The sequence below is a fragment of the Carassius auratus genome, unplaced genomic scaffold (genome assembly GCF_003368295.1).
Source record: "Carassius auratus strain Wakin unplaced genomic scaffold, ASM336829v1 scaf_tig00008769, whole genome shotgun sequence".
NCBI classification, from domain to species: domain Eukaryota; kingdom Metazoa; phylum Chordata; class Actinopteri; order Cypriniformes; family Cyprinidae; genus Carassius; species Carassius auratus.
The window spans coordinates 60,601-132,689 of NW_020523975.1; the positions used below are offsets into that span (position 1 = coordinate 60,601).

Below are 72,089 nucleotides of genomic sequence, written 5' to 3' on the forward strand. Positions count from 1 at the left end.
CGCAATGCGCTATTAATCTGAAGCAGAAGCAGAATCAGAAATAATAGTTTAATAATCGAAGGAAAACGAAATAATTACTTTCATTACAATTTCAGATAGCCTATACATACATGCAACTTATTTAGATACAACAAATAATATTACAACAAAATATAATATTAATCAAACTTCACAATAACGCTAAAACAATGCAATCGATTTGGTCAGCTGGCTTGAGTCACTGCACGTTTATGTCACACGCAACTCTATTAATTCCAAAATCTTTTTACGCATACCACAAGGAAATAATCTCTGACTATTTAAGCAATTTGTTTATTGAACAGTTCTCCACATCCATTACGCAAAGAACACACGCACAGTGTAAAGCTTTCTGTCTCCATCTCCAACCTTTTTACACAAACCACAAGGAAATAATCTCCGACTATTTAAACGTTATTTAGCAGTTCTCCACAACGATTACGCAAAGAACACACGAACGAAATAATACTCTCCATCTCCATCCCCGCCACCTTACAAAAATACTATAGTGTACTACTTATAATTGCTTGGCTAGTCAAAGCTGATCCCACACTTGTTGCCAAAAAAATAAATGTTACAAGCGCGGCAGCACCATGCTCTTACCTGAGCTACATGCAGGCGGGGTGCCCTGGTTACAGGTGTCCAAATGTCGAGGTGCGCTGTATTATATAAAGATGGATGTATTCTGCATGGAACGAGCGGGAAACCTCGTTACTCGGCGACCAAACCTGCCTGCCTGACGTTGACAACGTAACTTCCGAACCTGTGTTGATTAGGCCTCAAAATATGAAATTAAAACCCAAAATATATGTAATAGCCTACGTGTGTCAAAATCATTTTCTAAAATATTCATAAGGAATTTATAAATTGTGCAAAATATTTTAATAGGCCTACATTTTTTTTATCTCCCTCTCGTCACTAGGGGGTGCTGCAGCACCCCCAGCACCCCCACTTCCCGCGGCCATGGACGTATATTGCATTTGCTCAAAAAATCCTTCTCGGCCTACTTCTATAACGATTTGTGCATTAGTTGATGGAACTGTAATAAAATAATAGCCTAATAATAAGAAAAACTGGTCATGTAAAACTGAATAAGACAAATGAACTATGTAACCATTGAGGTTAAGACGTAGCCCCAATTAGGCCTAGTAATAAAAAGAATAAGAAGAATAAACAGAAGGCATTATTGTTGGTGTACGCTGTTTTACGAAGACGTCAAAACTGGAAGAATTGAATCAATGGAAATCTGTGTGGGAAGGATCGATTGTCATCCTCTTTTGTATGTCGTCTATCCTCGTACTTCTTAGCGAGTAAAAGTAGGCTAATTCACTCATCTCCCTACTACTAGGGCTGTCAATTTTGTGAAAAAATCATTTTCGATTTTTAAGACATAAGTGTTTATTGAATCGATTTTCCGTGTCTAAAAAAAAAGCACGTTTCCTTTTTCAACATCGAATAACGGACGAACGTAAAGAGAGCGCTGGAAACGCACAAGTCAGCAATATTTCTTATTTATTGGCATGAAGTTTCGTGCAGAATAACAGCAACAGTAGTGCAACATTCTCAAAAAAAAAGTATATATATATATATACTACCATAACAAAAGAAAAACATCGCTGCAGGCTTCAACCGGCTGCATTTATGATTTAGGCAATTCAGAAATCTCCAAGATTATTTTAAATAATGATTCAATCCATTTCAAACAAGTTCAAAAATGAAATTTGGACTTGTGAAACAAGCCATGTGTGTTTTTTTTTATTGAACGTAACCGACACTTAGGCTACCCACCCAGCACCAGACGTCATTTGGACGTCGTTTACTGGTCTAAATCAAGTCGGCCCGTCATGGCCATCTTTTAGACCAAAAAGCGACGTTGAAAATTGGTCTTCATTTGGTCCGTCGGATTTGGTCCAAATTAAGCCCAAAAAGCGACGTTAAAAACTGGTCTTCATTTGGTCCGTCGGATTTGGTCCAAATTAAGCCCAAAAAGCGACGTTAAAAACTGGTCTTCGTTTGGTCCGTCGGATTTGGTCCAAATTAAGACCAAAAAGCAACATTTAACGTCTTTTTATTTTATTTTATTTATTTTTATCCAAATTTAGCCCAAAAACAAATGTAGATGGGCTTTAGTCCAAATTTAGAAGAAAAAAAACTTTTATTTCGCACCACAAAGCCATTAACATAAACTAGTGAAGAAATATATTAGACATCATGTCTGAAGCACTGTTAAATATATTGAAATATATTTTGAAAACACTTGATGGTCACGCGCTGAACTGCAGCTGAGGAAGTCACCATGGAAACGGGGCGCAGCTCAACCGTCAAGCAGCTGAACGGATGCTGTCTCTCATGGTTGTTTTCACTAATTTCAGGTAAGTTTAATCCCTAAATTACACAAATATTACATAAAAGTGTCCCTGAAACTTTATTTAATGTAAATGACACGCTTTCGTTGAGAATGTACTTTCAGAGAAATGGTCAGTGTCTTCTGAAAAAGTCCGTTAGCATCTCAACTGTAATGCTAACTACAAGAGGTAACTTTATATGCATTTTTCACAATATATTTCGCCTACATCAGCATGAATCTGTAATTTATTTTATACATGTATGTGTTTATATAATATTTTCATAATATGTTTGTGTGTGTGTGTGTGTTTGTTTGCCTGTTAGTTATTTTGATATCCACACTGTAAGAGTATTACTCGGTTAGTAAACCTAAAACTTTAAATTCTGTTATTATTCTTTTAATTTTTTTGTATAATCTGTAAATTAATTTTCTTTTCTGCATTTCACCTCTGCTATAGTTTATTTATAATTTATATGTTCTAGATTCTTCCATGCTGATGGCCGTGCGTGTATCCAGCTGAAGAACATTTTTAGACATTATGAAACATAACTAGTAAATAAGTTTAAGGGTCAGATTTATCATGTATTTACATTTACATTTATTCATTTAGCAGACGCTTTTATCCAAAGCGACTTACAGATAAAGACAGTGGAAGCAATCAAAAACAACAAAAAGAGCAATGATATATAAGTGCTATAACAAGTCTCAGTTAGGTTAACACAGTACACGTAGCATGGGATTTTAACTAATATAATAAATTTAAAAAAAAACAGGTAGAATAAAAAATAAAAGAATAGAGCAAGCTAGTTAGAGGTCTTTACTAGAGCTGCACGATTAATCGTTAAAAGATCGCGATCTCGATTCAGACACCCTCTCAATCTCATTTCTAAAAGACAACGATTCCCCGAGTCTGTTAAACCTTTGACAAAGTCTTACCGGATCATTCAAATCCGTGCGCGCACTGCCGCTGACACAGAGAGAGCTCTTACCATGTTTGGTTAAGAAACATCTTCACAAACAGTCTTTTCAACTACACAGTATTATATCTGTCTTACAGTCATTTATATTATCACAAAAATACTGGGATAAAGTTTATAGTTTAAATATAAACATTGATGTCTATATGGCAGCGATCAAAATATAACAAATCCCCTTTTGAAAGTACTGCGCTTTAAATAACGTTTGTGTCGATTGCATTGTTTCACCAATAGGTGGCGACAAGTGTCTTAATTTATTTGTCAATGAATAAATTTTTCATTCAAGAGAATCGTTCAAAAACGCTGATTCATCCAGAAATGAAACAAGTGTAGTAGGTTTATGAGTGAGTCGTTGAATCAGTGATCTAAACAACTTTTTCATCATTCTAATATTAAAAAAACTGGGGTTTTAAATATATTATATATACACTACCAGTCAAAAGTTTTTGAACCATAAGATGTGTAATGTTTTTTTAAAGTCTCTTCTGCTCACCAAACTATATTTATCTCATCCAAAGTACAGCAAAAACAGTAAAGTTTTGAAATATTTACCATTTAAAATAACTGCTTTCACTTGAATGTATTTTAAAATGTAATTTATATCTGTGGTGTGCAGCTGTATTTTCAGCATCATTACTCCAGTCTTCAGTGTCACATGATCTTCAGAAATCATTCTAATATGCTGTTTTGCCGTTCAAAAAAAAACATTATTATTATTATTATTATGTTGAAAACAGATGAGTAGATTTTTTTCAGGTTTCTTTGATAGAAAGTTCAGAAGAACAATAATTGTGTGTAATAGAAATATTTTGTTATAAATGTCTTTGTCACACTTGATCAATTTAAAGAATCCTTGCAAAATAAAATAATTAATTTATATACTTGTGATAATGATAATGTTAATAGTAATAATAATAATAAAGAATCGTAGGAGAATCGTGATCTCTATATGAGATCAAAAAATCGTGATTCTCAATTTATCCAGAATCGTGCAGCCCTAGTCTTTACACATACACACACACACACAATTGCATAGTAAATGAAAAGAAAATATAATACAAAAAGATTAGAAAGGTAGTTAGATTTTATTTTATTTTTTTTAAGAATATAATTAGAATAGTGAGTGTTAAAATTAGAGGGTCAAATAAAGATGGAAGAGAAATAGAAAATATTATTTAAAAATGTATTTAAAATAAATATTTTATGCTCACCACTAATGGGGTAAATAATAGTTCATCATTGATAGATCTTTTCTATTTCAGAGACTGAAAATAATTGATAAACCACAAGGTAATTGTAACTTTGAGGAATAATAGGAAAAGAAAATGCATGTGTGACTTAATATTGCTTCTTATTTTTCAGTGTGTTGAAAGTTCTTTCTTGTCATCTTTGTGCATTTTCAGATGTTATGCATATTTATGGATCAAATTATTTAACCTTGTTTAACTTTTTAACATTATAATATTGGTAGTCTTCTCTTTTTTCAGAGTTTAGCTCCGACCCCAGTTAAGCAGACCTGAGCAGCTGATCAAGGATCAGCAGAAACTCTGCAGAACGCTGGTCCTCCAGCCCAGGACTGGACACCAGATGTGTAAGTCATTCTGTCTCTTTATAGTGCATGTTCAGAACATATTGCTGGAGATATCAACATTGTCTCTCAAGGTCCACTTACATGCAGAGTTTTACACCAACCTAGTGCAGCGCACATGAACACATTAATCAAGGTCCTCAGTCTTACTAACTATAAGTCACAAACAGGTGAGTGTGATCAGGTGTGGATGTAAACTCTGGGTGTGAATCACTCAGGTCTGTTGCTCAGTAGTCAGTGGTGAAAGGTTGCCTCAATCACAATTTTCTTTTTACGGTGCACTGGTAATTCACTATAAGATTACATGTAATAGACTTTAAAACACAAACCAATAATATATTTCAGCATAAACATATCACTAGACAGGTAATGTCTAATCTAGTAAACATTTCCAATTAATTTATTAATTAAATCTTGCACATTATCATAATGTGCTGTAAATAGCATTAAAAGAAAGATATCAGTTTTATTGTTGTGCATTAATGTCAGTAGTGATGTTGTACAATGAGGACAGAAATAGCCACCAGTGTATAGTGAGCCACAGTGCTTACCAGTACCTACATTTATGTACACAATATATTCACAACTTGGAAAACTGTGAAGCTGATTGAGACGTAAACTCTGCATGACAGTGGACCTTAAGCCAAGCATAGGTCTCTGCAGGAAAGTAATGGGAGTTACCAGATCAGGGTGTTTTTAGACCATGATAACTGATTGGCTGACGAAGTGACGGTAGGTTTATGGGTGGGGGTTAGGTAAGGGGGATCATTTTGATTGCATGATTTAGAAACACCCAGCAGTTTGAATACACACACTAAGTCATAAACATCCACTTTTACTCTGCAGAAACCCAAGTCTCACCTTAAGGGCCAGAGTTGACAACCCCTGACATACTGATTAGTTAATAATCCTTCATGAAGAACGAGTACACTTTAATTTGTACATTTTGGACAACCATTGTTTTTCTATTATTAATTTACATTTTAGTTACTGTTTTCTTTCTCACTTTAGATGCTGGAGAAAAAATAGTGAGGATAAAGCATTCAAAGTGGAAACATCTGCCGTGGCTCATTAATCCAGAATTGGAATGGAGGAAGGAGCAGAAGAAGAAGCAGCAGATCAGAGATCAGGCAGAGATCTACTGGTGTCCCTGTGGGAACCCCATTTACCTACTGTGTTTTTTAAACCAAAGATTTCCCTCACTTATCTTCATATTGTTCCAAGCCAGACTTTTGGTCAACTTTGAAACATAAATGCAGAACTTTTTAATGAAATCTGAGAATTCTTTTAAATATAAAATAACGCATTCACACATGCACCATGATGCATCAGTGTTGCATTGGCATGAGAGCTGGCGCTTTTGGTGCTTTTGTGAAAATCCATTGGGGATTCATAATTTCTGAATAGATAATTTTTGCTGTTGTTGTTGTTTTGCGTACACAAGGAATCTGTTAAAAACATATCTTAATTTGTGTTCTGCAACATGGTTTGGGGCAACATGAGGGTAAGTAATTAATGACAGAATTTACATTTTGGTTGTTCTAAAGTTATAATTGGTCATAGTTTATTGTCTTGAAAAATTATATTAATACAGAAAGATGGATTAATTTGATAAGTTTATAGTAAAGACTTTTAAATTGATAAAAAAAAAATCTAAATAAATACTACTCTTTTGCAAGGTCTATTAAAAAAATACTGACAAATGTAATGGTTTCCACAAAAACATTGATAATAATCAGAAATGTTTCTTGAGCAGCAAATCAGTATATTATAATGATTTCTGAAGATCATGTAACACTGAAGACTGGAGTAATTGTGTTAAAAATTTCAGTTTACAGGCATAAATTACATTCTACAATGCATCCACATAGAAAACAATTATTTCTGTTATATTTCACAATACTGCTGTTTTTACGGTCTGTTTAATCAAAGGAAGCTTAAGATGTGATCAAAATTTTACATGAAAGATGTAATGTGTCAATAAATGTGTCAATATACTTTGAATTGTCTTATTTTCACTAATTAGGAATATGATAAATAATTCATGGTTGTAATTAGGTCTGGAAAAGACGTCTTTTCACATTTCACTTTTCAACCACATTTAAACGTAATTTGGACGTCTATTTATAGACGTCTTTTTGACTACCTGAAAAAGACGTCGTTTCACCTTTCACTTTTCAACCACATTTAAACGTAATTTGGACGTCTATTTATAGACGTCTTTTTGACGACATGAAAAAGACGTCGTTTCACCTTTCACTTTTCAACTAAATTTTAACGTTGTTTAGACGACTGCCAATGACGTCTTTTCGACGTCTTTTCAACGAGTTTTTGCTGGGTGGGTAGGTGTGCACTATAGCATATTAAAATGCGCAAAAAGTTTTTTACTCGTCTGGACATCGCTAAGACTTCAGCACATTAGCGCAAATATATGCTATGATATTAAAAAGTTGATTCGGTTATCCTATAATTGGTCTATTCTGTGCTACACTATAGCGCTATAGCAGATGCGGCTTTAACATAACACAGACTGGTGCGCAAATAACAGCCTGTAACTGCTATCTACCAAGCAAACAGCATTTCACTTGCACGTTTAAGTAATAGACAGTAAATTAGAATAAACGCATAAAAATAGATGTACATAATAAACACATAGACACATAAAACTTACGTGAGGTAGCTGGTCAGATAAATCTCCGTTGACAGCTTGGTTTGATGATATTTTTTATTATTTTTTGGCGCTTCTGACTGAAGTCCGTAGTACGGATGTGGACCGTATCTGCAAGACGACAGTCAAGCGAGACCCAACGTTCACTTGGCACTTTTGGCGCTGTCGCAAAACAGACCTAAAACGGAGCTCAAACGGACCTGTGCTGTAACGGACCTTATAGCATCACAAAATGTTGCTGTGTAGTTTTTAAACACTGATAATATTGCTCAGCTTAAAGACAATGCATTTATCTCATGCTCTAGATAAAAAAAAAAAAAAATTAAAAAAATAATGCAGACAGCTTGAAAATGTTTATTCCACGGAGTTCTTCACACAGTTTGAGATAAGTATTTCGGATGTGGTCCACATCAGGTAACGTTAGTCTCTGACAGTCTATGGTCAAAACAGTGTTGGCTCAAATCCGTTTTGCAGATATGGGCCAGAGCAGTTTTTAACCCTTTTTTAAATGCATTCGGCTCAGATATGTTTCACAGATTCGGGCCACACCAGTGTAGCCTATGTGAAAACAGTATCGGCTCAGATTCATATTGCAGATCTGGACCAAATCAGTATCAGACACAGCTAATGTCTTTCGGTTACCTATGGGAAAAGTGATCTGGGCCAGATCTGTAAAATGATATAAATACTGAACAGATGACAGTTAGAATGTTTAATCTGAAACCTCTATCTGGCACGGATCTGGTTCACAATCAGAAAACGTCTCTAAGATAGAAACGGAGGCAAGGGGCTTAAAACGGATCCGGGCCAAATGTAATTGCTATCTGGGCGGGGTCTTCGCCCACCGCGCGCACAGCCTGACTCCCCTTTGAGTGACATCCCCAGCAGTGCGTTTTCCTGAGGTAAATTACTTTTTACTTAATCAGTTTGGTTAAATTACTTTTTTTAAATTATGGGCCGACAATAAAAGTAAATGACATTTAAAACTACGAAGAAAGAAAGTAATATTTAATTATAATAAGTAATTATAATAAACAGTTTGAGGGAACAGTTCGTTTTTTTCTGAGGATTATAACTAACGTTACTAAAATAAATAGCAGGCGTTTCACTCATGAAACCCATTAAATTGTAATAAAAATTGGGCTGTCTTTTTCGGTAAATGGATCACATCTGACACGGAGAACGATTTTCCGTCTTTTTATATCTACAGTCCGCTCATCGGAACCGTAAAGACCGTTAAATGCCGTTACATCTGTGTGACGTCATGGCTAATGGAGCCAATCCGCTCCGTTTGATAGACGCTCTTTTGTTTCATAGTTATCTGCAGTGTTTCCGATTCATAACTAGAGTGTGGCGGATCGCCACAGTTCCAAAATAAATGTTAACATTACAAAATGTTTACATTACTTAAAGAGACCAATTATACAATTATTCTTAATACTATTGTTATTACTCATATTTGTATGTTAAGTAAGTTAGTGCATTGTCACAGGTTTGACTGCGAGCGCGTGAGCTCCCGCCCTCTCACACACTGAGCCTGCGCGTGCACCGAGAAACATAAGAGACTCATAAGCCTTTACACCTTTATGAACTCGGGCATCCCTCATTTTGTAACAACAACAATTAAAATGGAACATAATAATCATAATCATAATAATATTATTCTCGAGAATGAAAATGCATTTTACTGTGACTTATTTGTTAGTAGGCTGTAACAAATGTATCTCGAATACATTGCTTTGCATTCATCTCATCTTGTGTTATCAGATGATTATATACACATTCAGAGCCTTTATTAACTTTGAGAATTTATAAAATAATTATTCACTTCTCTCTTTTCCAGTGTCGATTGCCGTCTGATTGTTGTAAGTGAAAATAGCAGTAAACCTGCATCTCTGATTTGACAGTTTCATCATAAAATAGAAATTTACTAATAGTCACTGATGAAACTAAAAACATTTTCATTTGTACAGACACATTTCACTCATATTCATTACTCTTTTTTCTTTTCTCTCCTTTGTTTGTGTCTACAGCAGCTATACACACCCCAAAGGCTCTTTTAAGAGCCACATCACCAAGAGCATCTTTGGCTTTGTAAGGATATACTTTGACTGACTATCAGATCCCAATCAGTATTTGAGTTTAGATCAGTTAAATCAACATCAGGCAGCATGTTAGTAATGTCTTAAAATACATTAAAGGAATAGTTCTTAAAAAAAAAAAAAAAAAAAGATCTTTGATCTGCCAGTTTTCATAGTAATACTCTAAAAAAATATTATTTTACTACTCTGTTCATCAATACAGACCCATAAATAATTCATAAGTATGTTTTCAATATCTCACTCATAATCAGTAAGGTTTCTTACTTTTCTTTCTTCTGCTTGTGTGTTAGTGACACCAACATACAACCCATAGGCTCTTTTCAGAGCCACATCGCCCAGCATCCTTGGCTTTGTAAGTATGTTTCTACTGACTGTCAGACACTTTTAATTATTTGGGTATAGATCAATTAAAGTTATATTGTGCAGCAAACCAGAGCCATCAGTGTCTTTTAATAAACAAATTAAAGAGGTTGTTTTTCTAAAGGACAGTCTAGCACCCTGCATTTATGACTAGTGTTGTCAAAAGTAGTAGTATTTGAAACAATACAATATCATTCTGCATTTCTGATTTAGCATGTTCATAATATACCGTTTAGTCAATAATAATTAATGAAAATAATACATATTCATATGTAGACATTTGCAATATCTCATTCATATTCACTCAGGTTTCCTATTTTTCTTCCTTTGTGTCAACAGCTCCTACATACACCCCAAGGCTCTTTTCAGAGCCACTCGCCCAGCATCATTTAGCATTGTAAGTACGTATTTTAACTGTCAGACAATTTCTAAATATTTTGGTGTATATCAAATTAAAGCTACATTCTGCAGCAAGTCTGAGTCATTGGTGTCTTAAAGACATGAGAAGGGATGTTCTTCTAAAATACAATGTAGTATCCTGCATTTATGATTGGCCGTGCTCATTTTAGTGAACAATGACTACTGTAAATTGCATACATTTTTGATCCATACAGATGTTTACAATCTCACTCATAATCAGTAAGGTTTCCTACTTTTCCTTCTTCTGCTCGTGTCAGCGGCTCCAACATACAACCCAAAGGCTCCTTCCAGAGCCACAGTACAGAGTGTGTCGTTGGTTTTATCTAGTTTTAGATCAATTAAACCTTATTGTGCAGCAAGTCTGAGTCAGTGTCTAAAGACATTAAATTTATGATCCTGTTCTATCAATTTAAATGTAACACGTTCATAATGAGTTGATTTGTAAATATTGTTATGTTTTCTTTAAAGACTATAGTTATTAATCTCTTAAGCTACTTTAAAGACTTAAGTTATTTAGTTAAAAGTTATTTAGCACATCTCTATCAATACAGATTTATGCAATATTGTCTCCCCTTTTGCTTGTCTTTAAACAGACCATTGGCATCCAATGTTCTAAGCTGTTTTTTTAACCATCAGGCACATTCTTAGTGTTTGATTTTGGATTCATCTTTGATACTCATGTTGATTCATAGCGTAATTCAACAAAGCACATCCAGTAATTGTTAATATGCTCTATCCTTGTGTAATGTAATGTCTACCATTGTGAGTAATATATTACTATGCTTTCTTTGATTTATTAGATCTTGTGTCACCCTCCACTGCTGCCTCCACAGAGTACGTCTAATGAGGAGATGACGAGTCGGGATTGCAACTTCATTCTTGTGACACAGATTCAGAAAACACTAGTTTATTAGTAAAGAATTAAAATATCTTCTTCTTAAGCCTATTATTTGAATGCAGAACTGTTCAGCAGTGCTGCTGCAGGACACCAAACACGTCGAGCCACTCTTTACAGTCGTGGCATCACGGTCTCGCGTTGTTGTCTAAAATATAAAAGTAAGAAGAAGTCTAAACAGACTGGAGGCTCGGCCCACATCTGAACAATCGAAGCCCGGCTCGAGGGGGTAAAAAAGCCAAAAATCTATGGTAGCTGTCATGTAGGCTTTCCACTCATAACTTCATGAAAAAAGCATAGGCTATATCATAAAAAAGACACGTCACTATTTGCAGATTAAAAAGTCGAAACTCACCATAAAACATCATTTAGATCTTAATATATATTTCATAAAGCTATAGCACATAGACAAAAATTAGGTAATGTATCTTAGTATAAAAAAAAAAAACGCTTTACCTCTTAACTTCACCAAACATGCATAGATCCTTTGATCAGATCGAAAGATTTCGTTCATAGAGCTGTGACACATGAAAGCAGACTGGCGCACTGAGGCTGCAAAGAAAAACAGCTTGATACTTCACGTTTCGTTTTCATTCATAGCTTCAAGAATCATGCATAGATCATTATTTTCAGAAAATTATCCCAATTAAAATGAGCCCAGATATACTGTAATCCATGGATGAGATCCAAATATATTGCTCACATTGCTATAACATATAAAACCCAACAGGCACAGCACAACAAATAACTTTAGTTTCACTTTGCGCTTTTATTAATAACTTCATGAAACATTCATAGATCTTGCAAAATCATAAGTCATTTTTTTTCTTCAGAAAATTCTCCAGATTAAAAGGAGCTCAAATTCATCGTAATTTATTATCACACACATGAAACCATTCAATTGAGACAAAAACATAGGTTACGTTTCCATTCATAACTTCACGAAACATGCATAGCTCATGGAAAATTTAAAATTCACTTGATTAAAATGAGCCCAATTATACAATAATCTGTCATTTAGATTTGAAGATATTCTTCATCGAATTATTAAAAAAATAAAAAACCTCCAAATGCGCACATGCTGCAATATTCTCATGGTTTTACCTTTATAACTTCATGAAACATGCTCTGATTGTGAAAAATAGCATATCATTTTCAAGATTCAAGATTGAAATGAGTTCAAAATCAAAACAATCCATTACGACCTTTCATATGTAAATAATACCTAGACCCATGAATCAGTTGGAGAGCTCTATTAAACATTTGACAGAACATAGTGTTACAACCCCTTGGATCAAGGAGTAGCAACATGAATGGAGAGTCCATACAACACAATCAAATTTGCACAAATATGTATTTTAATCAGAAAACAAACATAACTACATTTAGGTAAAACAATAAAAATATAAAGATACAAAAACACAACATCAAGCCTTGGAATGGAAAGCGTGAGAAAATCCGCCTGACCACCAAACAGCAAGACCAGCAGAGACCAAGCCCCAATCTCCTTCCCTCCAGAGGGTAAGAAAGCCAGCATCTTATAAGCAGCATGGTTAATCACAATCAATTTTCCACACCTGCATCACAGCACTTAACCTAAAGACACAAAAAGTGTTACCCCATGACACCTGCTGGACAAAATAAAATACTACAGCCCTTTGGATCCTCACAGTAGAATCAGACTGTAACTTTTGACTCTTCTTGCTATAATCGTGGAGTTATGAGTTGGTATTTTTGTGTATGGCACTCAGAAAGCAACAGTATTTAAATAGTATACTTCACCGAGTCAAGAGCTAAACAAAAACTCCTGTTTCATTACAAAATACTGTAACTTTTATAAACTTTATACTATCACCACAACATTTTAATTAATATTTATTAAAAAAAAAAAAAATCATAAAACTGCAATTTGAATATATTTTTCTATAGGCTATACAAAAAAAAAGGACAAAATAATAAGGCTGAATAAGCTGATCTATAGCATGTTAAATGTGGTTGCCTGTCTATGAATGGTAAACCCCTCTAAGCTCACAGAAGTGGTTTGACCCAAGTCCTCAGCAGCCAATGACATTGACCCATTCAAACTGATTTTTAACGCGTACTTCACGTGTATTTAACGTGTATTTAACACGTGAAATACACATTAAATACGTGTTGATTTTTCACGCGTAAACAACAAGTATTTAACGCGTTAAATATGTGTTGTTTACGTGTGAAATACACGTATTTAACGTGTTGTTGACGCGTTAAAATTCACGTGTATTTGACCCTCATGGCCTTCCATATGCACCGCATCAAGTTAAAAACATCTCAAATTTTCAGAGAGCCACAAGCGCACTGCAGGTCATGTGACAAGAACTAACCAATCTGCTCCATCCTTTCCCGTAACAACTAGTGATGGGCATTTCGGCTCTTTTTCGTGAGCCGGCTCGTTTGACTCAGCTCACTGAAAAGAGCCGGCTCTTTTGCCTCACAAACAGCTCTTTAAAAAAAAATAATGTTTTGACTATGATAGGTGCGAAAACAATTCTAATTAAATTAATAAATGAAATCATACTCACAATTTCTCACAATTTATTTAAAAATTCATTGATTTGTTATGAAAAAGGAATACTATTAAACAACTTTTGAATGTATAGAAACAACAACATTACAAAACAAATACAATCTAAATCTGAACAACATAATAGAACCCATATTAAAGAAAAATAAATAACTGAAAGGATTAAAATGGTCCCTCTTTTTTGTTATTTTTACAGCTGTTTTTACAATGTTTACAGCTGTTACTGGGGAAACCCAGGAGGGCAGGGTTTCATATTTTTTTGAAGCACCCCTGGGCGGTGCCATTGGCTAGCGGACCCCCACCTGCTGTCATTATGTCTCATCGGCAGAAACAGCAATCAGTCTGATCAGAACGGGATTGGTTCATACGCTAGCGTGCTCTGACCATCCAGCAGTTTAAGAAGACACAGCACGATGGCACTCCTAACTCTCCGTCCCTAAAATGTCTGAGTACCGCTGTCCTATTTCGGCTTGTATATAGATCAACCGCCAGCCCGCCTTCATTCTCTCCTACCCTCTTTTTAATCCTTCTCACCCCAGTCTCTGGATACACAGATCACACCCTGGTGTTCCTTGTTCCCCAATCAGTCTCATTACGTAATTGTCAGTATGGATTTAAGTCTCATTAATTGGTTGTCAATACGATATTCCAAACACAACATCACACTATAAAAACAGACCTAAGCCATAGCCTTTAAAATGACTTAAAATGCATTATATACAAAAACAATGAGGCAATAATGATTGGTTAATAATAACACTGTTATTATTTATACAACAGTATAAATATAATATAAGCAGTCCAAAACAAGAAACAATACAAAAACCAGGAAACACGAAAATACCGGGTGACATTGACCAAGGACTCCTTACCAAAGACAGAACAAACAGGGTATATATAAACAGGTGCAAACAATGTGAGTGGGAACAGCTATGTGCAATGAACAGTGATGAATCCAGATAAAGGCTTGTGTGAAATGAGTACTGAAGTGGGGTGATGATATGGTGAACTGAGACCCCTAATGGACACCCAGGGATACACAAACCAGACACTGTGACAGTACAGCCCTGAACTCAACACTCCGGGACCTTTTATAGCCCTTGCATGCAATTTACATATGATCCCCCTTGCATTACTCAATATTTGGTAATCACATATATCCCTACACACACACATAGTACATGATCTTTATCACCGTTTAAACAGAGTATCACAAGTTCAAGTTGTAAAAAAAAATAGCAGGGGTTGGTCAACCACACATCAATACAAAATCATTTATAGCTTTTCACAAGCATAGCTATTTGGCCTGACCTGTGTTAACCACGCAGGTCACACCTACATGTTGGTATAGCAAAACAGCATAGCTGGGTAGATGTTCCATTTTGCAACCAAATGCATTACCTTCCTTTTTCCATCTTCTGCACAGCATAGCATATAACATCTTCTTATCACAAAAATATCACATATAGCTAAGGGTTAGGTGTGAGCAAAAACATACATTTAAAACTTTTATCTTCTTTTAGCTGGAGTCATAAGTTGCAATGACTCTAAATCATCTGTTAAAGTTTGCAGCTCAAGACTGATCCTAGTATAGTCAGCCATCTCTTTCATCAACTTCATTATTCTTTTATTCAAAGTTTCCTGTGTCTGCATCAATTTTATCACAGTTCTCAATTTGAAGTCCATATGGTGTTGATGTTCCAGGTTTCTTCTTTGTTCGGCGACACTTCTCCACTTTCACTTGTTTTTTTGGGCTTTTCTGCTTTCTTCCACTTGTAGCCCTTGAATGATGAGATCACCAAAGTCAACATTTATGTTTCCTGCTTCACAATTCTCTATAGAACCCGGCCTCCTTGTCAGGTTCCCTGCATCACTGTAAGCAGTTTACTTAGATCACTCAGAATCTAAAGCTCTTTACACCAAATGCCTTTGCTTTGCATAGAATATTGCTGAGTTCAAAACAGGATATATCACCCTCAGAAGGGTATTCAGAGTGAAAACAATCATGCCTGCCATATTGAAGGGTTGTTACAAATCGAAAGCCTTAAAACTTGCCACTTCAAAGGGCCTTTCGGGATGAAGGATTTTGAAGGGTACAAATGATGGACACTTTGGCCCCCATGATGCTTTGCGCTGATTCTTTCCATGATGACGGTGCCTCCAAATGGGCACAGGATGATGACACAGAAGGGCACTTCAAGAAGCAGTTGTTTGGTGCCCTACAACCTTCAACCCTTAGATGTAAACCCTTTAAAGGGATTAGAACAGAAATGACTGCTGGAACTCTAGTTTATAGTGAATAACTGCTTTTTAGAGATTGTGCGAGAGCTGAAGTGCTTATTTAAGAGTTTGGATCCTCCAAATGGTCACCATGTTCAATCTGCCCCCATAACTTGAGTGAAAAGACCTCTCCTGCCAAGAGCATTGAACCATGCCAGTCAGAGCAGACCCCATGCTGCTGGAGGAGAGGACAGAGTTACTCTCCCAGTTATTTAAGACAGTTTGGGAGGTCTCGCAAGTGGTTAGGAAGGGGCTCATGATGGTGCTGAGGAGACAGAGACGACTTTCAGGAGAGGAAGAGTCTTGAAATACTTGACAATGAACAATAATCAAATTGTTATATTTTTATCAGTTGCAATGAGCAAAGAATATTTAAATTTCAAAAGAACAAAATACATTTCTTCAGTCTAAAATCAACTCTTAAGACTGACACTTAAGATTCAGTCCTATACTTTGCTTAAATAACCAATGAGATGCTCGATAACTCACTTTTAAGGACAGCTTTGAGCCAAGAATTTTTATTTTACACTTCAGTCAAATTTTAGCAGAATTCTTGAGAGTAATTCCCAGAGGCTTGATAAATATGGGCCCTGGTCTCTGAAATGGAAAGTCTGCTTCAGAATTTCATTAAATTGAACACTGTATCACAGCAATTATAACATTTGCAATCTACTTTATAGAAAAGATCATATTTATTCTGCACAAAACCGTGTTTGGGATAAGCTGAAAAAATATTTTGTTAACTTAAAAGTAGGGGTGCTCCGATCACGATCGGCCGATCGTTAATGCGCATCTCGTCAGTAAAGCCGGTTCTCTAATCAGCTGTTAATTCCATCAGGTGCGTGATTTCACATAGAGCCGCTGTTACTACACAGAGCCGTTGTTAATAGAGAAGATGCGCCAAAAAACCCTGAAAATGAAGTGGATTTGCGCATCTTCTCTATTAACAACGGCTCTGTGTAGTAACTATGTGAAATCTAGGGATGTTCCGGTACTAGTCTGGACAAATTCCAAATGGAAGTGATCATCCCTATCCCCTTGAAGTGAGGACTTTGGAGTGAGTGGGGCATGTGCGTGCCATTAAGTAGTCGTTAGGAAAGCACTTTGCTAAAGGAGCGACAAAATGTCCTCATTATCTTCAGCTGGGATGTTCCTGTGACAGCGCAGCATGTGTCCGTCAGCAGATGTCGCTGTTTTACTTTTATAAAGTTGTTTTAGAAACACACGGTTATAACAGCCAGAGAAAAGACAAAGACAGAAATCAAGGGTCAAGAGCTCAACTAAAGCAAACACTGATCTCTAACATGGTTACTTCAAATGAAACAATAAATCAACATCTAAACCTTAGTTAATTCTCAATAAGATCTTCTGTAGACGTCTGACAGAAATAAAGTCAGTCTGGTTATTAATAAGTGGAGCTGCTGATGCTGTTTGTGGGGTTGTTTAATCAGATCTTGAGAGATTTCATGTATTTTATTTCAGTTGATTTCATCTAAGGCTGTGTCTGAAGTCAGTTGTAGTAGTTCTTGTGTTTCTCTTTTCTTCAGTGATTCTGTTTGTTAACAGCAGCTGTTCATCACTAATTCTCAATCAGCACTTAGTTAATCACTTAATTACTTGAATGCAAAGTCTTAAAACTTACATGGTTTAAATCAAGGCAATCTGTTTACTCCAACGGTTTGAGTTAAGTTATATGTCGGGTTTTACAGTGTATATAATATATAAAAACGAATATATTTAAAACTTTTTAAAACATTAAATGTATATTGTTTTTATGTCGATGTCCATCAGTGAATCTGCTGTCACGGGAACATCCCAGCTGAAGATAATGAGGACATTTTGTCGCTCCTTTTGCAAAGTTCATTCCTAACGACTAGTTAATGGCACGCACATGCACTACTCACTCCAAAGTCCCCGCTCCAAGGGGATAAGGATGATCACTTCCAAATTTAATTAGCCCGGGTACCGTTTGGTACCGGTACTAGTACCGGAACATCCCTAGTGAAATCACGCACCTGATGGAATTAACAGCTGATTAGAGAACCGGCTTTACTGACGAGATGCGCATAACGATCGGCCGATCGTGATCGGAGCACCCCTACTTAAAAGGCGTTCACTGTACGGATTATTGCAATATACAAAACACTTTATTCACAAAATGGTATATTCATGCAACAATTAGTGTTATTACATTTATAATTAAGTTAATACAAAAAAAAATTCTGGGCAGCAGTTATTTAGTTTGAGACGGTCAACATTTTTTTAAAGCATGTTGTAGAGGAAAAAGCAGTTATTGTTTAGACAGGACAGACATATGAGAGAAACACGCTGATTGCATTAGCAATGATAACAGGTCCCGGGTGAACATTTTCAGTGAGATAGTGACAGGAAGTCATCTGCCAGATATCGAAGTAGATTACTCCATCAATATCTCTGAACATCTCTTTCATCACTATGTTCTCTTGCAGTGCATACCAGTCACTTTGAAAAATATTCTGTAACAACAAAGATCAGTAACAAAAGATACTGTCAGACATGGAATAAGGTCATTGTCTGTCCTCACAGTTTTAATTATTTATTTATTTTATTCCTCAAATGCAAGTTCATGTCCTAGTCCAAGTTTTTGGTAAAATAAACAGAGAGAGTAAGGGAGAGAGAGAGAGAGAGAGAGAGAGAGAGAGAGAGAGAGAGAGAGAGAGAGATCATATATATATATGTTTATTAACAATGTAATCGCCAGTATCTCATCCAGTAAGTGATTTTACATGTATTCCAAAATAATAACTCAAGGCATTAGCAATATAAAAAATATATTTTATTTGAGAACTCACTCAGATATTCTTTTAAATAGTTAACTTTTAACTATTTTAGAATTTTTTTAATTGAGGTAAATATTGGTGACATAAATGGAGATTTACTTTAAATTTCACAAAGCTGATTGCTTTATAAAAACTCCCAAAGATCATGTTTTCAAGCAATTACAAGTTTTATCAATATAACAAAGTGTGTCAGTTGTTTACTTACTTACTTAACTAGTCTTCCCTTTAACGTCATTATACCATGATTCACGAAAGGGGAACACGCATGTACACAAGACAGGGGATTTATCGAATGAATCAGTCACAGCCAAACATAACTGTATCCATATCGAATCATATCACGATGGAGGCATTGCTTCCTCTCATGTGACTTTCCACATTCATTCCCAGTTACCCCCAACAAAACTCACCACATGCTTCAGGGGGTCTGTTAAAACTCACTGGGCTCAGGGGAGGCATGACAGAAAGCATTTATTTATTTATTGATAAATTAAACTATGGAATTTTATACTAAATCTAAATTATTGTTGTAAATTAGAATAAATTTGTTCCTAACACGCACCTATGAGCCCAGTATTTCTAGACTTTCAAAATGACACCAACAGAACAAATGCATCATATTTTCCAGTTGACTATAAATATTGTCGTTATAAAACAAGATGGAAAAGTATTTAAAGTGACTAAGCGTACCTTAATTCCTGCAGTGTTTCCAGACTTGATGACGATGGTGGTCTGTGGTGCACGACTCAGAAGAGCAACAACAGACTGACGGATTTTGGCCACTTCGTGAACATAAAATGTTATCGGGTGAAACACCAGGTGGGCAAAGAGTGTAAAGACAACGACTACATGAGGACCACCAGCTATATTATCAATATAATTGGAGATATAATGCAGGTTGGTCATAGGCATTACAGTAAATCGCAGAGGAACACCATGAGGCCTCCAGTGAATAATAACATTATTTTTCATCTCCACAGCCATTAGGGGTCCAGCTGCACGAGGAGTGTGGAGGTTCATTCTTTTTAAGCCTAATAAAGAGAAGCGAAAATTGAACAGCTTTACAAAGTTGCCTTTGGATATTATATACAGCAGTCCCAAGAAGTATGGGCACTTAATGGAAATTATCCTGTCACATCACTTACTCAAGCTCACCCAAACACATGTAAAATGTATTATTATGTTATTATAATATTATTAGTGGTGGGCATAGATACATTTTTTTTTATCTAGATTAATCTCACTGTAATCTTGAAATTAATCTAGATTAATCTAGATTAAAATGGCTCATTTGAATTCTGCCGAAGGCATTCAGAACAGTAGCGTAGCCACGGGTGTGCCAGGTTCTAAAAATAGATGCAGAATTATTTTTTATAGTCTTAATAAAAAAATTTTACTAAATGTGGGCTATTTTGGTTTACTTAGAATATATATATTTTTTTTGTTCGCGACTCGGTTGATTCAGATCGGCACTTCGGAGCCTGTTCGCGACTCGGTTGATTCAGATCGGCACTTCGGAGCATGTTCGCGACTCGATTGATTCAGATCGGGACTTCGTAGCATGTTTGAGATTTTTTTAAATTCAGATCTGGACATCGAAGCAGGAAGTGTTTGTCAAACAGTTAATTTGTGATAAATGAATATTTGGACTTGAGGCTTTTTTTTACCTGTCGATTCAGCATGTACATGGACCCACACAAAGGTGGACACACTCTAGACTTAATCATCAGTAGGGCTTTAAACTTTTCATCCATTGTTTAGAATATGTGTGTTTCTCAAGACAGGTGGTGCATTAGACCAGGGGCTCATCTCCTGTTTCCAAAATATGGTGTTATTTTATGGCGTTATTTCCCAGTCAAATGTCGAGAGCACATTATTGTTGCGCGAAAGTACATTAATGTAATGCGCAAATCTCTCTCCTCGAGCGCGGAATATAATGTGCGGAACGCTAATCTCTCTCTCTGAGATTTGCGCTTGTGCATTATATTAACCCTCTCAAGGCAGGCGTTGCAGATTTGCAACAGTAAAGTAACTAAAAACCTTATTACTCCAGATACATATTTTATGTATCTGGAGTACTAAAAACTTTACTTAAGGTTACTAAAGTTACTAAGTTACTAAAACTTAATTTGAGCCTGAAAGGGTTAATGTACTTTCGCGCTACAATAATGCGCTTTCGACATAGATGAAAGTCATCATAGATTGCTTAGTATAGACCCAGCTCCCAACCCAACTTTGAGAATAGATTAACGGCGATATTTTTTTTAGCGCCCGATAAGAGTCTCACGTTAACACAGCGCGTTAACGCCGATAACGGCCCACCACTAAATATTATATTATGTATTGAATTCATAATGTATTTCTTTTCTTGAACTAAAACCAATGTTATACATCCATGCTATCATTTTTTTTTTTTTTAAATTGAGAGACAGAAAAGTCATAACCCCCAAATCAAAGCCATTTATGTCGCTGATCAACTTGCCTGGCACTTTTCTTTCAAAAAACTCAAACCACTGCCTTGTGGTGGAGTCTCCTATCATGTAGACAATCTTATTTTGGAGACATTTCAACATTTGGGCAGAATCGAACTGTTGAGTGTTGCATACGAAAGACTTCCAGACATCTTTCAAATAGAACCCTGCAGGAACTGGTGTCTTCAATCCTGATCTGCATCTCTCTGTTGTGCCTAAAGCAAAGAAACATTCATCTGAAAGGACTCTGCACTAAATATTCTAATTCAGTCAATTCTCCCGTAACTAAATTTGATTTAAGATGATATCTGTTTGTGTGTGTTTTGACCATTTCATGTTTGGAAAAAAAAAATGCTAAGAGAATTTAAGTGAATTAAAGAAATCAAGCCATTCAGTTTACTGAAAGAGGATGAAAAAATCCATTGTTTCCTTTCTACTTCTATTTATTCCTTTCCAAACAGTAAATTAGTCAAAATGTACACAGACCATACAATGAAAAAATGGTGCCGTTAAATAACAGTAATGTACTGGCAGCAGGGGTGCCAGTAAAGTACTGTTAATTTACAGCTTTCAACCATTAATTTACCACTCTTATTTTTTTTACAGTATTTTACTGTATATTCTACCATGGAAATTAGCTCCACTCCCACTGCTTCAAACAGTTCGAGTTTAAAAACTAGCATTCCTACGATGTTAGTACTATGAACTTCTTTCATTTGAGTCCACTGAGAAGGAATATTTCTTAATATAAAAATGTAAACACTTAACGTGTAGTAGTAAAGTAAATAAATGCATGACTTTAACTCAAATGACTGCAGTTCATTGTCAGCTATAGAACAAATGTATGTGCTGAAGTACTCAACACAGAGATCACCACTGTATCAGCAACTCCACATTTACATACCATTGCCTGCAGTGTTGGGAAGGATATTGATGATTTGTGTGTCTCCAGTAATACGAACATTTGTTAAAGTCCTGTGAAGAGAGAGAGAGAGAGAGAGAGAGAGAGATTTTCTACACTTTTTTTGTGTATGGTTATACGATTCTTCTGGAATTAGTTTCGACTCATTTCTTACTTCGCAAAAAACTGCTTCTCAAAGGGATTTAATGGGTTTTCCAAACCTCCTTTTGAGTGATAAACCAGTTTGTCACATGCCAGTTTCTTTGGTCTCTCACACTGCCACACCGTTCCAGTTTTTATATCCTTATACTCGCAGCAGCAGTTGCTTTTACTCCAACTTCCTTCACCCCATTTAATATTGCATTCTACTACTTCACTGATCCTGGCTTTATTGGGTCCTGCTCCTTCAAAGTAGCCTTTATAGTGGCTGCGTGGGAATGAAGACTCCCTGTATTTTTTAAGAATCTGCATAACCTCACTGGAGTGCTCAAGACGTACAAAGACTTGTGCCTGACCTTCCCAGGGAAGGAGAAGAACGACTGAGTAAGTCCCATTACGATGATCCACAACCTCCCCATACACACTCGCCTTCAAGAAGAATGGAAGAGGATAACTTTAATGCCAAAAAACTTTACAATAAACATATTATAAATGACCTAAATGTACTTAAACACACCTTTAGTTGTGAATTGAAAAGCTTTGCTTTGAAAAAGTCTCCTCCATATCTTTTCAGGTTCTTGTTGTGGTCTCTGGCTGTGATGATAACGGAGATGTTATCTCCCACTTTGTAACTCTTTTTCGGTTCCACTATAGAGAATGTTGAGTGGACTGGACTTGTGCTCAGATCCAGTGGAGTGATTTGTTGATCTGGACCAGGCCAGTCGAGAGCCCTCTGTAGACTTTCCCACTCCTCATCACTGATTCCCATCTCAGACGCTGATATTGTTAATGAGATATTTTTGGGTAGAATTTGTTTAGGGGCAGGGAGGTGAAACTTTCTAATTTGGAAACAATTCATTTGCCATAAACTCTGGAAAAGAATCATCGTATAAATCATATTTATATATGAAATGAAAAGAGACTTTAAAATCGTTCCGTACTTCATTACTTTTCTCACGCCAGGAAAAATAGTGTGTATGCATGGTCTAAGGTGCGTTATGTGCATACGAAATTGTGTACACAGTTTCTATGCCTATTTTGTGCATATGCAACGTTTATAAATAAAACCCCGGCAATGAGGTAACAAAGATTTTATTTCCATATGAAGCCAAAATGTTAAATCAAAATGTTAAATCATGTGAAATCCCCAAGATGTTCCCTATCTAAATCAGAAGAACTTTTTCAGAAATTGTAATTAAAGGGTAAATGGCACATATATTAGTGCTGCTTGTGCTAAATCATTTGTGTATAATAATTTAATAATAATTTAATAATTTGTGGATTTTCTAATGTGGGACAGCTCATGCTCAAATCTGGGACACTATGTTTTGGCTAATAAATGGTCATAGATAAGACCCCTGTTCTGTACGTTTTTGACTTTCTTAAATTCAAATTCTACATGTTGTATGAATCAGACTGAGGAACTGAATTTGAATATAAAACATTGCTCAATTCAATTCAAATGTTATACACACCTATCTTGCTGTCAGTGATAAATAAAAGGTATATATATATATATATATATATATATATATATATATATATATATGTGTGTGTGTGTGTGTGTGTGTGTGTGTGTGTGTGTGTGTGTAGTTAGTATTTAAATGTACTTAAATATGAACTTACCAGGCAGAATGTAATCCAAATCGAACATGTAAAAAATACATATTTTCTTAACCCGTAAACTGAAACACAGAAAATATCACTTGCCAAATCTTTTCAAATGTTCAACCATAACATCCCTTTGTAATAATGCCCATGAACTACTGATTACCTTGTGTATTTGAACCCATCGTGGATGGTATGACCACGGCTAAGTCTGTCATCAGTTTGTAAATGATGAATATGCAATGGAATAATTTATAAAGGCTATAAAAACCTGTTAAACTGGTTGTTTTGTCAGTCACATAAAGTATGATCATGCCTGGCTGCTTGATGCTCATTGGTTTAAACCATTCTTATCTTTTGTTTTATGTGACATCCGCTTTGATGTCCTGGTGGCTGATCACCTTTTACCCCTCCCTTGCTTTCAACCGCACTCCTCTGTCTACTTTCCAAGTGAAACATTAAAAAGACAGGAGGAGCAAATGACAGACACGGTGATGTTATGGTACACTGCACTGTTATCACTGTAAAACCCAACAAGTTAACTTAACTCAAATCGTTTGAGTAAACCGATTGCCTTGACTGACACAGCCTCACTCAAACCTGAGAAGTTATGTTAACTCAAACCGTTTGAGGAAACCGATTGCCTTAAACCATTTAAGTTGAAAAAACTAATAGTTATGAGTAGGGGTGGGGAAAAAAATCGATATTGCAATATATTGTTGTGCTCTCTGTCGCAATAAATAATCGATACACTAACGCCCAATATCGATGTTTTATTACAACACAAAATGATTCATTTACCCGTTGTCAGTGTCACTGTCACTACCCAATATCTACCATTCTGTTTGCGGGGGGAGCACTGTTCGAGTAAATAGGGGTAAAGTGGCGCAAACAGCGGCCGGTGAAGAACACAAGTTTACTAACAACAACAGAGAATTGCAGAAAAAAAGAGAAGCGAGAAGAATGGCGGGAAAACAATAAAAAAAACTAATCAAAGTCCCACCCGCTGGTTTCCACTTTAAAGTGTGGAGACACTTCGGGTTTTACGAGACAGTCGACGGAAAGGCAGTGGATAAAGACATATGCATTCTGCAAGAACTGCTTTGCAAAGATAAAATATAACAATCTGCAAATGCACCTCGTTCGCTATCACGGTGAACTACTCTCAGGTGAGAATCTTTTCTACCACCGGTGACATAATCTCTGCTCAGAGGTGTGCTCTTACATCTGAGCATGCTGATCAGTTAGTGTTCCTCAAGAAGAATATGCCTTGATGTGTCCACTGTTTACAGTAACTTACTACTGACGTTTCAGTATTATTGTTTACACATGTTAATGTTCATGTTGTTTTGTAATGTTCATGCACTTTTATCTGTCTAGATGTACAATGTTTACATTTAAGACCAGGAGGCAGTGAGTTATTATGCAAATGCATATTTCTTTGCACGACGTTGGAAATGTTGGCATTAATAAATGCATAAAATTTCCTTATTTCCTTATTCCTTCTTTTTCTTTTCAGTCACATATATCGTGATATATCGTTGATGAAATTTCTTCCAATATATTCAATATCGTAGATATCACGAATCGTGATATTATCATATCATGGACAACATATCGCCACAGAATTGAATCGTGAGGTACCTGTATCGTCCCACCCCTAGTTATGAGTACTGTGAACTTAATTCATTTGAGTTTACTGAAATAAGATATACATTGCAATTAAGTAATTAAGTGATTAACTGAGTGCTGATTGTGAATTAGTGATGAACAGCTGCTGATAACAAACAGAATCACTGAAGAAAAGAGAAACACAAGAACTACTACAACTGACTTCAGACACAGACTTAGATGAAATCAACTGAAATAAAATACATAAAATCTCTCGAGATCTGATTAAACAACCCACAAACAGCATCACCAGCTCCACTTATTAATAACCAGACTGACTTTATTTCTGTCAGACGTCTACAGAAGATCTTATTGAGAATGAACTAAGGTTTAGATGTTGATTTATTGTTTCATTTGAAGTAACCATGTTAGAGATCAGTGTTTGCTTTAGTTGGGCTCTTGACCCTTGATTTCTGTCTTAATCTTTTCTCTGGCTGTTATAACCATGTGTTTCTAAAACACATTTGTTGTAACTCAAAAGCCCAGAAGAAAGGCCATCAGGTGTTAACCTGTACCTAGGTGTAGGTTGTTATACTTTATATCTGTGATGATAATTATTATTATTCACAATTATTGATCCATACGGAATCTAAACTCTGATAATGAAGTAGATGTTGTGTAACTAGTAGAAGTGGACCTAGTAAAAATGATACTAAGAGCCAGTGGTTCTGTGACAATCAGTTAATATAAAAATGACTTTCTAAACAGTTTGTACACATAACTTTTTCTTCTATGCCAGTAATTGGTCAAACACAGACATCAATAATCAGAATATGAACCTCTACAATGGTGATGAAAAAAAACATGCTGCAATGCATGCTGGGTACTATTGTAGTACAAAACTCATCCATGGCTCCCAGCATGCTCTGCAGCTTTTTTTTTTTTTTTTTATGGTCACCATTGTTGAGGTTCATATGCTGATTATTACTATTTGAAGTATCAAAGCCATGGTTTGGATGGTGTCCCCCTGGGTGTTGGTGCCCTACGCAAACTGCGTACACTTCGTACTGAGCCGCGGCACTGTCTGCAAGAGTAAGAAACCCCATTTAAGTTGATGTCAAATACATGAAGTGTCTTTATAATCTACTGGGGTAGGATGTAACACATACTGAGGTTGTCAAAAGAAGAAAAAACAAGCCACACCAGCTAATATGCTACAGATCAGGTTTTCTGAAACAATCCAAAAGAAGAACCTGATACAGTGTCTTTGAGACTGACCGTGACTCAGCTCCACTTTCTGTCTAACTCACAAATGTGAACGTGCGTGTGTAAATTGAACAAACTTGTTTAACGGCGTTCATTTTTAATTAAGACTCAACCCCAGTGAAGGACATGTAAGTGCACGTTTGTGTATCTGTGTCTGAATTCTCAGTCGGAGTCACAGTGGTGAGAGAAATGAATGTTGTTAATCCTGGAGTGCAGGCTTGGTTTGCCCAGAGACTGTGAACTGGATTATGAATTGGACAATGGCTCCATACAGACAACACATATACTTTCCTAATATACTCTTTCTTCAATTTTTGCTTCCTTGTCTCTGTTCTTCTTGCAATCAATACTTGCTACAGTGGTGTGTCAATCCGTGAGTAGCTACTGCCTATTTTCCCTGATTCTTTCAAAACACTCCCATTATAATCGGTAAAGTAACTACACTGAAAAAATATTTTACCCCTTATTTACACGGCACACGTCTGCGGTGCGTCATGGCCCCGACCCGGTTTTATGGTTTAACTGGTTACCGTGTTAACTGATGAGATATTAATAAACTCAGACTTGCTCATTGCATGATTTTTACATTCTTGTAAAGATTACAAGTTATTGGTATGATCACCCATAGCGGCTGAAGTAGGATAAGCAAAAAAATTAAAAATAAAGTAAGTATGTGTTGGTGTGGCTTTCGAACACCAATCTACACTGATTCAGTTCCAGATTTCTGGATTGAAGACAGGACGTTCAACGTCACATCGTGCAGCTGACTGAATCAAGGAAATGTGACTGTGTTAACTTGTGACCTGTGTTGACTTATAAAGAACATTTCATAACGTCTCCGACAAATGTACATTTTTGGTTACCGTGGTTTAACTATAAACGTTATCGTTAACTTATATTTGCCATGGTAAAAACAGGGTACATTTACTTTAGAGACTGCTGACTCTTACCGATAATTGGATATCTGGAGTGTAAATATAAATCAATTATGGATGCTAAAAACACATGACCTATTTATTCAGATAAAATGACAATAATAGTAATTTCGTAGTTCAAATGAAAAGAATCGTGGAGCAATTGGCTGTGCTCAGTCAAAAAGAAAGAGAAAGCTAGAAAAACCCTGCGTGATATGAAAGGCCCAACCAGGGTGGGACCGTCAAACATTTGTATTATTTATTTAATCCATTCATTCATCTTATAATAACTCAACATTAGGGAGTGTCTAAAGGCTCTAGAATGTAACCCAGCAAGTGTCAGAAACTTGACCAATTGAATCAGCCAGTTTAGACAAAGAGAAACCTGCAGTAATTATTCACAGAACGGTCTAGAAACAGTGAGAACTCTGGCTATTGATCTGCTGTTTGTCTCATTTATAAATCAAATTACATCACTGAGAAAATGGATGCTAATTGACTAAAAAAAGCACTACACAAACAGCGCTAAATGTCGCAATAATGGTAATCAGTATTTAATTCACGTATATTTATGTATGGTAGGCTACACCATTTTATGGTTCATAATGATAATAATAATAATAATAATAATTCCTTACATTAATATAGCGCTTTTCTAAGCACTCAAAGCGCTCAAAATCAGTCAACTATCATGAAACTATCATAGTTAATGAAGCCCAAGTGACACCACAGAACGGTTATGTGAAGTGTATGCTGGTGAAATGGTGACGTCAAAGGACTTTATTATATTACCATTTTTTTAAATTATGCAGCATTATGAAAGTGTCTTATGCCTGCATTTATCAAGACTGCATTTATGTGAAAAAGTGTAATATTGTGAAATATTTCTGAAATTAAAATGTAAAATATAAAAAAACGTAAAATAAAGTTTTATTATTATTATTATTATTATTATTTTAATATACTTTTAAATATCATGAATTTCTGTAATGCTAAGCTGAAATTTCAGCATCATTGCTCAAGTCTTAAAGTATTAAAGTGACAGGACTGTAGTGCCGATTGCAAAGCTGGTGCACTATTGCTATAATCAGATGTTTTCTTAACTGCTGCTTTCTCACCATTGTCTTTATAGTATTGACATACTAAACTTAACACCGCTCAAACAACTAAAGTCAACTAACCTGCACTTAGATCAAACAACTATCACTCAGAACAAAAGTCGAAATGTCAAATGTCGACTAATTGTCTAGCCCTAACTCCTCTTCAGGCTTACATTTTTTTTTTTTTTTTGCAATGCTTAGTCATTGCACCAGAAATAGTGATGAATCCATCCCTGATTTTAGGGGAACAACAACAACAACATTTACAGACATTTATTTTAAACCTTAAACACAACACAGTGCAATGTATAATTTAAAATACAAGTAAAACCATTGGAATATATGGGACACTCCTGCACGGTAACAAAGTAGATTGTGCCCCATTTGTGAAGTGAAAGACTAAGATAAAATACTGAAACTTTGTGATCCACCTCATAAATCTGGTAAAGATAACTTTCTGCCAGTAAGAACAGTAAATCTTGTGGCTACTGCCGCATATTTGTGGTCAAAGCTAGTGAGGTTCCAGTGAAAAGTGGTCAGATCCTGTTGGGGAAGGAATTATACACCAGATAGGTGTCTCACTTCTGCTGTGTCAAGCAGTCTGTTTTCAGATGTTATGATCATAGACCTCAACGACAATGGTTCATGTTGTCTTTTTGTTCTGCATTTGTTTGTGCAAACTGGCTGGTAAGTGCTACATGTGTGTTTTATATGTCTAAATGAGAAATATGATGGATTCAATTTTATTTTATTTTACGATTTACTGAAAATGAATAAGTATTTAAAATCTGGTTTGCATTCAGGTCTAGAGCATTTCAGAATAACTTAAGAACAGATTCAGATTCTCTCAAATTTATGTATTTTTCCTTTTTTTTTATTATCTCTTTTATCATTGAGCTTTTTTCCCTGTCTGTGGTGCTGTTTTGTCTTCTTACAGCGTACTGATACTAGTAAAGTAAACCAACATAAAGTCATTAACCCTTAATGTGTGACAAACTCTCTGTTCTTCAGGTGTGTTTGCTGGTTTAGATGCAGTGGAGTCAGTGTCAGTGCTGGAGGGAGATTCAGTCACTCTAGACTCTGGTCTTACTGAAATGATGGATGATGATCTGATTCAGTGGAAGTTTGGATATAACAACACTTTAATAGCTCAAATCGATGTATTGGCTGACAGCATTATTGTATATGATAATGTTCTTGATGAGAGATTCAGAGACAGACTGAAGGTGGATCTTCAAACTGGATCTCTGACCATCATGAACATCACAGAGGAACATGCTGGACTCTACAAACTAAGGAGAAACAGTGTGAGAAAGAGATTCAATCTCACTGTCTACGGTGAGTTAATATATATTTTTTAATTATTGTAGTTAAAGTATATTCTAGTTCATTTTTCTTCTTGAAATTTTTTAAGAGTCACAACTGACATCACAAACTCACACTGAACACATTCAAAAAGGTCAGAAACAGCTACTTATAAATACTAAAATTTGATATAATTTTATTAAGCTATTTCAGCTCGCCTGCCTGTTCCTGTTATCAGCAGAAACTCTCCACAATGCTCTTCATCATCATTATCATCATCATACTGTTCATTGTTGTGTTCAGTGGTGAATGTGGGTCATGTGACTCTCTCCTGGTACAAAGGAAACAGTTTATTGTCCAGCATCAGTGTGTCTGATCTCAGCATCAGTCTCTCTCTACCTCTGGAGGTGGAATATCAGGAGAAAAACAGCTACAGCTGTGTGATCAACAATCCCATCAGAAACCAGACCACACATCTGGACATCAGCAAACTCTGTCACACATGTTCAGGTGAGATAAGCATTTATTTATTTATTTATTCGTAGCGTTGACCAATAGTAGTGCTTCAACACATTCAGCTACACTAAAGAGCACACATTGTGTTTGTATCTATTCAGTCACTTCTTTATACCTGAACTTGTCAATAAAAATGTCTATGTTAAAAAGAGCTGTTTGAAAAGTAGTCAGCTGTGAGACAGAACGAAATGATATTAATCTACAGGCCAAAACAGTTGATTAGCACCAGAGGTGGGAAGTCCAGGTGCCAAAGAGTAAAAGTCCTGCCATATTTTTGTTCCACCCATGAACTCATCAGACGATTTCATCAGAGGAGGAACCAAGTCATTCCTTCCAAGTCACAAACGAGTCAAATCCCAAGTCCTCAAAGAGTTAAAGTTAATGAGATAATTAAGTGACTATTGAATGTGCATTAGTGATGAACACCTGCTGTTATTGAGAATTACAGAGGATCAGATGTGGATGTTTTATTGGTTAAAAAGATGCCACCATCATGGAGATCAGTGTTTGGTGTAATTGTCCTCTTGACCCTTGACTTGTTGTACTAGATCTCTCTCTGTAGCTCTGCATGGGTTGTTGTGGAGAAGACAGAACTGTGACATATGAAAAACATATAGTTGCAATGAGCTGGTTTAACTATATCTCAAATATTTTTGTCTTCTTTCTTATCACATGTCTAGGTTTTGAATAATTCCAGTGAAACTACAGCATGCACTTTGAGGACTTGGGATTTGACTCAAGACTCGTTTGTGACTTGGAAGGAATGACTTGGTTCCTCCTCTGGTGAAATCGTCTGATGAGTTCATGGGTGGAACAAAAATATGGCAGGACTTTTACTCTTTGGCACCTGGACTTCCCACCTCTGCAAACATGGCACTGAAACAGGAAGTGACAAAAAGACCTATAGCAAACATGTCAAATTCACAATCAGAACTTTCATCAGAAGCATAAACTGAGTATATGATGTCAAGAAGTAAAGCAGCAAAGACTAAGTTGGATGTTCACTTACCATTAGATTAAACTCACACTAATGACTGTGACTCTATCATTTCAGGCTCTCGGTCTCTGATAGTGCTGATATTTCTTTCAGCTGTGACTGGATCTCTGTTGATTGTGATTGCATTCGGGATGTTTCTCACTTACAGGAAGTGTAGAAAAACTGATCAAAAAGGCAAGTTGTTTGGCTGTCATCTGTAAAGTGACACTGGGCAATGCTTTTTACCCATCTCGCTCAGAAAAAACTGATTCTGCGTTTCTTAAAATGCATTAAAGCACACAAGAAATACAGAGACACGAATGCATAATTTATGCATTTTATGCCGCATAAATGTTTCACTGGTGGGTGATATTTTAGTTCCGCTTCAATTTATTACACTTCATCATATTAGAATAAAATGCAAATTACATTAGCATTTGTCTTAGTATGGTTAATAAATGATCTGCAAAGAATGGCCTTAAAGTCCATTTTCTGTATGAAAGTTTAACTGAATTTATTTGTTAAAGCCATCAAAACCAATGGAGCATTAAACATGTTCATACCGTACAATTAATGAACCATTAAATGTTTTACTTGAACAGCCCTTTAATAACAGAACATATGTTGTGAAGAATCAGATCTAGCTAAGACTGAGTTGTTGTATTTGTTTAATGCATCCATTTTGTTTTTTCAAACAGTTCAGACTTCTAAAGAGATCATTTACATTGAGCCAACATTCAACAACAGAAAAGTGCATAAAACGGTAAGTTTTTTTTCCCAAAGATAAGCAGTTCATTTATTTATCAACTGAGCAGTCAGTGAAATTGGTGCTTGTACAGTATATGATAGATCGTGATTCAGAGAAAAACTCATAACCCACAATACTCAAGACACTCATTCTACAGTAACAGCAAATGAGCAACCGATCAACAGATCCATTCAGGGAACACAAGTTCATATTTACACAGTGCATTTCCTCGAATCTCTTTGAAGCTCCAAGAGAAAGTTGCACTGGAGAAGATAGCAGAGGTGATAACACTCTTTGAACCAGAGGTGGACGTTAGACATGCATCTGTAATGTAGTTATAACAAGGCAGGAGGGAAAGTTTACGATGCCTAAAACCTAAAGCAAACATCTTGATTGCATTCAAATGCTACATGAGTTTGTATAAGAAAAATATCCATATTTAAATCTTTATAAACCATAATCTGTCGCATGCATGTTCGCGAGAGAGTGGCGTTCCATGCTTCAAAACATACATAACACCAGCATATGCTGGTTTGTAAACAGGGAACTCACATTGAATCTCAAATTTATCAGCAGTAATATTATAATATAATTTTTTTAAAATATATTTAATATTTAATTTTTTTTTTTTTTTTTACAGGATGTTAAAGAGGAAACTCAAGTAGAGTATGCACCAATCACCATGAGATGATTATTATTATAATTATTATTATTATTTTTTTTTTTTTTGAGTACCAGACCCAGACCCTCTTCCGACATCCAATTACAACTCCTGCTGACAACAAGTTCTTTAAAACTTGTAGATGAGTTTTGGGATCGGGAATATGTAGTATCTACATGTAACATGTAAGTCCTGTTCACACCAGCAGTGACACGAAGAGACTGTAAAACTGACAAAATGACAGGCCCGCATGCAGATTTTTGGATCTGTTTTAAACTTTGGGTTAAACTTCAGTAAACAAATACTTACTGAACACTGTGTATACAGAGATGCTTGTATACTGATTAATGCCTACTGTGTAGCGGAGAACTATGCAATTTCATACACAGCCTAATTTTAGTGTAATATTGTGTCATGATTATCAAAATAAAACACATTATAGACACACTTCACTGGTATTTAAATATGATCGACTTATGCTGAACTCTGTTTTTGACCAGCAGTAGGTGTATTGAATGAAAAGTGTTTCTGTTGCTATGCAAAACATCTGTGTATTTGACAAATAGTTACCACAACCCACACTAACACCGCACTGACATCACTAGAAAGTGATGCGTTCGACTTCAACTTTCTGTTTTTAATTCCTCCTCCAGTTGCAATGGCAAATCTCACATTTCAGTTAAATCCAGCTGTTATACCTAGTGTTAATTTGTCAAGAAATAACAAGGAAAAACATGATTTAGTTGCAGTCAGTGATCACTATAGAGAGGTAAGATTGACCCTGGAAGCTCTGGCTCCATTAAAAGTTCAGTTTGTGAGTCAAATTGAAACCTGCTCTAGTTGGATTTATTTAAAGCTGTGCCAAAATTGGGGTATGACCTGTTGGACGTATAAATGAGTTGTTCAAGAGAATGTATTTCTAGATGTTTGTGGTTGATGTCAGTCTATTAGCGGTGTTAGTTGTGTTTGTGTGAATAATGTGTGGGTAAAGACTTTTTCCACTTCTGTACAAATGAAGTGTCATATCTGCCTTCACTAAAAATGCTGAACCCATTTTATTTTGCTTTAATCAGTCTTGGGTGAAACTAATTAAAAGTAGCAAAGTAGCTGCTATTTTGTTCAGAAGCATATCGTGTGATAATGATTCATAAGGCCATCACTCTCGTCTCCACTTATTTTTTGGTGTGTTTTTTCTTTTCTTTACTTTAATATGATAAGAAAGAATAGAGGAAATAGGAAATGAAGTGGGAGAGAGAGTGCAACAGTGTTCTGCCCACAAGGCTATTAGCTCTGACATATTATTGTTGTCTTACCTGGTAAAACACAAGTCTATTTTAACAGCCTCCAATGGAAAGAAAATACTCACGTTAAACTGGAATAGCTGTCAATGTGGAAAGATGATAAAAACTTATATATATATATATATATATATATATATACAAAAATTGTTTTTTAAATTTTATTTATCTATTTATTTATTTAGTAAAATCGATCTAATATTTTTTCAGTAATATATTTTTTTCTTTACTTTTTTTTGCTTTTTTTTTTTTTTTTTTTTTGCATTTTGCATTTTGAGAGAATTTCATGGTACAAATTAATATCTATGTAATAAATATGATAAAAAAAATTCCTTTGAAAATAGTACAGTATATTAATGCAGTATTTCAGATTAAAATAGAGTCTAGGCCTATCCAATTTTTTGAAGGCAGAATAGCACCTCCTGGTAAGAGAGAGAGAAAAAGGACTTGTTTTCTTTGTATAGGACTTGTTATATCATGATCTCTGTCAGATATTATTGTGAGTTTGCCTCTTTGCAATCCCTTCTCCCTTCTTACTCGCTTTCTTCCATAGATGTTTCCTTTTTAGGTTGGGTGTGAGTGTTGTTCTCTTTCTTATTCCTGCCCTCCCTTACTGTCTTATTTGTTTTCTCCCTCCTCCCATCTGTGCTTTCTCTCTCTATTCTCTAGTCTAATGTCTCTTTACCTCATTGTATACGCACATGCGCAGATGATACATAGAGGTGAATCAGTGAAGAGTGGTGGAGGATCCTTTCGGGCCCAGGTTGTTGAGTTCAGTATCTCCTTTACTGAAAGTTGGAATGTTCTATGTCCATACTATTTCTTATATGTCCAGCATTTGCTGAAGGTATGCTTACCTCAGACATAACATTGTTTTGGCTCATACTCAACACATAATCTATATCCTATTGTTTGAAAATATTGCACCACCCTTATTTTGTCTTATATAAAGTCAGTGTAAAACTATAAAAGATTTGAAGTGTAGGTATATCCAGATTTTGTGTCTGCTTTGCCTTTTCTTCCTATGGCCGTGAACACTTTCAGGAGGACTGAGAAAACTTTCGGTGGCGGGGCTATAGAATGGGACCAGTCTAATATCATAGTAATTTAACAGGACTCTATAGAGGCTTGTGAATACCCTAGTTGTTTTATTCATAATTGTTAACTTTTATTAGGTTGTGGATTTAAATGTATGTTAAGGCATTCTGAAAAACTACTTTCTGTTAAGGTTTATATTTTTCTTGTTTTATTCTTTTATTACTACATTCAAACCTGAACACAGAAATCACTTTGTTACACAAAACATTACAATTCTATATAAATGAAACAAAAATGAACAAAAATTCCTAACCAGAGTTTAACCCATATGATTTTAATCTTTTATTTCAGTCTTCCGAATCATTTTGACGATATGGTTATAGCTATACCAATTCACTTGTTATGTGTGTGTGTCTGTGAATGTAAGCATGTGTGAGTGGATGTATTCGTTTTACACTCTTGATGTTTTAGAGTTTTAGCCCTTCCTTTCTGTCCACTTTTTTTACTGCATTATAGTCAAATTGATTTTATTTAGCATAGTTGCAGTTTTAAAGTCAAATTGTACACTTAAATATTCTGTATTTTTGATTTTCTCCCCATTTCCCATTAATTTCCTATGGTCAGTCATTTTTGAACGAAGACCATGAGTGTGAGTATTTTTTTTTATGACCACTTAGCTTTTTTGAATCATGCCCTCAATTATTGTGTGTGTGTGTGTGTGTGTGTGTGTTCACATACCAATTGCCATAAAAGTAACCAAGTTTGGTACCTTTTTGGTGAAGCTATAATGTTTTAAAATTCAAAATTTAAAATTCTCTGGTCAGAAATTACCTTAGACCGCACAAAGGTTTTAATATAAAGTAGAACAGTCAAAGTGAAAGTGTTGAGTTTTATGGACGGAGATGCATATGCATCAACACAGAACCATCTGAACGATGTTGCCCAACTGGTCTGAACAATTCATTATTAAGACCACAGTCAAAGGTGCTATATGTCATCAACAGTGGCTGACAGGAAGCCTGGCCAGCTATGACCACATTGCAGTCTACGGTCTTGGCGTGATCCAATTAATATACTGAGACCACTTTCATGACAATTTTTTTTGAAAATACCATTATATCTTTTCTCAAAACTTTTTGGGGACATTCGGGGCAGAGTTTTGCAATAGTAAGCATTCATAAAATATTGTATTTTTTTGAAGATTCAAAAGTTGTTTAAATGATGCTATATCACAGCATTGCACAAATCCTAAGGTAAAGCCCCTCATGTGTGGTATCGTTGGATTTGGCAGGGATTCACGAATCATAGTAAATGACTCCCTTAAGAAAATAAGTCAACCACATCCAAAATTATAAGCATGTGGTATCAGGGCATCGTGCCGATGACCAAGCTAAATGTTACAATAACATTATGCGAATGTGTTTATAAAATACAGCTTTGTAAAAATGGACAGTTCCCAAAATGACCAATATGGGAAAAGCTTGCAGTACTTAATCTAATGAGACATATTTTATGGCTTTTGGACAAACTGTTCAGAAGTTATAAGCAAAAACTTAGTGCAAATAGCTGCTGCCTATATATATATATATATATATATATATATATATATATATAGAGAGAGAGAGAGAGAGAGAGAGAGAGAGAGAGAGAGAGAGAGAGAGAGAGAGAGAGTTAAAAAAAGAAACATAATTACATTCAAAATAGAATGTGGTCTTAAGGTACTGTTCAGTGATTTGACATTTTGCTTACCAGTGCTTTGCTCTCTTGGATCATAACAAAAGCCAAACCATTTCAATACTGCGTACATTGATTCCATCTAGTGGCCAAAACGATGAGTAGTTTTAAATATTTCCTTCTATTCTCTATGCTGCCATTCATTTAATCTTTCGTTTTCAATATATTTTCTTATTTTCATAAATGTTTCACTGCTTTAACTGTAGGCTGCAACACTGCAAATGCTTTGGAAATAAAATGTAGACTGTAGACTGCTTAACTGAAAAACACCTACGAACCTACGAATCATATATATATATATATATATATATTCTTTCTTTCTTTTATAAAAAGGTGTTATTATAATGACAATAAGCTTTAAGTTCAGGCTGAATAATTGCACTTAGTTGGACTGTAGGCGTAACTGATGGTCATGATGAATGATGTTTAATACTGCAGCTTACTTAATACATGATATCTCAATTAATTATAATTTAATAAACACAAATACAATGAAGACATCAGCCATTCTGAGGTGGCAATTTATCCCAAACGAACCATTACAGACATTATAAACCTGTCTTGTTTGTTTGTTTGTGTTTTTGCAGACCTATAGGCATATAGACGAATAAATATGATCATTAGGGAGCTTTTTACAGCTCTTATTTGGTGAACAACAAAGGTTCACTTTTACAGCATTTAAACAATGCAGACGTGATTGTGAGTAGTGTGTGGAGCGTGTCCGTTTAAAGTTTGCTACTGTGGGTCTGTGGTTGGTTTGTCTTGACGGTCTGTGCAGAATAGCTAAAAATCAATTGTCCTGTGAAGGAAAGTAAAGGGATTTTTAACTTCCAGAAGTGACAGTTGTGCTCTGCGATAAAGTGCTGCATGACAAGTGGCCTAAAACAAGTTAGTACAGAGATGCAAATAACAACAAAGAAAAATAATTTAAAACATTGAGACCCAATGAAAGTGCAAGTTGTGAACAGTGAATTTGTGTCCTCATTGTGATGGTACCATTACTGCATTCAATAATTTATGCAGGGTCTATGCAGGTTATTTCATCTTTTTAACAATCACAAGCATGTATTGTATAATTACAGCAAGACTACTGCCAAACAGATTATGTGTAAATAAATAGAAATGAAGTAGACATATTTATATTATTTCAATAGCCACTAAAGTAAATAACCACCAGCTAGTGGTTCAATCAAAATGGGGCACAAAGTCACTTCACAGACAAAGGAAATATCACAGTTACTTTTTGAAATAAGTTTGTTTTCCCATTTGTTGTCCGACAGCTCTCCTGTTCCCATGTTGAGAATAATTGGGAGTGAGGTGCAGAGGAAAAGGCATTTCATTCAGTTTGAGGCTTAATCATTTCACGGTTGGCATGATAGGGCCTTTCCATAAAAAGTACCTAAGTAACACAATTAGTTACTTTTTATGGAATAACACAATAATGTAACACGTTACTTTTAAAAGTAACTTTCACCAACACTGCATTCAACCTCCATCTGGTCTGCTGAGATCATCTCAACCTTCATCAAACTACTAAAGACAAATCTCTTCCACAAACACTGTGTTGTTCTTTGACTGCTAATAAGGGCATAAAGATGTAAATATAGCCACACGCACAAGCACCAAAGGCTCAAGTTTGATTAGCGATCCTGTCGAGATGGATCTAATGGTGTGGCTTTTTACAGCAAAATCCGTCTTGAATCTTCGGCGATCGGGTTTGATGAGAGAGGTTACAGCAGCACACTTCCAAAGAAATCATGCCCAAAGCGTTCAGCTGCAAGAGAAGTCGGAAAATCAAAAAAGTGTTTTACTGCCGTAAGATACATGATGCATTTGTGGACAAATTTAGATGAATCACATGTCAAATAATGTCAAATAAACAACAAGATATCATTTTCTGTGCAAAACTTTATTTTTGATAAAGTAAACATTATATTTACATTATTATCAATTATGTCCATAGAAATAATGAGTTTCAAATATTTATTCATTTATTTCTATATTTAAAAAATAGATTGTAATTAAATCATGTAATAATTTGAATGCATTTCTATTGTCATTATATATATACACAATGAAATTAGGATATCTATCCCTCAACATAATTTACATATATCACATAGTGTACATTCAAACAAACTTATGAATCACAAATTGAACAATTTTACATACTACCAAAATGGAGAGTCAGGTTAGTTTAAGACTAGATTATATTGCACAATAAGTCTCCAAGTAAAAAAGTTATGATATTATATAAAACTATTTCACCAGCACCATAATTCTACTCTAAATGAACCTGTAGATTAATGCATTTCTTAAAAATATATAATTCAAATTAATATAAAGTGAAATGTAAAGAAAGACAAAAGTCCCCGATAGGGGATTCAATTTTGTTGTATTTTGTTATTAAAAAAAGAAAAAAAAGAAAAAAAAGTAAATAAAAAAGAAAAGAAAAAAAGAAGTTATCAGTGAAAACATAAACGTATACATTATATATATATATATATATATATATATTATAATATTATATGATATTTTTGTCTGGTCTATTTTTATGTATGTGTAATATTCTTGCTCTTATGTTAAAGCACTTTGGTCAGCTAGGAGGCTGTTGTAAATGCGCTATACAAATAAATTGAACTTGAACTTGAACTTGAACTATATATATATATATATATATATATTTAGCAGGGATATGTTAGTTTTTAATAATATTTTGGGGAGGAAAGGTTTTAGTTTGAACCATAAGTGGCTGTTTTTGGATAGGGAGCTAGGTAAGTAATTGTATTTTCTTTTCATTTCATTCTTTTCATTTTTTTGTAATTTGTTAAATGTGTCCCTGTTTGCTCTTGAAGCTACATTCCCCAACTGCATTGTAAATAAAATTAGTCCATTACAATTCCCTTTTCAAAATGAACTCTACCGTGTCATATTATTTTTCATTATTCTCTTTCAACCCTAAACCAGGGCATGAAAAAGGAATTGTAATGAAAATAACTGCTCAAAAATCTGAGGGAGCATGCGCAACTTTCAGAAAATTCTAAATGTTGGGGAAAAAAGAATGTTCTATTATGCTACAGGGCGGTTGAATGCTTGAATTTGATTGGCTGATGAACGTTCTGAGGTGTGCAATTATTTTCTGGGAAGCGCACAGAGAAAATTATTCCAGGCAGTTCTCCTGACCACATTACAATTCCAGATCACTTCACATAGTTAATAGTAATAACGGTCATGCAGATTGCACAGATAGGTGTTGTCAGCGCTGCTCTGGTGAATTTATCAGTGAGCCTACAGTATATAGTATAAAAACTTAAAGGCTACATATGACATTTCTCACTAGTGATGTAATAACAGCGCTGTTTAGAGAGGTAAATAGGTAAGTTAGCCTAATTCACACAAGCTCCCTCTCTCTCTCTCTCTCTCTCTCTCTCTCTCTCGGTCTCTCTCGGTCTCTTTCTAATAACTTCAGTAATAACTGCATTAGAATGCTATCAACGGCTCAAGCCTCCATTACCAGCTTTAAAATTAAGTTTACTTCTATTTAGATTATTTTACTCAAGGACTGAGAGGGAGGAAATTATTTTGTTGATAGTCATTAGGCTTCAAAAGTTATGGCCCGAAATGCAAATCACCTTGTTATAGCGCCACCTAGTGTCAGACAGAGGTGCGTCTGGGCTGAGCAGCGGGGCAAGACTGGGACCAATTTTATGATTTTTGGCCACAATTTGAGGGAAAAAGAAGAAGAATATCTGGGCTGATCCTGTTGAGATGCCCTTAGACAAAGTGACCTCTCTCTTTCTGTAAGAAAACACCAATTCACAGAAGGAAAGGAGAGAGAAATGAACAGTGTTTACATTTAGGCTATAGAGAATTCAGGAAGTCATCACATCTGTCATTAATCATTTAATAAGATTCTACTTTACAATATTTATTTTACATGATGATGACTTTTTAAATGCCATTTATTCAGTGGAAAACTGTAGGTTACAGTTCATATATTTATATACTGAATAGGTAGATTTCTCCATTGCATCTTGAAAATATTGCCGTTTTTCATACTTCATTTTACTTAAACATTTTTGGTGAAGATTCTAACATATCATTTGCACTAATCTGTATATTTCGGAAATGCTGCAGTAGTCTTACCTCATATTGGGACTTTCAGCAGATGCTCAGATGAGTTTATCTTTCTGTCTTCTGTAAAAAAAATTAAAAAAAAATCACAGGCAATTAAAGAATAACTTTGCTTAATAAAGATGATGTTTTTCTCTCACTGTAGTATCTGTAGGTTATACTTGCCTTTATTAGAGCTCCTGCGGCGATGGTATATCACACCAACAACAACAGCCAGCAACAGAACAACAGCAACAACACCAGCACACATTACTGCTACAAGAGTTAAAGACTGTACTGAACCTAGAACAGAGAAAGACAGACAGTTCAAAAGACAATGCATTGCATGAATGATACAAACACACAGTCTCAGTTAGAATAAAATAAAATAAATGACACTAATATAGCAATAATACTATCACTAACATCACCACAGTCACACATCAATGCGACTGACAGAAGATGTCAACCTTTAGAATAATACGCTTTTATAAATGAACACACACACACACATACATATATATATACACTGTAAAACCGAACAGTGAAATTAATCAAATGAAAATAGTTAATTGCACTCAAATAATAATGAAAGTTCATTGGACTTAATTTAAAAAAGTTCTGTAAACTCAAAATTTTGTTGTAGTAAGGTAAACTTAAAATGATTGCGTATTCAAGTTCCCAGCATGCTTTGCATCAGAAAACAAGGAAAATAAATGTAGAAATTAAGTGTTATTATATTTAAGGCAACTGGAAATGTAATTTCTAATTTTATGTAAACTTAAGAGTTCTGTGAACTTACTAGGGTTTACAGTTATGGTAACAGACACTTAAATATATATATTTTATTGAACTAAAAAATATTACGTTAATTTGACTTAAAATCGTCGATGTAATGTGTTTCAACAATTTTTTGAGTTAAGTGAACTTGTCGGGTTTTACAGTGTAGTCTAATCTATTGTAAATAAAAAAGGAAGGGAATGCTAAAAACATACTCTCTTCAGACTCTTGCTCCTTCTCCATATTGAACAATTCTTCATTGATGTTGAGCGGATCAGACAGATAAGCTGGAAAACACAATGAAACAACAACAAAATGAAAAAAAGCCAGTATTTATAAAATTTTTTTAAAAGTAGCTACTTTTATTTGTAGCAGCAGGAAAACCTTTCCAAACGGAAGAAATGTTGTCGACCAATTATATTTTAAGTATCATTAGTGTAAGACTGAGGACTGTTCTTGTCAAGGTCAGGAATGCAGAAATGACATTTGTTCAGAAAATATTTTATGATGTTGTTTTTCTATAAAAATGGAAACAGGCTGAATTGGTTTGAAAGTCACCGTTTAGGTGGGTCACCTTCATGTACAGGAACTGAAAAGTGACGTACCAGTAGGGCTGCACGATTAATCGCATGCGATTGTCATGCGTGTCTTTGTCAGTAAAGCCGGTTCTGTGATTAGCAGTAAATGTCCACCACCTGGTTTCAAATGGAGCGGCACTTCCCAGCTAGAATTTTCTTTGTTCTAAAATGTTCTAAGAACATTCCCATGGATTGTTCTAACAATGTTTTTAGCGGGTAGTTTTATTTTTGTTCCCAGAACGTTCTCTCAAAAGATAGGATAACGTTCTCTAAAAACATTCTACAAATGTTTATCAATAACATTATTAGAACATTATTCCATAACATTCTAATTAAGTGGATGTTTAGATGTGGATGTTGATGTCTGTTTAAAAGTAATAGCTTGGTTTGATGTCACCATAATGCTGGTAAGTGTTGGCTTTAGTTGTGCAATTTGACACTTGACTTGACGGTGTTGCTTTTTAGCTGCTGTCATCTTTATTGTGGCTAAAACAGCAAACGAATATGTGGTTCAATGGTGCTGTTTGTTTGCTGATGATTGATATGTCTGATTACTTGTTTTCACCCAAGCTACTGTGTGGTGTTAGTTAAGTATTATTTATTAAAGTGATTCAATGGTCAACAGCCTGACACCCAATTGAATTTAAAGCAGATAATTTCAAAAATTTAAAAAAAAAATTGTCACACAAACATCAAGATTCAGTGTATGAATCTCAGCAAGCATGGTGACATGCTTTATGCTGCAATGTATTCTGGGTACATCATGCAAAACTCATCCATAGCACCCACAATGCATTGCGGCATGAAGCATGTCACCATTGTTGAGATTCTTACACTAATTCTTAAGGTCTCTGTATGTCTAAGCATCCTATGGTTTGAAGTGATTCTAAAACAATGTAGTTTAAAAAGATCAGATAAAAATAAAATAACATAAATTGTCAGGACCCTGTGTATTGCAACGCATCTGCTATAGTCACTAATATTAAATTAATAGCGTAGAACAGACTCCTGGTAAAATAAGTTGATCAGATTGTTACATTAAGACATTTTTAATATCAGCCAGTAACCAACATTATCGAATGACATCTTTTTCTCAATGTTTTTGATGTAACAGGTATAATTACAGCAGCTAAATGAACGCTAACACTGAAAAGACTCATACTTCCTAAGTACTGATCAGCATAATGGTGACATCAAACTAAACTATAATTTTCAATAAACCATCAACATCTCTGTTAATCTCAATAAGAACTTTTTTACATTTATGACAGAAATAAATCTTGTTTATAATAAGTGAAGATTGTCATGTTTTTTGGAGTATTTACGCTAGAGTTTGACACCAAACAGAGGTTGGGTTTTCACTTTCAACCAACATCTGACTTCTGAGCAATGTCAGTCCACATCTAGTGTGATGGGAAGCCGTAATTCACTGACAAGCTGTGCAATATCACGTTCATAATCGCAGATTAATCGCATGCGGTTATGAACGCGATATTGCGTAGCTTGTCAACGATCTGCGGCTCTGTATATTAGGTGCGGCTCCATTTGAAAGCAGCTGATGGACATTTACCGCTAATCACAGAACCATCTTTACTGATGAGACACGCATGACAATCGCATGCGATTAATCGTGCAGCCCTACGTACCAGTGACAGAAACTCTGAATGTTTTTACGCTGTCGCCAATGTTGCTCGTTTTCTTGATGATTTTTGTCCCGTCACACTTGCTGTTTCGGTTCAAGCTGTGGCTGGTTCCCGTGCTCTTGCTTTGGATGAAATTTGCTTCATAACGTCCAGCGTGTTCAGGACTGATGTCTGTGATGGTCAGAGATCCAGTTGCATAGTCCATCTCCAGTCTGTCTCTGAAGATCTCATCTTCACCATAATACAGACAACTCTTACTGGGCTCTCCATTGATCAGAGCTATCAGGGTGTCATTAAAATACCACAGCATCTTGTCACGTTGTTGTTTGGTAACGTCAGAGGACAGAACAACTGCATTTCCCTGCATAACTGAGATTGATATCACATCATCAGCAGCCACACCTGAGGACAAAAACAAACAACAATAACTCATGTGCGTGTGTACATCTGACATGGCATTCAACACCACACCTATGAGAAATCCAATCGCATGAGATCGTAGATAATAAAGATACAAACATGCAGCCTCAGATCTTGTATGTACGTTTGTATATGTATTTGAAATATAAGGTGAAAGAAGATATACTTTGGCTATATTTGACAGCGGCTGTTTGAAAGACAGATGATAATATCCATTGACTAGAACTACAGTTTGTTTTTTTTTTGTTTGTTTTTTGCCATTTGGGCTGAACCTTTCATACAACTTGAACAATAAACTGTTTGCCATTTTACATTAAGAATATGATATTAGAAAATAGAAAAATAGATTAAAATGTACAGAAAAATTTGACTGTTCACCAAAAATAGAAAGGGTTACAAAGTCAAACGTCCATAAATGAGAAGGACCAAGGAAGTGAGGACTAAATAGATTCCGGTTATTTTAACTGTTGTTCACCTGAAAAATCAATTCAATAAAAATTGAGAAAACAGAGACACGCCTAGAAAAAAAAAATAACGAACAAAGGGCTCATATTACATCATGTTTGTTCCTGGTTAGATCATTTGATTAAGTGGGACGTGTGCAAAGGCAGAGCAAATACCAGGAAGTCAACTTAGTACAATGGACAAATAGATAAAGATATGATCCGCCTTGATTAGATGTTGTTAGTTCTGCTGAAAAACATCTCACCAACCTTGTTTGCTAGTTTCAGCTAGTGGACAGACAAGTCGATTATCAACTGAAAACTGATTATCAAGAGACAAGTGACGAACAAAAACGAAACTTAGTTTGGCTCGATCACGTGACTTACAGGGAAACGATTACAGCCAGGTAACGATGCAATCCTGAGAATTTTTATACATTCATTTGGACATTTTTCCCCAAAACAACAATACATTTGTATTTGAAATGCAAGGTATTTTTTTTTTTCTGCGCGAGCAGGACTATCTGTTATAGAAAGCATATGTTCAATTGATACAGGTTTTCTATAACTAATGCATTCCTATTGCATGGCCGATGCATGCAGGCAAAGCACATATTGGACATAAAGAGTCAAATGACTTACCATTAATCAGAAAAACAAACAGAGCAAGTGCAGAGTAGGCTTCCATTGTTCAAAATTTCATTCAGTTTTGATTTCTTATTTCCTTCTTTTCTGAGAAAGAAGTCAGTGCAATGATAAAAGGGGGAAAGAAGAAAAGAAAACGGAAAAGAAAAAGAAAAAGAACACGTAGGCCTATAGGCTCTGGTGACTGGTGTTCCTGATACAAGAAAGCGATACTAGATGTGCTTTTATTCCACCGTCTGTAGGCGGGGCGGAGGGCAGAGTGACGTGTAACCAACCAACACTTAAAAAGATCAGCTTTAATTCTATTGGTCAATCACACTGAAAACAGCTTTTATTTTATTACTATTATTATTATTATTTTATTTAAAAAGCTTGTTTGCTGGATGCTAGTCTGTTTGCTGCTTTATTTGATCAATTATCTGTTATGATACCATCTACTCCATATAAAAATAAAAATGAACAAAATCAGTGAAAAATATTTGTAAGCGATGTTATGTATGAAACCTACGTAACATAGCTATAGTGCATAAAGCGGATATATAAGTTTCGCTATTTAAGTTTCGTGGCAGGACTATCGTTTCTCACGAAATCACGTGACCTGGAAAGTAGCCCAAGTTTCGTTTCATTTGAAACTGGCATATGAGGATGCTGCCAGAAAAAAACACTACAGGGGATTTAAAACATAACAAAGGAAGTTTTGACTCGCTGTCACTGGAATCTCACACCCCCCCCAAAAAAATAAAAATAAATAAAAATAGTGCATTATAAAAACACAAATAATTATTTACAATTAATTAATCCCCCGCCCCACTGGTTGCCTTTGAACACGGACAGTTTTTTTAAAACCACATCCTAAATAAACAGCGCTATTTTTTTCTTGCGAAGAGAAAGAACGCAGTTCACCCGCCTGTGTGGTCAAAGCGAAACAATCCGGTTTTATTTATTTACAAAGAAATGTGGTTCGACCTTGTGGATGGAAAGCCTGTGCGTATTATTGGACGGCATAATTTCTTTTTTCATAGGAACCACACAGTCCGACTTTCTTTTTACAAAAAAGCAGTATTCATGTTTGAGAAAGAGTCCAATACGAATCACAATACACTTTTTTTTTCTTATACTCGCAATTCATCTCTCATAGACATTAACTAGCTAAGCATGACAAATATTAAAGTTATAAATTAATTTCATAGCATGACTTCTCCCTGTTCTGGTGTGTGCATAAATACATTGCCAGAAAAAAAAAAAAAAAAAAAAAAAAAAATTCAGTGGACTTTCCTTGTCAATAGAGGCTATATTTTTTCACACTTTTCTCATTCTCACTAATTCAAGTTTTCATATGAATGAACCCCTGAAGGGAATATATATATATATATATATATATATATATATATATATATATATATATATATATATATATATATATATATATATATATATATATATATATATATATATATTTGAAAGACTTACTTAATAAACTACCATAAGCTTTTGACATATGACTGCATTACAAAATGCTTTCTGCCACTATACAGTGAGTCTTAATAAATGTTATACATTGTAACTGTAATTTAAGTGAAACCCCAGTGTGTGTGGTCAGTGAAGGGTGGTCGAATCCTGTTGGGGGAGGATCCACACGCTCTTATATCTCACTTCTATAGTCAGCTTTCAGATATTTTCATTAGAATGTTAGCATGTGCAAAGAAAATGGTTCATATTGTCCTTTTGTTCTGCTTGGGGTTGTGGCAAGTAAATGGTGAGTTACAAATGTGTGTGTTTGTGCTTTTATATTAATGCTTTGTTTGTTTCACATGGCATATAAGATGGATTTGCGTAGAAAAATAATATGATAAAACCAAACTAAGATATTGCTGTAAGATATATTTGATTTAGGTCTTACATCATAGGAGATCAATTTAAGGAAATGCAGTCCACCTGTTCACATGAGCTCATAAAGAAAAAAAAAGTAAATTTAAATGGCCGATTAAATATTTTAAACAAATGTAGTTTTACAGTGTAAAGAATGAAAAATATTCACAGTTATTTTGTTTTATATGTTACTTATAAAATATAACTTGTGTGAGGCATCACCAATAAATAAATGTTTTAGAACCACCAGAATCTCTGATCTGACAAACTTTCTGTTCTTCAGGTGTGTTTGGTGATACAGTTAAAGTGAAGTCAGTGTCAGTGCTGGAGGGAGATTCAGTCACTCTAGACTCTGGTTTTTCTGAAATGATGGATGAACATGTGATTCGGTGGAGGTTTGGATCTGAAAACACTTTAATAGCTGAAATCAGTGTAATGGACGACAGAATCACTGTATATGATGATGTTCTTGATGAGAGATTCAGAGACAGACTGAAGCTGGATCATCAAACTGGATCTCTGACCATCACAAACACCAGAACTGAACACACTGGACTCTATCAACTTCAGACCAGCAGTGTGAGCAAGAACTTCACTCTCACTGTCTATGGTGAGCTAAATACCTCTTTCTTTAATTTGTAGCTTTAAATATATTCATCTTAAAGATTTTCAGTCTTAGAAATGATAGCATATGAGATACACCTTTTGATTAATTATTCCAAGGTTGGGATCTCAGACAGTGTTATAAAAAAAACTGAAATCACAAACAATCAATGAATGACATCACAATCTCTAACGCAACAGCTGAAACAGTATTATTTACTCAGATTTTTTCTACTATTTCTCAGCTTCTTTACCTACCCCTAACATCACCAGAAATTGTTCATCATCATCATCATCATCTTCATCACAGCAGAATTGTTCATTGTTGTGTTCAGTGGTGAATGTGGGTCATGTGACTCTCTCCTGGTACAAAGGAAACAGTTTATTGTCCAGCATCAGTGTGTCTGATCTCAGCATCAGTCTCTCTCTACCTCTGGAGGTGGAATATCAGGAAAAAAACAGCTACAGCTGTGTGATCAACAATCCCATCACAAACCAGACCACACATCTCAACATCACACAACTCTGTCACACATGTTCAGGTACATTTGTGATTATTCATGGTGTTGATTTTAATTATTGATTCCAAAGATTGGTAGTAAAAAAAACAAAGTTCACCATTTTACTGCTTGGAAATGACCAATTGCTGAACCATGATTCTTCTTATAGTACAGCTTTTCAGCTTGAAATGACAAAAAATGTCCTTGTAATTTTTCTTGTAACCCACTGTAGACAGCAAAATAAACGAAAACTTTGAAATTCATAAATGTTCATTTTAAAGCATCAGTCGGTCACACTAATGACTGTCTCTCTGTTTTGTCAGTGTCTAAAATAGTGCCGATCTCTGCCGCTGCTGCCGGATCTCTGCTGATTTTGACTGCAATCCTGATATTTTGTATTTGCAGGAAATGTAGAAAAACTGATCAAGAAGGCAAGTGTTACAGTAAATCTCTTAATGGCTATTACATTTGTAAAAGTAATGAGTGTTTACATTATCAGCATAGTTCCTTCTAATGTTCATGTTGCGTTGTAGTAATTTTGATCCAGAGAGACCTCTTTTTCCTAAATGTTATTGCATTGGACTAAAACTTACCAAATTTGCTTGTGCAGATTATAACAACTTCTCAAGAAATCTGACAATTTTTGTACGTTTTATACATTTTACCAAATATTGGATTCAGTCTTTTTAATCAAGTTGTTTTCTTGGCATGGGTTTTGTGTTTCTTTTTTGGAAACGATTGATCACAGGCACATGATTGATCAATGTGAGCGTAGGTTTTGAGTGAACAGTCTTACAGTTATCCACAAATAATACTTTTTTGACTTTAAAAGTGAGATGGATAAATTCACATCACTGAGACCAAATTAAGTAAACCTTTTTCAGCATGCAAAGGTCAGAGGAAAGAACACAAAATAATGTCTGTAGATGTTGGGTTTAGCAGTTTTCGGTATATTTACATTGTCTCACAGATGCTTCAATACGACACACTGAAAACACAGAAATGCTGAGTTGTTTTAATCTGTTATTGTTGTCATTGAAACAGCTGAGATTAATGAAGACGAGGTCACTTACATTGAGCCTACGTTCTACAAAAGACAAGCACGGACACCGGTGAGATTGTTTATTATTAATTTATGTTGTGCATCTGTGTATCATTTCAGCAGTGTGTGTGATTGTGCGTGTGACAAAAACACCAAACAGCAGCGTGTTAAATATGTATAAAAGTCACAAGATCAGTATTCAGTGTGTGTGAAACCGTGACTCATATTTAACAACACATACAACACCATTTCCTCAGTCTAACTAAAGCAGATCTACATAGTTAATATTCCCAGTGCTCACTCATGAAGTATTTCCTATGTCAGCTCATGACATCACAGTCCTGTTCACATACTGTTCATGCTTTTGTGACTCTTTTACAATGCTTTTAGAAAACAACATGATGTCACAGAACTAAGTCTTAATTTTTTAATTGAAATTGCTATCTTGTGTTTTTTACAGGATGTTAAAGAGGATGATGATGTGGAATATGCACCTATCAACAAGAGGAAATGATCAGACATGTATCAGACCCGCTTTGTGACTTTCACAGGAAGCTCCTGTGACTACCTCAGAGTCTGTCGTTTCATCTGAGCTGTTTAAAGCTGTAATACAGGGAATTTGAACAAATGACTTTAATCTTGTGGCACACTGGAACATTTTCATGCTTGACTCTTATAGCCTCTTAAAGAATGTTTTTTTTTTTTTTAAATCCTCAAAAAAAAAAAAAAAAATTTTGCATCTGATTTATGACATCTGTGCTGATCTTCTGGTGGACAAACAGTTGTTCTTGAACATTGCTTGAATGTTTGCGGTTGACATTTAACACAGACACTGCTAAGGCGTCATTAGCGTGTGGTTAAATGCCTTTTTCCATTTCCATTTCTTATGAAACTCACAGTCTGACTTTAGCATGAACTAACCACTTTACCATGAAATCCTGAACCTAACAGATACACAACTATCTCAGATAAAACAGTATGTGAAGACATATCAGTCAATTCGAGTGAAGTCAGCTTTATTACTATTGCGCTTTTTTCAATAGCAATTGTTTCAAAGCAGCTTTACAGAAAACTATGATGTTAAAGTTTATAATATCTTAATGTCTCAGTAATATTTTGCAGATTTTAGCCAGGAGATAATCTAAATGTTTGCATCGATGAAGCAGAGTTTTGATATATACTGACCTACACGAGTACACTGCATGTGCTATTCTCCAATATAAAGAGCTTATAGTTAAAGTCAGGCAGGTATTTCTCAAAACTACTGATGTTCTTCATATCAACCACAAAACAGTTCATAACCTGTTTTCGCCATCATTTTAGAAGTAAATGCAATATATTGTTCACTGCCGTGATTGTTATATCATGCAGATGTATGATGTTGTTATTGATTGATTTTCACTTTGGGGGATAATTAACTGCTAACAACACTGCTAAAAAAAAAAAAAAAAACAATGTATATTTTTCAGTTGTATAAAGTGCTGGCAAAAGCAAAATCCAACAGCAACACATTTTGCAAAGACAGACTCTTTTCTTTTTTTTTTTTACTTTGAATGTAATTTTGTCTGAGCGCCATCTAGTGCCAAAATATAAACATTCTGACATTTATTGGAGTTTTAAGGGTAAAGATGGAAATATGTGTGGTTTCACTGTTTAGTGATGGTGAAAGAAAGCTTCGCTGGCAAATTCTTTCCTCTAAACTTGATTGGAAACTAGGGGCCATCTGGTGGCCAAACAAATAAAAATAGTTTAATATGTCATTTTTTACATCCATTTTTTGTAAATGGTAATTACACTGTTTTTTGGATTAAAGCTACATTTATGTTGGTATCAGTAGTTTATTTCAAACCAAAAGTGAGAACATAGTATAGCTTATGTGTGGCTGACTCAATCTGTCCATAATGAGATCTATGACAAGATACTCAAGTCCAAATTAGATCTCACATTAACATAACTGCTCAAATCTTTTATCTGGAAATAACAAATGAAAATCCAGCACAATACTACAGAATAAAAACAAAGCATGAACTAAAACAGAATAAAACATTTGTAACTTACTTAGTGGCCACAAACACAAGCTGACCAGAAGTGGAACATAAAGGGTTGTCATTGAGGACTGCAACATTATACAATATTATAATGAAAATATAAAAAGTGTGTAATTTATGCAGCGTGTGTGGATCCTCTCCATCAGTGAGCACACTAGCTGTCATCACAATATAGAGCACTTATTAAGACTCGCCATAAAGTGACAGACAATAATAGTCTTTGTTTTGAGACAGTGTCTCTATATGTGCATATATACACATGTCAGAACAGGAAGTATTAGTGTCGTGAAATAAATACATAACATTATTCATAATGCTTAGCTGTGTGAAATAGAGTCTGTAACGCTGTTTTCATGAAAAGGAAGTCAGAGTGTGAGGTTTGCATCAACAGGAGAGGAAATAAAAGACTCTTTACCAACAAACAACTGACACATGCTTCTGGCATCCAATAATACACAGGTTTTCTACTCTTCAGGTTTAACATTTCTTGAAAATAAGGCAGACCACAGAAGTTTCACTTCACCACAGCTATTGCATTCATGGTATAATGTCCATTCTATGTGCTAGTAAAACAAAACCATGAGCTGTGGTTTTCTATGGGAAAACAGAATCACTAATTTTTCAAAAATGTATAATATAACAAAGCACAGGAGAAAACAGGAATAATATTCACTTGAATGCATGTGATGCTTGTGCAGCTCAGCTTGTGAGTCAAAGTGAAACTCTTACTGGCATCTTTACAGAGTTGTGGTTTGATCTGTTTGCTGGACAAACAGCTTCTGCATTCTTCAAAGAAAAAAAAAAGAAAAGAAAAAAAAAATATATATAGTGATAGTGTTATACAACATCAGGTCTGCTTCTATGAGAGTGAGATAATTATTTCTAAGAATTACAACCAATGCATGCAAGAAGAGCATGTACATGTGCAATGGATGGGTGTTGGTCAAATATTATTGGTTGAAGTATCACGAGCAACACTATATCGCATTTTAACACTCTCCTGTTGTCCACAAGCTGTCCATCACAGAAGTGTTCACATATTTAAAGTGCTGTAATCTGAAAATGTTTCAAATGTTTGTTTTGTTCTGCTTGTGGCATCTGGTTGGTAAGTTATAATCATCTTCATTTTAAGACACCGCTTCTTGCTCTTACTTGTTTATTTTAAAATATTGTTTTTGTAAAGTCCTGATTTTGTTATAACAATATTGTTTTGCACTGCTTGTTTACATTGATTACTGTACTTACTTGGTGAACTATTAAAAACTAGACCAAAATTCCCAAATCTACCAAAAATAGTGTGGCCTTTGTTCTTCATCCGTGTGCAACGGAAGAATTCCTGCCGCTGTTTTGACTCCTCATTTTTTAAGCTTTTTTGTGAGATCCCATCTGAGAAAGATACCATATAGTCACATACATCCGAATACTATGAGTGCATTTAGCCTAGCACACAGCACATAGCAATGTTTTGAAAGTTCCATAACAAAAATATAGATTAGGCTTATGTACATCATACATCACATTTTTATTTATTTTTGTATTTAGATTTGGTGTTATAATGCCAACATGAACTCTTAGTGAAGCAGGACTAAAAAAACAAACAAACAAGCAAAACCGAACTACAAGTGTGAACACTTATTTTGTGATTCTGTTTTGTTAGGTATGTTTGGTGAAACAGATGAAGTGACATCAGTGTCAGTGACGGAGGGAGATTCAGTCACTCTAGAAACTGGTTTTACTGAAATAATGGATGATGATCTGATTCTGTGGAGGTTTGGAACTAAAAACACTTTAATAGCTGAAATCAATGTAACTACACACCGCTTTACTATATATGATCATGTTCTTGATGGGAGATTCAGAGACAGACTGACAGTGGATCATCAAACCGGATCTCTGACCATCACAAACATCACAAAACAACACTGTGGACTCTATAAACTACAGAGCAACAGAGTGAGCAAGAGATTCAGTCTTGCTGTGTATGGTGAGTTACATATTACAGGCTAAGATTTAACCTGCCATGCCTCTTAACATTGTGATTATATTCTATCTTGAAGAAACACACGGTTCTATGGTTCTAAGCCCATTTATGAGATAAAAAGTAGAATATATATAGTTGTAAAAAAAGTTAATTTTTATTCTTTATAATGACGTCATTATTTTAATAATTATTTATTATGTACAGCTATTTTTAGCTATACAAAACAGTTAATTTTCTGTTTGATATTGACAATGGTGTGTCTTACCATATTATTTTAATGTATTATCTTAATTAACACAGGTTTGTAGTGCAAACAGTTTTAGTGTTTACTGCAGGTTGTTATTCTTCTCATTATTTCCCTATAGCTGATAATGAACCCGGAAGTCTCGCAGAGAGGCTTACCTCCACCTTGAAGAAAAAGGTGGATACAAAAGCACTACTCAGTGTTTCTGAGTACCATTACCAAAAAGTAGTATTTTTCAAGTTTATTTGACTAAGTATACTTATGTTAACTTCAAGTATATTTTTAAGTATACTTTATGTAGTATACAAATATCAGTGTTCTTGTTACGAAGAGAGAGTCAGAGACGTTCGGATCCAATTGCAGCATTTATTAAACAGACTGGTCAGACAGGCAGAGATCAGGAATGGCATCAGGTGTGTCAGGGATAACCAGAAACAAGCAGAGATCGGGACAGGCAGTAGAGAATCAGAGACGGAATGCACAGTCCAAAGGTCAAACATGGGAATAACAAACGCTCAGAAATGTAGGCAGGGCTAAACAAGACTTTCCAATCTGGTGGAGTGAGTGTGCTGCTTATATGTGTGTGTAGTAGCTGAAATGAGGTGCAGGTGTGAGTGAAAGTGAAAGTGACATGACATTCAGCCAAGTATGGTGACCCATACTCAGAATTTGTGCTCTGCATTTAACCCATCTGAAGTGCGCACACACACAGAGCAGTGAACACACACACACACTGTGAGCACACACCCGGAGCAGTGGGCAGCCATTTATGCTGCAGCACCCGGGGAGCAGTTGGGGGTTCGGTGCCTTGCTCAAGGGCACGTAAGTCGTGGTATTGAAGGTGGAGAGAGAACTGTACATGCACTCCCCCCACCCACAATTCCTGCCGGCCCGAGACACGAACCCACAAACTTTCGATTGGGAGTCTGACTCTCTAACCATTAGGCCACGACTTCCCTATGCAGGTACAGGTGTCTGTGTGCAATTAGTTCCAGGAATGGGGCAGGATGGGAAATGGAGTTCTGAATGAGTCCTGAGTGGAGTGCCCTCAACTGAAGATTATGGGCACTACAACTAATGATCGTGACACAGCCCCCACCCCCAAAGGAGCGGCTTCCAGAAGCTCAAGATAATCTAGGAGGGTGGTGGAGCAGAGGTGAAACAGGGGGAGGGACGGAAGGCCAGGTCCGTGTGGAAGTGCGGTGGCCGGGGACCGGGGCAGAGCAGGCGGAACTGGAGCTCTTCCTGGGCCTAACATGGTGATCAGGAGCCCTTGCTGCACCTGACATGGGAAACAGGGGCCCTTCCTGGGCATAACATGGGAAACAGGGGCCCACCATGGGTTTAACTCGGGATCAAGGTTTAACTCAGGAACAGGGACCCGCCGTGGGCTTAACTTGGGAACAAGGGCCCGCCAGGGCAGAGCAGGTAGCGTGGGAGTGACGAGACAGAAGCCCACCAGAGCGGAGCAGAGGACCACCACAGCCAAGCAGATGGGACAGAAGCACACCAGGGCGGAGCAGAGGACCACCACAGCCGAGAAGATGGGACAGAAGCCCACCAGGGTGGAGCAGAGGACCACCACAGCCGAGAAGACGGGACAGAAGCCCGCCAGGGTGGAGCAGAAGACCACCATAGTTGAGCAAATGAGACAGAAGCCCACCAGGGCGGAGCAGAGGACCACCACAGCCGAGCAGATGGGACAGAAGCCCACCAGGGCAGAGCAGAGAACCACCACAGTGGAGTCCATGGCACAGGAGAGCAAGTCTGGTCAGGTGGAACTGAAACAGAGAACATAAACAGGTTAATACCGGCCTCCGTGGCCGTGATGTGTTTCTCTTTTCTTCAGTGATTCTGTTTGTTAACAGCAGCTGTTCATCACCAATGCTCAATCAGCACTTAGTTAATCACTTAATTACTTAAATGCAAAGTTTTAAAACTTACATGGTTTAAATCAAGGCAATCTATTTACTCAAACGGTTTGAGTAAAGTTAACTTCTCGGGTTTTACAGTGCTATTTCTTTTGTCTGTTTTCTTAATTGCAGAATATTTATCATGTGCATCCATTCCTTCGTGCTGTCTTTGCTGTAAACTGGTTTAAAGGGACAGAAGTGAGTGACTTATTTACCCTCATTTTATAAAACTGTTTTGAAAAAAAATATTTTACATTTAGAAATTTCTAGAATATCTGTTTCGGGTTTCTTGTTAGTGTAAAAACTTTTCCAAAATAAAAAGTAAGCAAGTGAAATTTTCACTTATTTTTTCACAAGATCTTGAAGTGTTCCTGTAGCTCAGTGGTAGAACATTGCATTAGCAAGTGCAAGTTTGGGGTTCGATTCCCCGGGAACACATGATAGGTGAAAATTGTTAGCCTGAATGCACTGTAAGTTGCTTTGGATAAAAGTGTCTGCTAAATACATTAATTTAATATTATTTAATAAAAATTTACTCAAAATATACTTATGTTTTTTTTTTTTTTTTTTTTTTTTTTACTTAACTTAGTTAAGTAGATTTACTTAATTTCCAAATGTGTTAAATTTACTTGAAAAATGATTGTGCAAAAACTTGCCAAATAAAAATTAAGTAAATTTACTTATTACTTTTTCCAGTGTATATGTGTGTGTGTATTACCTGAAATGAGGTGCAGGTGTGAGTGCAGATGCAGGTGTTTGTGTGCAATCAGTACCAGGAATGAGGCAGTATGGGAAATGGAGTTCTGAATGAGTCATGAGTCCTGAGTGGAGTGCCCTCTACTGAAGATCATGGGCACTCCAACTAATGATCTTGACAGTTCTAAGTACAAACTCGATTACAAAAATGTCGGGACACTGTACAAATTGGGAATAAAAACAGAATGCAGTGATGTGGAAGTTTCAAATTTCAGTATTTTATTAAGAATACAACATAGATGATATATCAAATGTTTAAACTGAGAAAATATATCATTTTAAGGGAAAAAAATAAGTTGATTTTAAATTGTTTTAAATAGATTGTTCCAGATTCTCTGAATGTTTGGATGATATTATGCTCTTTTCCAATTTTTATCTGAATAACTCCTTTCTGATATTGCTCCACTGTTTTTCGCTGCAGCATTGGGGGAATTGGGGGAATTGGTGATCCTCTGCCCATCTTGACTTCTGAGAGACACTGCCTCTCTGAGAGGCTCTTTTTATACACAATCACGTTGTCAGTTGACCCAATAGTCAAATCGGTCCTCCAGCTGTTCCATATATGTACATTTAACTTTTCCGGCTTCTTATTCATGTCAGATGATCGTGTTAGAGTACATGTGTTCGTATCATAGACAGTATAAAAACAGGTTAGTATCTGGTGTTTCTTTTTTCTTCATCACTTGTGTTATTTTGGAAATTCTGTGCAGAAGAAGTGTACTAGCGCCCTCTACTGTATAATAATGAAAACATGGATTCTAGGATTATAGCTCAAATATATTTAGACTTTTTGTAAGAATAATTCAAGTATACTTAAATGTAATATTAAGTATATATCTGAAGAGCACATAAAGCTAATTTCTGATAAGTACATAAAAAGTAAACTAAAAGCATACTTTTCTAATTTTAGTTTAAAAGAAGTATACTAATAGCACACTTGAATAAACTTATTTTTCGTAGAGTACACATCACACCAGCAGTCAAGTGATTTTAGTAAAAGAGGCTTAATTATTTCATAACTGTTTCAAAAAGTTTCCAATCCTGTGTTTACTGAAATTGCCTTCAGTGGCAAACTTTTAAACCAGTGTCTTATTGACCTATGTTGTGAATATTTATGTCATGTTCAGCTCGTCTGCCTGTCCGTGCCATCAGCAGAAACTCTCGGTCTTCATCATCATCTTCATCTTCATCAGAATATGAACAGCTCAACTTCACTAAATTCTGTCAGGCACGTGCAGGTAAACCAGCCATGATATTAATGTTTTTTAACACAATTTTGAGATTGTGACAGAGAATAAACCATCTTGTTAAAAATGACAGCACTATTATTACTTCTTTTTTTATTACAGACTTTTTTACACCCCCAGAAGTCTGTGTCCAGTGTTGTGATACAGTTGAAGCTGTGATCCGACTGGTCGTCACTGCTTTGATGGGCGTGGCTGCTGTGGCTGCTGTTGTTGTTTTGGTCAATGACATCAGATCTTACAAAAACTATTAAAGGTGAAAACAGAACAGAAATCCATTAATATTGTGACATTTCTTAGTTTAAATAGGTTTCATCTGCTAAAATAAAAATGACCAGTGTTTTCTTCTGAACTGTATCAAAGGTTTGCAGTACATTTGTGGCCATCAGGTGAATATTATTTAACATTTCAGTTTAAACTGTATTGAGTGTCAATTACACTGTTTTTCCCGATAAGTAAAAAAACTGAGAATCAAGCAATCATACACTATCAGACATTAATGTGGTTCACAAAACAATATGCTTTCTAAAATCCACTCAAAATATCAGACATCTGGTCTCCTCCATCTGAATGGATTCATAGTCTAAGAATAAAAAAAAATTGGAGTCTGTGACCATCATACATGACTCACTTTTCTATGAAATAGGTCAAATCAAATCTATAGACTGGCTCTGCCTTCAGCATCTAGTGTCAGCTTCTCCAGACTGCAGACTGGGGCAAAATCTGAGCAAATGTCATGTACTTCATTCTAGACTATAGTGACTATAGAAAACTGAATGGAAACATGGGAAAATCAACTAAACACTGTGTCATATCAGACTGTTCAAAGGTAGAGGGAGAGGGCTTTGGCAATGGTTCAGCATGGTATCTTATGCACAGTAGTCCGAGGCAATGCTGCCGGATTCAGGGATAGAGGCGAAGAAAAGGGTCTGACAGGATAACACCAGAAGTGAGGACTGAGGTGCATCTGGAGGGAAGGAAGAGAACAATGAAGCCAAAAAGGGGTGGAGCCAAAGAGAAGAAAGAGCCAGGTGGAGCCTTAAAAGGGTCATGAAATTAGAAATTGAAATTCCCTTGATCTTTTGACATATATGGGCTCACTGTATCATAAAAGCAAGTTTTAGAACTCAATACACTCTTGTTAGTCTAAAAACAGCTTATATTGAAGCCAGTCTGCTAAAACAACGTTTGTGGAATGTAGGACTCTATGATGTAATAGTGTGCTTAAACACCGCCTCCACAGAAGATGATCAACGCCTGCTACTACGCCATCACTGCCTGTTTAGCCCCGCCCACCTATTCACGCACATAGTGTAAATAGATCGCAGATCTACACTTACCTAAAGGATTATTAGGAACACCTGTTCAATTTCTCATTAATGTAATTATCTAATCAACCAATCTCATGGCAGTTGCTTCAATTCATTTAGGGATGTGGTCCTGTTCAACACAATCTCCTGAACTCTAAAGTTTATGATGATTATTCTGTGTCATTCCTAATTGTTTACTCAGTCATTCAAAAAAATGTTTTTAATAACAAAAGTGAAAGCTGGATGTTTTTTTAATGCACATATGAACTGGAATATAAACATGCTTAATCTCTGTATTTTAATTTATTTATTTGCCCCAAAATTTAGAAATTTAGTAGATAAAATGCACTATATAATTAAAATAAATTAAAAAAACGTCTTTAATCATAAACTGCATTGTGGTGCACTTGAAAATAATTTTGACTCAAATGTGTATAGGTCAAGTTTTGAAATCCACAACCTTGTCGTACTTTAACAATGTTTTGCTTATTTTCTAAAAACTTATAACAATTACAATGTTTTGTAGTTTAATAACAAATGGCTATATCAAAACATACAGTAATTTGTATATTTTCATTCCAAAGATACAAGTAGATTGCTTTTGCTGAATAAAGACTTCAACTGATTCTGTGTTAAGAGTTTTATTGACAGATGAGGTGAAGGAATTACATAAATGACATTTACTACACACCTGTATAAATATAAAATACATGTTTTTAAAAAAAAAAAAGGGTTTACTTGTATATGTGTTTAGGGACAGGCCTACTGATCCACATAAGCAAGCACATGTTATAGGATTTATGTTGTAAGTAAATTATTAGATACATTATTAAAGTAAATTCCTATATGAACAACAAATGGCAAACAGAGATTTAAACACCATGAACAAATTTAAATAAATCAGTCTAAATGTTGGGAGAAGAAACATGTTTCCAAATCAATGGGACCAGATTTTTTATACCCATTGCAGAATAAGCCTTTCAAGAATGGCCCATGTGTTTTTAATATTAGTAGAATATCCACAAACATGATCTTTTTTTACAAAGCCCTTTATCCATGAAACTTGTTTTATTAGGTTGTGCTTGGTTTGATTACCTTTGATTTATCTTGATTTCAAAAGTGTGGATTTCAGGAACAAATTGTAGTAAAACTTTAAAACTGGTTAAACAATACAAGATTTGTATCAAATAGTAAGCTATACAATTTTATTTTATTTTTTGCATATGATTTGTTTAATTATAACACTAAAGTACACACATAGGAAAAAAAAAAAAATAAGAGGCAGAAGTGCAAGTATCAAACTCAGATATGGGGTAAGTGATTAATGCCACGATTTTGGGGTGGTTATATCCCCATATAATCAGGAGGGAGATTTTTACAGCTCTTATTTGGTCTACACGTGAATTTTTGTTTACAGCATTTAAACAGTTTTCACAGACAGTATTATATACTATTATATGGGTAGTGTAGTACTTCATGTGGAATATATCTATGTAAAATTAGTGGTTCTCTTATACAGAATAGCTTAATATGTTTCTCTGTGGAGAAATGAACTGTAGCTTCAAAAAGCAACTTTGTGCTATGTAAGTTTCATAGTTGGATAATACATAGTACAGAGATGCAAATAAAAGCTAATAAAAATAATTTCGATAGCATTTTAACAACACTTACACAGTCTAGTTATGTCCAACGAAAAAAACATTTCCATTTCGGTAGGTATTACAGAGACTGCCTCCACCTCGTGGTTGCAGAAACACTCAAACAGCCACTCCAGGAACATTCAAATTTAATAGTAATTAGTAAATAGTAATTTGTACTTTTAATGAACATTTTAAAAGATTTGGTTCACTGTTCTTCCCACTAATTTGCTCTCCTTATATTTGAGTCTGAGGGGGCCCAGTTCTTGTTACAATCTTGTCAAATCGCTCGACCTTTGTCGTTCTGTAAGAAAACAAGTAATCACAGAAAACAAAGAGAAATAAATAAACAATGTTTAAAGTTTATTTATTTGTTTTAAAAAATCATCACATCTGTCATCAAGTTAACAAGATTTCCATTTAAAGGGAACCCCGAGTATTAAGGCTTATATGGCTTAATATAATAGACGTGATGTGTCTGAAAGGTGCAGTAGAAAACCCATGAAAGACTTGTATTATTAAAAAAAATAAACAGCACATTGTTTTATACATATGTTGGGTCGACATTATTTTGATGATGTGAAATGGCAACATGGTGACATAAATTACGTTATATTAAAGGAATAGTTCACCCAAAAATGAAAATGACTGCATGATTTACTCATCCTCAAGCCTCATATATGACATTTTTCTTTCAGACGAATACAATCAGAGTTATATTTAGAAACATCCTGGCTCTTCCAAGCTTTATAATGGGAGTGGATGGTAGCCCAGAATATAATGTCCATAGGAACTGAACCAATCCATTATAAAAGAAGTCCACACAGCTCCGAGAGGGGTTAATAAAGGCCCTTTGATGCGCCACAAAGCATTTTGGTAAGAACAATATCCATATTTACAACTTAATAAACCATTATCTGTAGCTTTGCTACCTGTCGTGCGCACGTTCACGAGAGTGTTGTCCACCGGATGACGTAGGATGTGGGCAAACACAATGACGAATACGCGAGTGACAGAGGAGAAAGCAAAACAAAACACCAGTCACAAATTAGTAGTACAAAATTAAAGATTTGTAAAGACAAATGTCTGAGATTTCAGCATAAGCATAAGCCAATAGGACTCTATTTCCTTTGCTGTAAACAAAACTTGTTCCTCGAGAGACTAGCATATTCTCAAAGGAGTTTACACTATACTTACATCCGGGGTCGGCAACCTTTTCGGCATGACGTGCCAACTTTAACATTAAACTGACGCTTTGCACTTTGCTTCTGTGAACAGTAAACCCCGCCTACTTTGATTTGATTGGCCATCTCAGTCATTTTGAGATTGACGAGCACATTTAGACCGCTGAGGATTTGATCTGAAGCGCCAAGTATGTGCAGCGACTAGCGCAACTTAATTCTCACACTTTAATAGTTTTTATAGTTCCTATCAGTTCCTTTGTGACTATGAGAAGTTATTACCTAAGAATGTACGTCAGTATGCAGTTTTCGCTATCGCTCGCGTGCCAGCGTTCATCCATCTGCGTGCCACTGTTGGCACACGTGCTGTAGATTGCCGACCCCTGGCCTACATCATCTGATGGATGCTACTTCAGAGATTAACGTTTATAAAAGTTGTAAATATGGATATTTTTCTTACAAAAATGCATCGCTTCACTTCGGAAGGCATTTATTAATCCGTATACCTTCATTTTAGCTACATTTAAATAAAATGTTGAAAGTTAGTCAACTAAATTTTTTTTTTATTATTTAAATATAGCTAAAATAAATTGATTTCAAGTTCAATGTACAATAATGCAGTGTCTTACCTCACAATGGGACTTTCAGCAGCTTCTCAGACTTGTTTTTTTCAATGTTTTCTGTTAAAAAAAAAAACCGCAAAGACAATTAAACACTAATTTTGCTTAATAAAGATGTTTTTTCTGTCAAATTCTTATATGTAGCTGATACTTGCCCTTGCTAGATCTCCTGCAATGATAGTAAATCACACCATGAACAGCAGCTGTAGCTAGCAGCAACACACCAACACATATTCCAGCTATAAGACCTAAAGACAGACCTGAATTAAGAAAAGAGACATTAGTGTGAGTGAATCTGACAGTCTGTTGTACAGTTTTCACTGGATATATTCTCTTTATGGACCCTCTCAAAGATCCTATAGAGATCTGAAAGACTAATTCCTCTGTTAAAATTTCTGAGATTATTGCTTATTAAATACATTGCTAAATCTTTTGATTGATTTATTTCAAATAAGATATTTAAGATTACAGTCAGTTGAAAATAAATAACATTATACATAAAATAACAGTTATAATACTAACAATAAAATCATTGCTGACAAACCTGAATATGACTGTCAAAGATCAATATGGGAGGAATATGTTGGAGGCGGTCACTCTTTAGAACAATGTGCCTTTATAAATGAACTAGTATTTGTTCTGTGATCTATTGTACATAAATAAAGAAGGAAGGGAGGAGAAAACATACTGCTTTCATGCTCGTGTTCCTTGTCCCCATTGTATGATACTATGTTGGGTTTGTCAGTACTAGAGAGAGAGGCTGGAAAACACAAGGGAATGATAATGAATAAATAATAAAAATAAAAAAAACACAGTTATTTTTATTTAGTATTATTTTTAATTCATTTATTTTTCTTAAGCCATTTCGATTTATTTGTAGCTGCAGGAAAACCTTTCCAAACAGGGAACAAACCACCTACAGTGTCCTGTTTCTAATATCGGCTGTTATTGTGGAATAATTAACATCATTAGTCAAAGTGATCAATTCTAATTTTATTTCTGATAAAAGGTCTTAGAGGACCAAATTATGATATTTTTATACCATCTAAATGTCCACATTCAAAGAACTGCTGAGTTTAACCATATTTGTTTGTAAAATGCAGCATGTCAGTGAATGGATCCCTGAATGACTGAATTATATATACTCACCAGTGACAGAAACACTTAAAGTTTTTATGGCTTCGCCGATGTTGCTCATTTTTCTGGTGATTTTTGTGCCGTCACACTTGCTGTTTCGATTCAAGCTTTGGCTGGTTCCCGTGCTCTTGCTTTGGATGAAATTTGCTTCATAACGTCCAGCGTGTTGAGATTTGATATCTGTGATGATCAGAGATCCAGTCTCATAGTCCACATCCAGTCTGTCTCTGAATACCCCTCCAACACCATAATACAGACAACTAGTACTGGGATCTCCATTGATCAGAGCTATCAGAGTATTGTTGAAATACCACAGCATCTTGTCACGTTGTTGTTTGGTAACACCTGTGCCTAGAGTCACATTGTGTCCCTCCATCACTGACAGCAAGTTAAATCCAGATGTGTCAGCAACCAGACCTGGAGACAGTGACAAACAATATTTTTGTCTTTCTTAACTTTAACTGTTTGTTGTCTAAATGGCAAAAGATGATTTCGGTGAATACAATCATAGAAGATGGGATTTACTGTTCTACATTTTTCATAGTGAAAAGAAAATGTGAGGTAGGATAATCGCAGATAAACATTAAATACATTAACTACTTGACCACTTTATCATCTGTTTAGTCAACCATTGAAGGTCATATTAGTGAAGTGAAACAGAAGCTGGAATCATTTCTTTGAATATCAAAGCAAAACTTTCGTTTTCTGATTGACTGTTATGTTTAGAGTGTATGCTCAATTGGTGAGTTAATTTGAAAGTGACAGTGAAACTGACAGTGAATACAGCCAAGTATGGTGACCCATACTCAGAATTCGAATACGATCCGAGCAGCAACATTCCGCTCCCCAGACAGCAAGCAGTTTCGGCCCAGATCCAGCCCACATCTGGCCCGTGTGAAATCCATGTTGGCCAGATGTGGGCCGGATCTGGGCCAAAACTGCTTGCTGTCTGGGTGTCTCCAAATGCCAAACATTTTTAATAAAGCATTCTATTTACAGACAAGCAGGTTATGGGAGGAAAATTCTTAACGCGTAGCGTTTGTATTCTGTCATCATATCTGCTTGTCTCTGAGTAGAATGCTTTAATAATAATTTGTTTACTGAGTTTGGTCTTTTTAAAACATTTTTAATGTATAAAGCCACGTACTTTCACATTAAGTGTTTAATAATGTCCCTAATTCTTTTGTGAATTCGATTGGTCTAGAAGATTAAACTTGCAGCAGCTAACATCTCGTGATTCAATAAATCAGACATAGTGAGACAAGTTAACAATTAAACACCTGCTTTATAATAAAGGCTTTGTAAAACTGCACAGCGTTTTTGGCTTTTTAAACAACTCTGTCTTACACCAACTTCGCACACATTTCCTTTCATTAATGTCTATGAAAGATGATCGAACCAATCAGAGTATGTGTGAGGCGGGGCTACATGTGCAACCCCGCCCCAGGTGCAGCCCCGCCTCGATCTGCAGGCTGCAGCCGGGTGTAGGCTACTTGCAATCGGTCCTTACTTGGAGTTAGATCGCTCTATTTAAATTTAGATTTTATACTAACCTATATACAGTGTAGAAAGAGACAGAGAGAGAGAGAGAGAGAGAGATTGCCAGAGACATTTATTTAAGAAAATATCACATGCAATTTAATTCAAATGACTTACCATCAACAAGAAAAACAAACAAAGTGAGCACAAGGAAGCCTCCCATGTTTACAGCTGATATTCTCCTGATCAATCAGATGTTTCAATAAAGAAAAGTAATTGTAAAGAGAGAAGTTATGCTGGTGCCGTTGTTGCTGTATAAAGAAAGCGATAGTAACTTCTTGCTATTAATGTAGGTATGTCAGATGGGGGAGGAGAGAGGAGGAGGTTGTTTATCGTGTTTTTATTATATTAGTTTTCTGTTCGTCAACTCATAGTAATAAGCAAGTTAAATATCTACAATGCAATTTGGTTTTAGCTGCTGAAAGCTGTCATACACCTGCTCGTATGCCGGTTTTAGCTTGTGCAACTATTGTCAGCTTTTAATGTTTGAGCATCAGCTGGTTATTCAGGGTGACCAGCGCCAGCCTAAACCTGTAGATCAATTTATTAATGATGTTACTTATGAAACATAGGCTAAATCCATAAAGAGTTTCATTTTCGTTTCGAGGCTCGTTTCTCAGAAAATCACGTAATCTATGGAAAAGTTTACTTTCGTTTTGTTTAAATGCCTTGAAGGTGAAGAACATTTTCCGCCCCCGCTATGGTTGCACAATACAGACGATATTTTTTTTTAAACCACATTAAATTTAAACACGCCCATAAGAAAATGTTCTTTCTTTCTTTCTTTCTTTCTTTCTTTTAACGAAGAGAATGAACGCGATCATCAATGCGCGTAGTTGATGTGTCAAAGTGAAACATTCTGTGGTCACGTTTATCTTCAAAGAAATGTGTGAGCAGATTGGATGGAAACCCGCTATGTTTTACTGGATGCGAGTTTATGCGTGTGGGTCAGTAGTAGGTTAGGTGGGTAAAGAGTGTTTTCATTTCCTTTTTTAATATGAACCTTACAATTTAACTTCCTTTTAAAAAAAAAACAAAAAAAAAAAACAAAAAAAAAAACCTTTACTGATGTATGAGAAACAGTCCATTGAGAGTTACAGGAACCGATTATTCTTACTCATCACTCATAGACACTATAGCACATCCACACAGGCTGAGCATTATAAATTAAGGTAAAAAAAAATCCCATGATAACAAACTGCAATAATCATTTAACATCTGCCTGTAGATATTGTTTTCTGCCACTGTATAGTGAATCTAAATAAATGCCATATATTAGCTGTAATTTAAGTGAAACCCTAGTGTGTGGTCAGTGAAGGGTGGTCGAATCCTGTTGGGGGAGGATCCACACACAAACACTTACATCACACTTCTGTCAAGTCTGAGCTGTCTTCATAGAGTTTCATTATAATATTAAGAGTGCTCAGAGAAAATGGTTCATGTTGTCATTTTGTTATGCTTGTGTTTGTGGCAATTGGATGGTAAGTTACAAATCTATTTTTTATTATTATTTAATGAGTTTGCTGATTTAGGTCATGCTTTGATTTTTATATAGGGTAAGAAGATTGATTTGCATTCATTATATCGGAGTAAAATACATTCTGAAATTGAAAAGGAAAACTATTGTACAATCAATTTACGATCAAATTAAGGACAGATTCAGTTAGTCTGTTCACATGAGCTCACTAAATCCATATATATATATATATATATATATATATATATATATATATATATATATGGATGGAGAAAAAAATAAATAAATGAAACATATATATATATATATATATATATATATATATATATATATATATATATATATATATATATATATATATATATATATATATATATATATATTAATGATGATTTATCTCCCAAACCCTGTCTATCTATTTCTCGTTTCATTTATTATTTTTTTTGTCTTGGTTCTTCATTTCACTATTGAATACATACCAGTTAAGACGCTTTCATCTTTGATCAAACTCTTCAGGTACATTTGGTGTTAATGCAGTGAAGTCAGTGTCAGTGCTGGAGGGAGATTCAGTCACTCTAGACTCTGGTCTTAATGAAATGATGGATGATGATATGATTCTGTGGAGGTTTGGATCTGAAAACACTTCAGTAGCTCAAATCGATGTACTGGCCGGCAGCGTCACTGTATATGATGATGTTCTTGATGAGAGATTCAGAGACAGACTGAAGCTGGATCATCAAACTGGATCTCTGACCATCACAAACACCAGAACTGAACACACTGGACTCTATACACTACAGATTATCAGAAATGTTAGCAAAAGTTTTAATCTGACTGTCTATGGTGAGATAAATATTTGTCTTTTATTTGCAATAGTTTTAAAAGTAAATGCATCCTAAATATTTAGTTTTCTCTGAATGACATCACGAACTCTCACTTAACATGTTTGTTTCTAATCTTTCTCAGCTCGTCTGCCTCTTCCTGTCATCAGTAACTCTTCAAACTGTTCTTCGTCTTCATCATCATCATCTTCATCACAGCAGAATTGTTCATTGTTGTGTTCAGTGGTGAATGTGGGTCATGTGACTCTCTCCTGGTACAAAGGAAACAGTTTATTGTCCAGCATCAGTGTGTCTGATCTCAGCATCAGTCTCTCTCTACCTCTGGAGGTGGAATATCAGGAGAAAAACAGCTACAGCTGTGTGATCAACAATCCCATCACAAACCAGACCACACATCTGGACATCAGCAAACTCTGTCAGCCATGTGCAGGTACAGAAGCTCTTATGTGTATAATATAAATTTATACAAATTTGATTAAAATGGGTTTAGTTGATTTAAATGACTGTAGCTGGTTACATTGATAAAAGGCAAGGCAAATTTGTTGATATAGCACAGTTCATACACAGTGGTAATCCAAAGTGTTTTACATAAATTAAAGTGAAATATTTAGAAAAAGCAACAAAAGCAAAGAATAACATTTTGAAATGATTAAAAATGGATTTAAAATGAATTAAAGCATTTAATAATAATAATAATAATAATAATAATAACAACAAAAAAATACAGTGCAATCATTCGGACGTACTCAGTAAATGCACATCTTCAAGACATGTTCAGTATTTTATGCTTATAAATAACATTTTTGAAAATTGTTGAGCTATGTTTTTCTTTTTTTCAAGTGGATGAATTGTATGTACTGTACATATTTATATGCATACTACAGGTGTTTAAGCCTGAAATGAAGAAAATTAAGTCCAATTAGATTTTTACTGTAAGCCGCAGTATGTCAGTGTTGTGGACAACACTTCCTGTTTTCTTTATTTGGTCATGTTTTCTGTTCCTGTCTTCAGTTCTATTAGTTCCATGTGTTTCCCGTTTAATTAATTTGTGTTTTTAGCTTTATCCCACCTGTGTCTGTCTTTGAATTGTTTCCTCTGTTCTTAGTTCAATGTCCGCTTTCATATGTGCCGTATCTGTTTGTTTCTCCTTTTGAATTTAACTAAAATATTTTACTTCAGTACTCTCCTGGTTCCTTCTCCAAGCGAAGTGACACAGTAGAGATTGGAATAAACTAAAAGCTTTTTCAATTAAATAAAGCAGAAAAATATTACTTTCACTTTCACTCATTCACTTCTCAATAGATCACCATAATGAGTGTCTATCTGTATAGTTTCAGACTCAACATCTGTTAAAGTACTGATCTCTGTTGCTGCTGCTGCTGGATCTCTGCTGATTGTTGCTGCAGTCGTGATAGTTTGTATTTGCAGGAAATGTAGACAAACAGACAAAGAAGGTAAGTGTTAAATCACACACTATGCATCACATTATGCAGCACTATTCAGTTGTCTCACTGATGCTTCTAAATACACTTCTAAATAGTGAGGCGTGGCCAAAGCCAGTGAAAGTACTTAATTAGCTGTTTGTAAAACACTTGTCAGAAGAAAGTCGAGCAACATAGAAGGACAGCAGCTTGTGAGTGTTTTGTCTTGTTTTCTCATCAGACTAGTGTGTGATCATCATTGCTAGGAAAGTATTTGGTTTAAATTGTGTGTGTCTTACCCTGGTTAAATACGTGCTGAAAGTTGCGCTTGGTTTTGCGTTTGCCTATCGCGGGACTGCCTGGTTTCGATCTGCTAAATAGTGAGGCGTGGCCAAAGCCAGTGAAAGTACTTAATTAGCTGTTTGTAAAACACTTGTCAGAAGAAACAGTCGAGCAACATAGAAGGACAGCAGCTTGTGAGTGTTTTGTCTTGTTTTCTCATCAGACTAGTGTGTGATCATCATTGCTAGGAAAGTATTTGGCTTAAATTGTGTGTGTCTTACCCTGGTTAAATACGTGCTGAAAGTTGCGCTTGGTTTTGCGTTTGCCTATCGCGGGACTGCCTGGTTTCGATCTGCTAAATAGTGAGGCGTGGCCTGCTGACTTTAATTACAGTTAATCAGGCTAATACAAAGCACTAGGTTTCACCGCGGCAGCGGTCGCGGCAACCCTCGTGTGAACCCTCCTCGTGTGAAGACCGACGAGTGTAAAGACAATCGACTCTACCTGCGCGACTGCACCGAGCAAGGACACCGACAGGGCACTTGAGTATTGCTTTTCTCTTTTTCTCCACTCTTTGTATAGTTTGTCCCCAAATATATCTTTCACTTGTGGTCACTATGTGCTTTCAGATCTCTACTATCACTACTAACACTCGGAGAGCACGCTACGTATGTCGCAGGAAAGCCTGTCTGACAAACTTACGCCATGTCCCTCTCACCTCTACTACTATGCTCTCTATTCCAGTTGGTCTCTGGAACTGCCAGTCTGCAGTTAACAAAGCAGACTTCATTTCTTCTATTGCTACTCATTCCGGTCTCAACCTCATGGCACTGACAGAGACTTGGATCAAACCTGAAGATACTGCCACCCCTGCAGCCCTCTCCACTAATTTCACTTGTTCCCACACTCCTCGTACCACTGGGAGGGGTGGAGGTACCGGTCTCCTTATATCCAAAGAATGGAAATTTGATCTTAAGCCATCACCTACAGGTACTGGTTCATTTGAATCACATGCCATTACTGTAACCCACCCTGTTAAAATCCACTTTGTGGTCATTTATCGTCCCCCAGGTCAACTGGGAAACTTCTTGGAGGAGTTGGATGTACTGCTATCAAGCTTTCCTGAAGATGGTACTCCTCTGGTACTGCTTGGTGACTTCAACATCCACCTAGATAAACCCAGGCTGCTGACTTCAAAACTCTGCTCACCTCATTTGATCTCAAGCTAGTGTCTACTACAGCAACTCACAAATCGGGCAACCAACTGGACCTCATCTACACACGCTGTTGCTCTGTGGACACCTCTTCAGTTGCTCCACTGCACACCTCTGATCACTTCCTCATTACTGCTAACCTAGCACTTACTCCTGAAGTGGCACACACTCCAACGCAGGTCACCTTTCGACGGAACCTACGCTCACTCTCTCCATCTCGCCTATCTGCTGTGGTTTCATCCTCTCTTCCACCACTCTCTCAGTTTTCTGCTCTGGACACGAACAGTGCTACGAACACTCTTTGCTCCACTTTAACATCTTGCTTGGACAACTTTTGCCCACTGTTGTCTAGACCAGCACGCACTGCCCCATCTGCCCCCTGGCTGTCCGAGGTTCTCCGTGAACATCGCTCTAAACTAAGGGCTGCAGAGAGGAAATGGCAGAAATCAAAAAACTCTACGGACCTCAGTGTGTATCAATCTCTCCTCTCTTCCTTCTCTGCAAATGTCTTCACAGCTAAAACATCCTACTACCACAACAAAATTAACAGCTGCAGTGATGCTCGGACACTCTTCAAGACTTTCTCTTCTCTTCTTAATCCGCCGCCTCCGCCTCCTCCATCGACTCTTACAGCGGACAACTTTGCAGCTTTCTTCACAAATAAGACAAGATCCATCAGTGACCAATTCTCCACACCGCAGTCCGAGGACAACTTCACAATGACCGATGCACACTCTTTATCCTCACACTCTTTATCCTCCTTCTCCCCACTCTCAGAGATGGAAGTCTCCAAAATTCTCCTGTCCAATCATCCTACTACTTGTCCACTTGATCCAATCCCCACTCACCTCCTTCAAGCGATCTCTTCTTCAGTCATACCTTCACTTACTCACATTATCAACTCCTCTCTTCACTCTGGAACTTTTCCCTTAGCATTCAAGCAGGCTCGGGTAAGCCCACTGCTCAAGAAACCATCTCTAAATCCAGCGCTTCTTGAAAACTACAGACCGGTATCCCTTCTTCCATTCATTGCAAAGACACTTGAGCGAGCTGTGTTTAACCAGCTTTCTATGTTCCTTGGACAGAACAACCTCCTGGACAGCAACCAATCTGGCTTCAAAAGTGGCCACTCAACTGAGACTGCTCTGCTCTCGGTTACTGAAGCCCTGCGACTAGCAAGAGCAGCTTCAAAATCCTCGGTACTCATCTTGCTGGACCTGTCTGCTGCTTTTGACACTGTTAATCACCAGATTCTCCTGTCCAC

The 72,089-nt window shown here is 35.8% G+C and overlaps 3 protein-coding genes and 5 long non-coding RNA genes across 8 annotated transcripts in view; 5 read left to right on the forward strand and 3 right to left on the reverse strand.

Moving 5' to 3' along the window:
- Positions 1 to 2,357: 2,357 nt before the first annotated feature.
- Positions 2,358 to 6,607, forward strand: LOC113072302 (uncharacterized). The gene is made up of 5 exons (XR_003280275.1): positions 2,358 to 2,390; positions 2,489 to 2,552; positions 2,848 to 2,917; positions 4,830 to 4,933; positions 5,942 to 6,607. It is a non-coding gene; the product is annotated as an uncharacterized LOC113072302 (long non-coding RNA).
- A 3,323-nt stretch (positions 6,608 to 9,930) lies between these two features.
- LOC113072303 (uncharacterized) lies at positions 9,931 to 11,316 on the forward strand. Its single transcript, XR_003280276.1, has 3 exons — positions 9,931 to 10,052; positions 10,400 to 10,457; positions 11,281 to 11,316. It is a non-coding gene; the product is annotated as an uncharacterized LOC113072303 (long non-coding RNA).
- A 12,056-nt stretch (positions 11,317 to 23,372) lies between these two features.
- LOC113072304 (uncharacterized) lies at positions 23,373 to 24,675 on the reverse strand. The gene is made up of 3 exons (XR_003280277.1): positions 24,343 to 24,675; positions 24,195 to 24,253; positions 23,373 to 23,439 (listed from the first exon to the last, which is right to left on the reverse strand). It is a non-coding gene; the product is annotated as an uncharacterized LOC113072304 (long non-coding RNA).
- A 4,169-nt stretch (positions 24,676 to 28,844) lies between these two features.
- Positions 28,845 to 33,978, reverse strand: LOC113072305 (uncharacterized). Its single transcript, XR_003280278.1, has 3 exons — positions 33,563 to 33,978; positions 32,902 to 32,904; positions 28,845 to 28,854 (listed from the first exon to the last, which is right to left on the reverse strand). It is a non-coding gene; the product is annotated as an uncharacterized LOC113072305 (long non-coding RNA).
- A 7,511-nt stretch (positions 33,979 to 41,489) lies between these two features.
- LOC113072311 (uncharacterized) lies at positions 41,490 to 46,178 on the reverse strand. The gene is made up of 5 exons (XM_026245321.1): positions 45,963 to 46,178; positions 44,461 to 44,859; positions 42,452 to 42,523; positions 41,643 to 41,759; positions 41,490 to 41,540 (listed from the first exon to the last, which is right to left on the reverse strand). The coding sequence occupies exons 1-5, from the start codon at positions 46,006 to 46,008 to the stop codon at positions 41,491 to 41,493; spliced, it is 684 nt and encodes a 227-aa protein (XP_026101106.1). The 5' UTR covers positions 46,009 to 46,178; the 3' UTR covers position 41,490.
- Positions 46,179 to 47,653: 1,475 nt separating this feature from the next.
- Positions 47,654 to 58,419, forward strand: LOC113072307 (CD48 antigen-like). The gene is made up of 4 exons (XM_026245319.1): positions 47,654 to 47,721; positions 48,118 to 48,444; positions 48,683 to 48,979; positions 58,289 to 58,419. Exons 1-4 carry the CDS (start codon positions 47,673 to 47,675, stop codon positions 58,417 to 58,419), a joined length of 804 nt encoding a protein of 267 aa, XP_026101104.1. The 5' UTR covers positions 47,654 to 47,672.
- A 9,150-nt stretch (positions 58,420 to 67,569) lies between these two features.
- LOC113072308 (SLAM family member 9-like) lies at positions 67,570 to 69,119 on the forward strand (the record flags this gene model as incomplete). The annotated part of the gene is made up of 3 exons (XM_026245320.1): positions 67,570 to 67,909; positions 68,033 to 68,338; positions 69,088 to 69,119. Coding segments are annotated over 3 exons (678 nt in total), but the record flags the coding sequence as incomplete, so codon positions are not given.
- An 88-nt stretch (positions 69,120 to 69,207) lies between these two features.
- LOC113072306 (uncharacterized) overlaps positions 69,208 to 72,089 on the forward strand; it is a 6,838-nt gene continuing 3,956 nt past the window's right edge. The window contains exon 1 of the long non-coding RNA XR_003280279.1: positions 69,208 to 69,362. This is a non-coding gene — a long non-coding RNA (uncharacterized LOC113072306). The remainder of the gene's footprint in view (positions 69,363 to 72,089) is intronic.

Bases quoted from the DNA above. Each gene is read 5' to 3' on its own strand.
- LOC113072311 (XM_026245321.1), bottom strand. From the start codon at position 46,008: ATGGAAGCCTACTCTGCACTTGCTCTGTTTGTTTTTCTGATTAATG. The intron at 44,860-45,962 runs GTAAGTCATTTG...TTTTGTCCTCAG, and splicing joins GTTTGTTTTTCTGATTAATG to GTGTGGCTGCTGATGATGTG. The intron at 42,524-44,460 runs GTACGTAGGGCT...TGTGTTTTCCAG, and splicing joins ATTCAGAGTTTCTGTCACTG to CTTATCTGTCTGATCCGCTC.
- LOC113072307 (XM_026245319.1), top strand. From the start codon at position 47,673: ATGGTTCATATTGTCCTTTTGTTCTGCTTGGGGTTGTGGCAAGTAAAT. The intron at 48,445-48,682 runs GTGAGCTAAATA...ACTATTTCTCAG, and splicing joins CTTCACTCTCACTGTCTATG to CTTCTTTACCTACCCCTAAC. The intron at 48,980-58,288 runs GTACATTTGTGA...TTACACCCCCAG, and splicing joins ACTCTGTCACACATGTTCAG to AAGTCTGTGTCCAGTGTTGT.